Raw genomic sequence first — 72,089 nt, 5'->3', positions numbered from 1 at the left:
TTCTACCTTCAGTTTATACATATTATACAGACACAATCTATTTTACAATAGTTATATTTTGTTTGTTTTTAGTCCTTCCTCTACTTCCTCCATCCAGTTTGATTTCTATTTGTAACTGTGCTATTTCACTACATTTCTGAATCTATATACATTTTACAGACCCCGTATGTTTTACATAGGTTATCTTGTTGTATTACATGTTGTCACAGGTGTCAAAAGGATTAGACCAAGGCGCAGCGTGTATTGTGCTCATCTTCGTTTATTTTGAGAGAACACTTGAACAAAATAACCAAACGACAAACAACAGTTCCGTAAGGTACAACGACTATACGGAAACAACCACCCACAAAACCCAAAGGAAAACAGGCTGCCTAAGTATGGCTTCCAATCAGAGACAACGAAAGACACCTGCCTCTGATTGGAAACCATACTCTGCCAAACCTGGAAAACGAAACATAGAAAATGAAAACTAGAACACATTCCCCTAGAAACCAACAAACCCCAAAACACACAAAACAACCCCCTGCCACGCCCTGACCATTCTACTATGGCAAATGACCCTTTCACCTGGTCAGGACGTGACAGTACCCCCACCCCAGAAGGTGCAGACCCCGACTGCACCTCAAACAAAAACAACCCCAAACCTAAAGGGAGGGAAGGGAGGGTGGCCACCGTCTACGACGGTTCCTGTGCTACACCCAACCCTTCCGCCAATCCTCCAGCTACGGAGGTGGCTCTGGCTCCGGGCGTAGTCCCCGTTTTGCGCTGCCGACCCCCACCCACTGGAGGCTCCGGGCCATGGGTTATCACTGGAGGCTTCGTGCCATGGATCATCCCTACAGGCTCCGGGCCATGGATCATCACTGGAGGCTTCCTACGGGGAGCTGGAACCGGTCTCACCAGACTGGGGAGACGCACAGGAGACTGGGTGCGCAGAGCAGGCACAGGGCACACTGGGCCGTGGAGGCGCACCGGAGGTCTGGAGCTCAGGGCTGGCACACTCCGTCCTGGCTGGATGGTCACTGTAGCCCGGCACAGGCGGGGGGCTGGCACAGGGCGAACTGGGCTATATTGACTCTTTGCCTGTTTGATGGTTCGTCGGAGGGCATAGCAGGAATTCTCTATAGATTCCTTGAAAGCTGCCGCTCCTTGAAAGCAGCAGCTCTACCCTTTAGCTGAGTGCGAATGTTGCCTGTAATCCATGGCTTCTGGTTGGGGTATGTACGTACAGCCACTGTGGGGACGATGTCCTCAATGCACTTATTGATAAAGCCAGTGACAGATGTGATGTACTCCTCAATGCCATCGGAAGAAAGACGGAACATATTCCAGTCTGTGCTAGCAAAACAGTCCTGTAGTTTAGCATCTGCTTCATCTGACCACTTTTTTTTAGACCGAGTCACTGGTGCATCCTGCTTTAATTTTTTCTTGTAAGCAGGAATCAGGAGGATAGAATTATGGTCAGATTTGCCAAGTGGAGGGTGAGGGAGAGCTTCGTACATGTCTGTGTGTGGAGTTAAGGTGGTCTAGAATTCTTTTCCCTCTGGTTGCACATTTACCATGCTGATAGAAATTATGTAAAAGTGATTTAAGCTTCCCTGCATTAAAGTCCCCGGCCACCAGCAGCACCGCCTCTGGATGAGCGTTTTCCTGTTTGCTTATGGAGGTATACAGCTCATTGAGTGCAGTTTTAGTGCTAGTACAAAGCTTACAATAGAGAGTCTAATAAGATCATATTTGGGTCCATGATGAATGCTATATAAAACCCAAGCATTATTATTATTATTATTAAAGAGATGAGTTGTGTGTAGGGTGATATAGTCAAAATGTCACATCACAATATTTTTCTAATTTAATGTTTCTAGCCGTAGCCTAGCGGTTAAGAGCGTTGGGCCAGTAACTGAAATGTCACTGGTTTGAATCCCTGAGACGACTAGGTGAAAAATGTGTCTCTGCCCTTGAGCAAGGCATTTAGAGGTAGAGAGAATCAAGAGGAAAGGGTAATGGGTAGTTGTAATCAAGAGGAAAAGATAAATGGTTAGGCGTTAGTTCAAATGGAATATGACACCAATGAGGGAAATATTCACAGCCCAAACTAAACCAGTATAGTGCTATGTTACCAAACTGTATATCTCTTTCCAAATCTTGTCTTTCTCAATGTGCAACGTGTCAGCTTTTAGCATCTCCTACTGTCTGTGACAGAGACTTGCCCTACAGTGGCCAAGGACAAGAGATGTCACAGCTATGCCAACCTCACACCCCACATGATGTGGTTGGCTTCCATGAACCCTCTCTTACAGGGAAACAAACACGGTTTCTGGGAAGTAGAATTCAGATACTAGACAGCCTGGTTACCCATCATTGAGCATATAAGCTCCAGAGGCAATGGCACACCACATTAAATCCCATAGAATCAGCAAGTCCCACAGAATCCATGCATCCAACACATTACAATTAACAATCATGTCTCTCAGTATTCATGTCTTTCTGGAAACCAAGTCTCAGAACAGAGCCCAGTGGCACTGACCACACTCAAATCAAATAGGAATTTCAAGATAATCCAACAGCTGGCTTCACTAGAATTGGCTTCATGTGATCGAGGCTTATGAAGTAATGACAGGCCACATCATGTCCCACAAAACGAATGCCTGTCTGCCATAACCATGTCTAATACTGGCTTTAGGGACGTCATGTTTTGAGCTTGCACTGGGGACAAGATGTACAAAGCTTACAATATAGAGTCTATTAAGATCATATTTGGGTCCATGATGAATGCTATATAAAACCCAAGCATTATTATTATTATTATTAAAGAGATGAGTTGTGTGTAGGGTGATATAGTCAAAATGTCACATCACAATATTTTTCTAATTTAATGTTTCTAGCCGTAGCCTAGCGGTTAAGAGCGTTGGGCCAGTAACTGAAATGTCACTGGTTTGAATCCCTGAGACGACTAGGTGGAAAATCTGTCTGTGCCCTTGAGCAAGGCATTTAACCCTAATCACTATGGATAAGAGCGTCTGTTAAATGACTAAAATGTAAATGTGAGTAGTTGTTGAGGGGTTGGGTGCACCCCTACAGGACTCCAACTGTCAAAATGTTCCCTCCCTTTCCCTCTAAACCTGTTCCCACTCCCTAATCACCTCTCCTCTGCATTTGTCGCTCCTGTTTCCCCATATAAGCAGCATATCAATCCTACGTGCATGATATGATGATGTAAGTGCCTTTATATTATTATTTAGTCTTGTAGTGTAAGTGTTAATCATGTGATATATATACGCCCCTCAGTTTATGCTACTGATCTGTTCTAGTTATGTTTAGTCCTGGCAGCCTTCTAAGTTTATCAGCGCTATACGTCCATTTCCTTTAGTCACCTGGTACTACTTTATCATCTTTATCAAGCACCTTTATGTTAATGTGTTCCTAATGTTTCCCTTTTTGCATCTCCCTTCCAGACCACCACTTCCTTCTTACCCCACACGGCTCTATTTCCATGTTATGGCTTGTTTATGGAAGAGAGAGACGACCACCTGTTCTAATTAGCCACGTAGCGTCTTCAAATAACTGTGTGAAACGGATGGACGGCAGAAAATTGTTGAAACTGAGAAGTACTGTTGGCTGCAACTGTGTTAAAGGGAAATAAATGAAACTATGTCTACTTCATATCTATCATCTCCAGCACCACCCCCAACCATCTCAATTGCGATAAGGGTCTAAAATCATAAAGCCTTCTACTTTCACATCACATCAGAAATAATCGTACAAATGCAAAAAATAAATATTTCCTGTACAATGTTTAAAAGAGACATTTTTTAAAAATCAACTGCATTATCTCTAGCATCACCCCAACATCAACATGAAAATTGCACGTTTCTATGTTTTGTAGTAAAAAAGATAGAGGAAGATAACCAATTAGTAGGCAATATCTACTCATAATTGGTTAAAATCCCACAATGCACACTGATGTCATTGGGAACACTTATCTTTGTCCAAACTGTTGATTTTATGTGCATTTTACATTTACTGTACTTTACGCCGCATTTCTTGATGACGAAATGTTATACTCTGTATACATTCAGTGACATGGGTTTGAGTGAGAAGACTAACTGGTGTATCCAAGTAACCACACACCTCTCCAAAGTGTGCACATTTAAGTAATTTCAAAGCGCTTTCATGACTCAAACAGTCTTAAACTCTGAGGTGCTTTTTTGAGCTCATAGCTGTGTCATCGAGGAACTAGAGAAAGAACACTTGTAGTTGTTTTGTTTGGAACACAACCCTGCATCCCCACCAGCACACAATTACTGTTGATGTTTACACAATCCAAAAACGGTCCATTATAAATCACAATCTGGGTCAGGTGGGCATCCTTTGAAAACCTGTTCTATTGCCCACATGACTAGCTAAGGTATAAAATACAATATTACAGTGTTAGGCTTTCCTAATGCAATTCAGAGAAACAATAATTCTGGTGCGCATGGATAGGAGTCATGAGTGCATTAAGAGTCGTGTGCCGAGGCAAATTTTCTTCACAGTAGACAAACACAGGCTCATTGTCACGAATGTCTAGGACCAGTAGATATGTGAAATCAGGAGCAGGAGACAGAGGGCCGGAGCAACTGAGTTTTAATGATAAATACCAGACGCAATAGCCGTTGGGCACAGGGCGCGTGGCGAAGTCCGCCAGGAGAAAACACTTTTCTCAAAACAAATAAGCGCAATGGAAAAACAAACAGCGCGCGGGGCGCAGCCCGGCAATATAATGTATACTTAATTGGATACAATTACAACTGTCCTTAGTGAACAAATGAACAATCCCGCACGAGAACCCCAACTGAAAATACACATTAAATAACCCCCCACTAATGACAAACACAAAACAGGTGCGGGATAGACAGACAAAACCAAAAGACACAGAAACAACGATCGGTGGCAGCTAATAGGCCGGCGACGACGACCGGCGAGCGCCGCCCGACCGAGGAGGGGCGCCACCTTCGTTAGATACTGTGACACTCATTGTGTTCAGAATAACACAGGGTATGACGCAATGTCATCTTGTAAATGTGCATCAAACATAGAGACATTGACATTGACCTCATCCTGTCAGTAGATGATGCCTGGTTATTCTTTAAAAGTGCCTTCCTCACCATCTTAAATAAGCATGCCCCATTCAAAAAATGTAGAACTAGGAATAGATATAGTCCTTGGTTCACTCCAGACCTGACTGCCCTTGACCAGCACAAAAAGATCCGGTGGCGTTCTGCATTAGCATCGAATAGCCCCCGTGATATGCAACTTTTCAGGGAAGTTAGGAACAAATATACACAGGCAGTTAAGAAAGCTAAGGCTAGCTTTTTCAAACAGAAATTTGCATCCTGTAGTACAAACTCAAAAAACTTCTGGGACACTGTAAAGTCCATGGAGAATAAGAGCACCTCCTCCCAGCTGCCCACTGCTCTGAGGCTAGGAAACACTGTTACCACCGATAAATCCACTATAATTGAGAATTTCAATAAGCTTTTCGCTACGGCTGGCCATGCTTTCCACCTGGCTACCCCTACCCCGGTCAACTGCCCGGCACCCTCCACAGCAACCCGCCATAGCCCCCACCATTTCTCCTTCACCCAAATCCAGATAGCTGATGTTCTGAAAGAGCTGCAAAATCTGGACCCATACAAATCATCCGGGCTAGACAATCTGGACCCTCTCTTTCTAAAATTATCTGCCGAAATTGTTGCAATCCCTATTACTAGCCTGTTCAAACTCTCTTTCGTATCGTCTGAGATTCCCAAAGATTGGAAAGCTGCTGTGGTCATCCCCTTCTTGAAAGGGGGTGACACTCTAGACCCAAACTGCTACAGACCTATATCTATCTTAACCTGTCTTTCTAAGGTCTTCGAAAGCCAAGTTAACAAACAGATTACCAACCATTTCGAATCCCACCGTACCTTCTCCGCTATGCAATCCAGTTTCAGAGCTGGTCATGGGTGCACCTCAGCCACGTTCAAGGTCCTAAATGACATCATAACCACCATCGATAAGAGACGTTACTGTGCAGCCGTATTCATCAACCTGGCCAAGGCTTTTGACTCTGTCAATCACCACATTCTTATTGGCAGACTCGACAGCCTTGGTTTCTCAAATGATTGCCTCGCCTTGTTCACCAACTACTTCTCTGAAAGAGTTCAGTGTGTCAAATCGGAGGGCCTGTTGTGCGGACCCCTGGCAGTCTCTATGGGGGTGCCACAGGGTTCAATTCTCGGGCCGACTCTCTTCTCTGTATACATCAATGATGTTGCTCTTGCTGCTGGTGATTCTCTGATCCACCTCTACGCAGATGACACCATTCTGTATACTTCTGGCCCTTCTTTGGACACTGTTAACTAACCTCCAGACGAGCTTCAATGCCATTCAACTCTCCTTCTGTGGCCTCCAACTGTTCTTAAATGCAAGTAAAACTAAATGCATGCTATTCAATCGATCACTGCCCGCACCTGCCCGCCCGTACAGCATCACTACTCTGGACGGCTCTGACTTAGAATACGTGGACAACTACAAATACCTAGGTTATCTCAGCTCATTGGTCACCATAGCAGCACCCACTCGTAGCACGCGCTCCAGCAGGAATATCTCACTGGTCACCCCCAAAGCCAATTCCTACTTTGGTCGCCTTTCCTTCCAGTTCTCTGCTGCCAATGACTGGAACGAACTGCAAAAATCACTGAAGCTGGAGACTCATATCTCCCTAACTAGCTTTAAGCACCAGCTGTCAGAGCAGCTCACAGATCACTGCACCTGTACATAGCCCATCTGTAAACAGCCCATCTGTAAACATCCCCATACTGTATTTATTTATTTATCTTGCTCCTTTGCACCCCAGTATCTCTACTTTCACATTCATCTTCTGCACATCTACCATTCCAGTGTTTAATTGCTATATTGTAATTACTTCGCCTCCATGGCCTATTTATTGCCTTAACTCCCTTATCTTACCTCATTTGCACTCACTGTATATAGACTTTTTGCTTTCTTTTTTCTACTGTATTATTGACTGTATGTTTTGTTTATTCCATGTGTAACTCTGTGTTGTTGTATGTGTCGAAATGCTATGCTTTATCTTGGCCAGGTTGCAGTTGCAAATGAGAACTTGTTCTCAACTAGCCTACCTGGTTAAATAAAGGTGAAAATAAAAATAAATAAATAGAGATCATAAACGTTGGCCTAGTTGACGTGTTTTATGATATAGAATTGTGAAGTGCACATTTTGACTTGTTTGGCTTGCTTGTATGACATTTATTATAATCCTCAACGTCTCATCTTTCAAAATACAGTCGTGGCCAAAAGTTTTGAGAATGACACAAATATTAATTTCCACAAAGTTTGCTGCTTCAGTGTCTTTAGATATTTTTGTTAGATGTTACTATGGAATACTGAAGTATAATTACAAGCATTTCATAAGTGTCAAAGGCTTTTATTGACAATTACATGAAGTTGATGCAAAGAGTCAATATTTGCAGTGTTGACCCTTCTTTTTCAAGACCTCTGCAATCCGCCCTGGCATGCCATCAATTAACTTCTGGGCCACGTCCTGACTGATGGCAGGCCATTCTTGCGTTTGTCAGAATTTGTGGGTTTTTGTTTGTCCACCCGCCTCTTGAGGATTGACCACAAGTTCTCAATTGGATTAAGGTCTGGGGAGTTTCCTGGCCATGGACCCAAAATATTGATGTTTTGTTCCTCGAGCCACTTAGTTATCACTTTTGCCTTATGGCAAGGTGCTCCATCATGCTGGAAAAGGCATTGTTTGTCACCAAACTGTTCCTGGATGGTTGGGAGAAGTTGCTTTCAGAGGATGTGTTGGTACCATTCTTTATTCATGGATGTGTTCTTAGGCAAAATTGTGAGTGAGCCCACTCCCTTGGCTGATAAGCAACCCCACACATGAATGGTCTCAGGATGCTTTACTGTTGGCATGACACAGGACTGATGGTAGCGCTCACCTTGTCTTCTCCGGACAAGCTTTTTTCCGGATGCCCCAAACAATTGGAAAGGGGATTCATCAGAGAAAATGACTTTACCTCAGTCCTCAGCAGTCCAATCCCTGTACCTTTTGCAGAATATCAATCTGTCCCTGACGTTTTTCCTGGAGAGAAGTGGCTTCTTTGCTGCCCTTCTTGACACCTTGCCATCCTCCAAAAGTCTTTGCCTCACTGTGCGTGCAGATGCACTCACACCTGCCTGCTGCCATTCCTGAGCAAGCTCTCTACTGGTGGTGCCCTGATCCTACAGCTCAATCAACTTTAGGAGATGGTCATCGCGCTTGCTGGACTTTCTTGGGCGGCCTGAAGCATTCTTCACAACAATTGAACCGCTCTCCTTGAAGTTCTTGATGATCCGATAAATGGTTGATTTAGGTGCAATCTTACTGGCAGCAATATCCTTGCCTGTGAAGCCCTTTTTGTGCAAAGCAATGATGACAGCACATGTTTCCTTCCAGGTAACCATGATTGACAGAGGAAGAACAATGATTCCAAGAACCACCCTCCTTTTGAAGCTTCCAGTCTGTTATTCGAACTCAATCAACATGACAGAGTGATCTCCAGCCTTGTCCTCGTCAACACTTACACCTGTGTTAAAGAGAGAATCATTGGCATGATGTCAGCTGGTCCTTTTGTGGCAGGGCTGAATTGCAGTGTAAAGGTTTTTGGGGGATTCAGTTCATTTGCATGGCAAAGAGGGACTTTGCAATTAATTGCAATTCATCTGATCACTCTTCATATCATTCTGGAGTATATGCAAATTGCCATCATACAAACTGAGGCAGCAGACTTTGTGAAAATGAATATTTGTGTCATTCTCAAAACTTTTAGCCACGACTGTACAATGAGTCCTTAATTTACAGCATTTCCCTCGTTTCCCTCCCTCACAACAAAAGAGTTGCAAAAGTTGCCCAATTAGCAGGAGGGACGGGGGCAAATTCTTGTTGCATGAGGTGCTCAATAAATGAGGTCTGACATCATGTATAGCATGTTACTGTTCAGCCACAATGTTCCAATTTAGGCGTTTATCAGTGCCCAAATCAGCCGTTTTCAACCCGTATATGAATGTAAACGGCTAAATGTAACAACAAAACATTTATAAAAAGCAATCTATTAATATGGTTTTTGAACACTATAATTTGTTTACAAGCATGATTGCTGTACTTTTAGTTAATGGTTTACGCAGCTTGTTGGCCTTTAGCCAATCTGCGTTTTAAATGAGTTCAAAGCACTTGAATAAATCCAACTGGTATTTACGACTTCACAACTGGTAAATGCCAACCTCCCACTTGGTTACGAACACAGTATTACAAGACCCAACTCCTAAACCTTAACCAATCTCAATGTCACGCCCTGACCTTAGAGAGACGTTTTATTTCCTCTAGTTTGGTTAGGCCAGGGTGTGATGTGGGGTGGGCAATCTAGTTTTTGTATTTCTTTGTGTTTGGCCGAGTATGGTTCCTAATCAGAGGCAGCTGTCTATCGTTGTCTCTGATTGGGAATCATACTTAGGCAGCCCTTTTCCCCTCCTTCAGTTGTGGGATCTTGTTTTTGTACAGCTCAGTGAAAGCCTGCAGAACGTGACGGTTGTTTTCCTTTGGTTGTTATTTTGTTTAGTGTTCTGAGTATAAATAAAATTGAATCATGAGCACTTACCACGCTGCACCTTGGTCTCCTCCTTACGACAATCGTCACACTCAATTCCAAGCCCTCCCCCCATTTGGCATTGATAGGAATGATGAGAAGAACCTTCTTCCCCCACCTATCTGAAATGGGTCAGGTCATACAAAAACTACACAGTGGACCTTTAAGGCACACTTACAGAGAAAAGAGTCAGGCTTGGCAGTTCAACTCTGCCAATGTGTCAGCATTTTTGTAGGGTTCACATAACAATCCTCACTGAACAGTTACAATGCATTTTAAGTTTGGGCAAAGATCACTGGGAAATATGCAAATACTGTGCAATGACAGGCTAGTTATTTTAGGCCACCAAACATGTTTCCCAAATTTACTGGCCATTCTGAAACTTTCTATTAGTTGTCTTCAGGAAAAGATCAAAATAACATCAACCTGAGCTGCTGCCACGGGATTTTGTCTTTCTAAAGCAACTATAGACCTACACTGTTTAAGATTAGGGAGGACAGTCATTCATTTTCAATTCAACAAGCTCAATGTAACATCGATAGGTTTAGGCTACTACTCTAATTTCCCCTTTACCCTTCATGAGGTTCCTACAACCTAGCCTACGAATGAAAGTTTGTAACGTAGGTGCACAGGTCGAGGGACAAGTTGGGGTAATCAAGCTGACAGACAGTGACACATTGAATACCGCCTTGCATCTAGCTGATCTACAGTGTAATCATTAGGCCAAACAGTTGCGAGCAAGAGTTTCTATTGGACAAATTCAAGTAGGTTTATCCACGTTTTGTTCCATTTAAGAAACTTTTTTCAACAGAATCGTCCGAGTGAATACACCACTGATCACCCGCACACACAGTTCACTTTCATAGCAGCCACATACGAACAGCATCATCACTTTGCTCGTTGTATAATTTCTTCTCGCGTCTACGCGCTCTCCTCCTCTCACCTTTTCCGTTTGCTCATATGGTTCAGTGCACAACACAACAGCTGTCTGTGACCAAGCGAAAAAACCTTTCCAAGCCAAACCTTCATACAGTACCATAACCGCTAACCATTACACACAGCCTACATCATTGTCACCATATTAGCTAATGTCATAGTTAACATAGCTACTAGAACTAATGTGTTTGTTAACCCGCTAAAATCACGCAGTACAGTGTACAGCAAGCAGTTTAGCAGTTACACCGGCGGGACCCGACAGCCTTATTCTAAAAATGGATTAAATAAATAAAAAAATCCTCATGAATCTCCACACAATACCCCATAATGACAAAGCAATGTACTGTAGCACTCTCTCTCTCTCTCTCTCTCTCTGCTGCTTCTGTTCAAAACTCTTCAACTATTGTCTTTCTCTCTCTTTGAGTCAACTACTCACCACATTTTATGCACTGCACTGCTAGCTAGTTTTAGATTAAGCTTCAATACTAGATTAATTCTCTGATCCTTTGATTGGGTGGCAACATGTCAGTTCATGTTGCAAGAGCTCTGATAGGTTGGAGGACGTCCTCCGGAAGTTGTCAAAATTACTGTGTAAGTCTATGGAAGGTTGATGAGAACCATGAGCCTCCTAGGTTTTGTATGGAAAACAGTGCACCGAGAGGATGGAAAATATCTGTTCTCCAGCTACACCATGGTGTAGCCCCAGAGAGTGCTGTTGAGGCTAATGACCATTGCAAAACAGTGTGTTTTAATCAGTTTACGTGGTGACTTCAATATTTGTAGTATAGTTTTATCTAAAAAGGATAACTTTTTACTTGATCACTGTTTTAATTTTTATGAAAATCACTGAGTAGGATGGTCCTCCCCTCCCTCCTCTGAGGAGCCTCCACTGATACACCTAAGACCCTGCATTCTCAAGCCTTCAGCATGCTGCATCTCAGGGTAGTGAGGGTACTGCACTAACATATCGCATAGCATCAACACTTGCCAATATTGTTAACCTGACTTGGGATACGTGACAATCAATATGTCGCTACTTCTGAGGGAGAAGTTGGCGATCTCCTCCATCTTTCTTCTGCAGAAGGGTGGGAGCCGCACTCCATCAAACTCAAAGTATTTGCTCTCAAACTCTATCGGCGTGCTTGGCGTGTCTGCCTCGCTCTCGGCCATCCTCAAAACGGGCACCAAACGAAAATATCTTCGTAATCAATTCAACGGTTATAATTAGATTTGTTTTGAGAGCGATAATTTGTTTCCTCTTGAGTATGGCTTGGCTAGGACTTGATAGTGCGACTTCAGCCTTCAGCCAATCACGTCGTCGCAACGTGATGTAATTGGATGCGATCATGGAATGTCGCGCGCCTCCTCCTCAGCATCAACACCAGCTCGCTGTGGCGGGGTATGCGCGTGCTCACTAGTCTCTGTAGCCGGAAGCATTCAAGATGATGCCGGTATGCCTGTTTTTCTTGGAGGATCAAATCAACAGATTAGGTTTTTCAATATACTTGAATGGCATCAGGAGCCAATGAAAAGCTCCATGTTTGATCCGGGTGCTAGCCTATAGGCTCAAACCTGTTAATAATAAAGTTCCACTTGTCACAGTAATAGAAGGTAGGTGAAACAAATACAGATTTGAATGTAATATATTAGAATAGAATAGACATGAATGGATTGCATCGCTCTCGTGTGTTACGGATGCAGAATGTGGGGGCGTGCCTCCACCTAAAATAAGACTCAGCCTCCTTATGCGGATTGGCCAGACCTGCCCTGTTCTAGTATCGGGAAGATTATGGCAAATCAGCGCTCCAGCGGTTCTCAATACATAACTGTCGCTTTGTACCTATCACAAGAGGTGTAGACTGAGGAGTGTGCGCTAGTTTGAGCCGTCCTCTTTCGGGAAACTGTTGTTGACTTTCAGTTATGAAGGGAACTTGTCAAAGACTCCAAGGGTAACATTTTGGAGTCATTATTACAAGCGCATTTACCCAAACGTCTAGGTCCTCGCCAAGGACTGTCCACCCGGGATGTTCGACCTAACGAAGGAATGGAATCTGTCGTTCGCCGGCTGCGGGTTCCTGGGGATCTATCACATCGGAGTGGCCAGCTGCCTGTTGGAACAAGCGCCCTACCTCATCAAAGGTGCCACCAAGATTTACGGGGCTTCCGCCGGTGCCCTAACCGCCACGGTGCTCGCCAGCCAGGCATCCATAGGTAGGCATCCAATACCCTACACTGGCCCCTTGAGTTCACCGCACCCTGTAATCAGTGGGATGCCTGGATGGTGACTTTTACACAAAATGGCAACTTTAGATTAGCAACTAAATTACCTTTAAAGAATAATCACTTGTGGCCTTGATACATGGGGGAAATGATTTCAACAATGCTTAAAACTTTGCTCTTATGTTGTAGATAGGTGGTTATACTGGTGCTCCTTTGTAGCTCAGTGTAGAGCATGGTGCTTTTGACGCCAGGGTAGTGGGTTCAATTCCCGGGTCCACACAGACACAAAATGTATTCACACATGACTGTAAGTCTCTTTGGATAAAAGCGTCTGCTAAATGCCATGTATTATTTTCATGTAATAAACTACTAATTATTAAGAATTACATAATTACATGGTCAGAGCCAAAATGGCTGCCTGTGTATAAATATGGTAGCCTTCCATTCATTGATCATGTCACACCATTGATAAATACCATCTGAGTCAGTTATAGGACTATTGACCTATTGGTCCTCTGGATCAGAGGCCTCCCAATGGTACTGATGGATCTCGCTGACTAGGGGATAACAGAATCCTGATTAAGAGCAAACATGCCCCAGCTTGACATAGAACATGACATAGAAAGCTCTTAGCTGAGTCTCTGTGTGATACCAGGCCTCTTTCACTGTCTTTTAAACCCAATAACCTTATAGTGAAGAGACGAAGGACTGGGGAACTTAGTAAGTGTCCCAGCTGTGTCCTATCTAAATGAGAGAGAGAGAGAGAGAGTTATAGAGGGATAAAAATCAAGTGAACAGTCAATAAAGGCGTCATTAAGAGTCAAAAGAAAGTACTGGATTGTTGTGAAAATTGGCAGAAGGAAGATCTAGGTTACTGTTCATGACCTCAGAGTTTCATGACCTCAGAGTTTCACTGTCACTCAGTGACTCCAATGTGTTCCACTGATGGTATGAGTAACATCCTTATTTCAGCCAGATAAGACTACCTCAGTATTTTTCTAATCACTTGATTTTCTTTACTGGAATTCTGTCTGTGTGTATAACAGTCTTGAGATCCATTCCATCCAACTGTAGATAAGATGAACACACATAACTAGCTAAGTACAGGTGCAGAGCAGTAAATAAGTTAAACCAGTGGAGAAATGTTTTGTTGTGAGCTACAGATCACTGTTTAGTTCCCTTGAGAATCAATCTTCCTTTGAATAAAAAACATTATCCAATTCCTCCCAATGGAAGGCCCAAACACAACTAACATACTGTCTCTCCGTCTCTCCCCTCCTCTAGCTAAGTGCTGTGAGGATGTGATCGAGACGGCCAAGGAGGCCCGGAAGCGTAACCTGGGTCCCCTCCACCCCTCCTTCAACCTGGTCAAGGTCATCAGGTTGGGCCTGGAGCGCGACCTGCCCGCCGACGCGCACACACTCGCCTCCGGGAGGCTGTGTGTGTCACTCACTCGCGTGTCTGATGGACAAAACGTCATCGTGTCTGAGTTCAAGTCCAAGGAGGAGCTCATCCAGGTGAGTGTCCCCACTCAACCCACCTGGGCTGCTCTTCACAAAACATATCCGAGTAGGAGTCCTGATCTAGGATCAGTTGGATAAGGAGGTGGCACCTGATCCTAGATCAGTACTCGTACTATGAAGCACGTTGTGAATATGGACCCGGAACAGCCATGAGCACTTGAGTTTTTCTATATCCTTCCATATCCCATACATATCCCATACATGTTTGTCTTCTCAGCTCCTGGTCTTGCCATTGACTGTTTACATGAGATGTATGTAGTGTAAACTGGGTTGGACTGTGTAACATCTCTCTCTCTGATGTGTCTACAGGCACTGCTGTGTAGCTGTTTCATCCCCATATACTGTGGTCTGATCCCCCCATCCTTCCAAGGAGTGGTAAGTGCCCAAGGCCCTAAAGCCTCAACTGCTTTCTTACGTTTCCTTGAACACTGTTTCCTTGTTTTCTAAGAAAAAGCAGCAGATGTTAGACTGGGTTTATTATGGTCTCGTCTCTGTTTGCGTGTACAGTGAGGGGAAAAAAGTATTTGATCCCCTGCTGATTTTGTACGTTTGCCCACTGTCACGGCTCCTCCTCTGCAGTGCAGGGGCGGTTCCTCCTGCAGGCAGAGGAGGGTCGTTAGTGATTGGAGCTGGTGTGATTGGAGCCACCTGGGCTCAGGGTATTTAACCAACTGCTCCACTAACCTCTCTCTCGCTTGGCTTGCTCTCTCTCTCCCTCTCTCTCTCTCCCTGCTCCTCCAGGTATGATCCTGTTTGGTTTGTTCCTTTGTTGGTTTATTTAGTTTCCACTCAGTCATGTTCACACACACATATTCACGCATCCATGCACCCTACATACACCCTACATTATGACATTTCCACACCTCATTGTTTTTTCTTTGTTTAGAATGAATAGTTTTGTTTTATAATAAAGAACCTTTTGAATTGGCCTATACCGGTTGTTGATGTCCTCTCATTTTTGCCACAGGCTATGAGCCGGGCCTGTGACACCACTGATAAAGAAATGATCAGTCTATAATTTTAATGGTAGGTTTATTTGAACAGTGAGAGACAGAATAACAACAACAAAAATCCAGAAAAACGCATGTCAAAAATGTTATAAATTGATTTGCATTTTAATGAGGGAAATAAGTATTTGACTCCTCTGCAAAACATGACTTAGTACTTGGTGGCTAAACCCTTGTTGGCAATCACAGAGGTCAGACTCTCTCTCTGGTTGTTTGCTGTACATTGTGTACCATTCTGTCTCAGGTGAAGAATGGGCTCAGAGCCAAGTCTACATTGTGACTCAACACATTAACACACATACCTGTCGTATGTCCCATCTCTCTATATAGATGTATGTCCCATCTCTCTATATAGATGTATGTCCCATCTCTCTATATAGATGTATGACCCATCTCTCTATATAGATGTATGTCCCATCTCTCTATATAGATGTATAACCCATCTCTCTATATAGATGTATGTCCCATCTCTCTATATAGATGTATGTCCCATCTCTCTATATACATGTATGACCCATCTCTCTATATAGATGTATGACCCATCTCTCTATAGATGTATGTCCCATCTCTCTATATAGATGTATGTCCCATCTCTCTATATAGATGTATGTCCCATCTCTCTATATAGATGTATGTCCCATCTCTCTATATAGATGTATGTCCCATCTCTCTATATAGATGTATGTCCCATCTCTCTATATAGATGTATGTCCCATCTCTCTATATAGATGTATGTCCCATCTCTCTATATAGATGTATGTTCCCATCTCTCTATATAGATGTATGTCCCATCTCTCTATATAGATGTATGTCCCATCTCTCTATATAGATGTATGACCCATCTCTCTATATAGATGTATGACCCATCTCTCTATATAGATGTATGTCCCATCTCTCTATATAGATGTATGTCCCATCTCTCTATATAGATGTATGTCCCATCTCTCTATATAGATGTATGTCCCATCTCTCTATATAGATGTATGTCCCATCTCTCTATATAGATGTATGTCCCATCTCTCTATATAGATGTATGACCCATCTCTCTATATAGATGTATGACCCATCTCTATAGATGTATGACCCATATATAGATGTATGCCCCATATATAGATGTATGCCCCATATATAGATGTATACTTATTTCCCTCATTAAAATGCAAATCAATTTATAACATTTTTGACATGCGTTTTTCTGGATTTTTTTGTTATTCTGTCTCTCACTGTTCAAATACACCTACTGTAACGGTAGTCGTAATGGATGGACCAAGGCGCAGCGGGTATGTGAATGCTCATTTTTATTAATTCAAAACGAAAACGGACAACAAACAGTCTTGCAGGCAACACACAGCTATGCTAAGAACAACCTCCCACAAATCCCATGACAAACACATTCCTATTTATAGGACCTTCAATCAGAGGCAACGATGGACAGCTGCCTCCAATTGAAGGCCCCAACCCCAATTACCTAAACATAGAAATAGAAATGACTAGACAGAACATAGAAATACACTAACATAGAACAATGACAAAAACCCTGGAATACATAAACCAAACACCCCGAACCATATAAAACAAATACCCCCTGTCACGTCCTGACCAAACTATAATAACAAATAACCCCTTTACTGGTCAGGACGTGACACCTACCATTAAAATTATAGACTGATCATTTCTTTGTCAGTGGGCAAATGTACAAAATCAGCAGGGGATCAAATCCTTTTTTCTCTCACTGTATAGATGTATGCCCCATCTCTATATATATATATGCCCTATACTAGGTCTATTATGACAAATATATAGAACAGTCATAAATGACTTATAAACAGCATATCTGAGGGGATCAAGTTGAACTTTCTGCCAGTTGACGGAGCATGTACTTTTTCAGAATAATGTGCATACTATTTATTTAAGTTTCTTGTGAAAGTGATGAAGTTTCATTTCAACTAGATTTCATCACTGGACTCGTAACAGTTGGCTTTGACACTCTGAACAAGGATATATAGTGCATTCTTTGCCCTCAGCCCTGAACTCTCTTTGCTAAACTCACTGCCAAGTTGAGTCTTGATCATGCTTTGGAACTGGGCAATGCTATCCTTTTTTCCCCTCAGATGTTCTCTGCGTTTTACACTGGAAAACTATGAATTCATTTTGAAATGTTAGAGGGTAGCATCTGAACTTGAAATGGAGCTGCATCGGATAATTACATGAGAATGGTGTAAAAATGGATTCATTCTCCAAATAGTAATTTCAGATTGTTTGGTCATGAGTTGGCAGTGTGGAGAAGCTGGCTAAGGGGCAATCTGACATGCCTAAAATGCCCTCAAGAGGGGAATGTTTCCTTGAATATGTTGTTTCATATCATATTACATTTCAGTGATAACCGAGTTGGGTTATAAGTTACATATTTTTTAGCAGAAGATAGGCAGAGGAAGTCAACAACAAATATTTATAATATATAAATAGAGATTTAGAACAGTCATCCTCTCAGCCCTGAGACGTCTGGACTACAGTATGCCTGGGGTGTTGTTCTGTGGAAAGGCTGTGGTCCTGGAAATAGTCAAACAGATAAGGCTTGTTTATAGTTGTGCATGGGTCCAAATACACCCAGTAGTCTCACTTTCTCTCTCTCTCTCTCTCTCCCTCCCTCTCTCCCCCCTCTTCTCTCTCCAGCGTTATGTGGATGGGGGGATCAGTGACAACCTTCCGCAGTCAGAGCTGAAGAACACCATCAGCATCTCTCCGTTCTCCGGCGAGAGCGACATCTGTCCCCGGGACACCTCCTTCAACTTCCACGAGCTGCGCTTCACCAACACCTCCATCCAGATTAACCTGGACAATATGTACCGCCTCAGCAAGGCCCTGTTCCCCCCAGAACCCAAGGTAGGACGACCGCTATGACTGCTTACCAATGTGTTATGCATGGCCCTGGGAATGTGTTATGAAGTCCTTCTGTAGGCCCTGTTCCCAAAGGTAGGATAGAGGATCAGGATGCCCCTTAGTCCCATTCATCAGATGGGTTGTTTATGACTACTTGTAAATAGAAGCCTTATGTATGGGTTATGTGTTATGAAATCCTTATTTAGGTACCCTTGAAATAGTCGAAACATTCTATACATTTCTGTAGGAGAGCGTAGTAGTCTGGTATGGGAGACTGGGCCCCTGATCTTCCACTATCCTATTCCCTGATTATATAACCCCAACTCCCCCATTTCACCCCTTACCCTGTCTCCTCTTTGGACTCTACCCTTACCCCCATACTTCCTATCTGAACTTTGCTCTCCCCTGTTGCTCCCTAACTCCACAGTGATCAATACTGGCAGGACATTATTGGCTTCTGTCCTTGTTGAATTACATTTCCTGTATTGCACATTCTTCTTCACTGTCTGGATAATAACATGGGAGTCAACTTTTAGCGTCAGGTGAACTTTGCCCTCTTTGAGGTTGGTCTGTGTCTCTTGGTTCAGTTTTCGCTCTGTTATTATTGTTGCTGCAATCCAAGATCTGCCACCGTCTTTTCCCTTCATGTGTACCTGGAATGTTGTAACTGTAATTTTGGGATTATGCCAAATCCCACCGACAGAGCCATGTGTAGAGGCCCTACTTAGAAAAGGAAGTGTGTGTTTCACTTGACTCTGCCACCTTTGACATAGTGTTTACACATGGCATACACAGACACACACATAGAAGACTCCACCTGACCTTTTCCCTCACGTGTAATAGTGTTTAACCTACACTGACTAAATTCACACATATGTAGTGCCACTGAAGCTAGCTGTCCAGATACCTCTCTCCCTGTTGCTTTGTTGTTGTAGGGACACAGAACAAGGAGTAGCCAGACAACAGAAAGAACTCTGCCACATTGACCTTTAACCCCTAGTGAAACACTTCCTGGATTGTTGTCCATTCAAAAATACAGGAGCCTGTTGCCCAGGAGGGTTCTGGCTGATATTAGTCATTCCCCTCTGTTTTATGTGGTTATAAACAGCTGTACTTGTTTAATACGGTTGTTAACTGTCAGCGATAACATGATTGCTAATCAGTCAGTGGTAGTGGTAGTTATAACTAATTACATAATAAATGTGAGATCATGCTCTGTATCTTCTGTGGGTGGGTATATCTGAGTCCCAATGATCCTGTGATATGATTATGAGTATGTCTTATATTTATTCAATTTACCTCTTGCATATGATCCCTACCTCAATAGGTATGATCTATGTGTTTTCTCTGACAGGTCATGGCAGAGATATGTCAGAGTGGCTACAAGGACGCCCTTCGCTTTCTTGAGGAGAACCGTGAGTATTACTATGTTGCCTTTGACAGTAATAGTGGGCTGTGCTAAGATCATAAGCTACTGTGATATACAGTACATGCAGTGAGCATCAATGATGTACAGGGTTCAACATGAAGTATGGAGTAAACCAGCACTTATTTATGGGGTAATATTTTTATGCTGTGTTACAAAGATGATGAATGTATTGTTTATGACGTCAGATCTGCTGAAGCTGGAGTGTCCGACTGCCGGCCCCAACCTATCAGAAGCCATACACACCTGCTGCTGCAAGCCCATCCCCACGGAAACCACTAAGGACTGGATGCTCCGCCGGCTCCGCATCCTGAGGAAGCGGCACTGGTGGCTGGACGAGCAGATTGTTGACAACCTGCCAACCCAAATCAAAAAAGGTAGATAGGAAGTTAACCTAGACTCAGATCTTTTCTGCTCAAAGCTGTTAGAAACGGTTGTTATCTAGTTATAACACTGACATTAACATTGTGTTGTCGCTGCGCTCTTGTCAGTGACGTGTGGTTGTTGTGTGTATCTGAAAGTCATCGGAGGCTGTGCCCGTGTCAGCGAAGTGTGACATATTGTGTCTCTATGACTGTAGTGTTCTGTGAGGCGTGCCAGCAGAAGCCGGGTCTGTATGCTCAGGTGTCCGAGATGCTGCCGGTCAGAGTGGCCTCCTACATGCTCCTGCCCTGCACACTACCTGTGGTATCAGCCTACTCAGTGGGCAAGAGGTAAGTCTACATCCTATACCACTACTAGTGCTACCTACCACAAACTAACAAGCCCTCAATGAATTCAATGCAGTCACAGTAGCTCAAACAGCAACCAATGACAACAGTAATGCTAACAAATCAGCTTTTAAAAAGCCCTGAACTATCCTTTAGCATAACTATCCTTTAGCATAACTATCCTTTAGCATAACTAGCCTTTATTATAACTAGCCTTTAGCATAAAGCAGCCAATACCTTCAAACTAGCCCTGACAGCAACCACTGACAACAAAGTAGTCTTTAAAGTAGTCACTAGCCCACCACAGCAACCAAATAACACTGTGAACGCAAACAAACTAGGAATACAAACAGGTTTCCTACTAAATACAATCAATTTGAATGTGCTGCACAGGGACTCCATCAAGTTGGCAAGTCAATCCACCACAGGAATTGTTGAGAACTGACCCCCCCACTTGGTGGCACATCACAGTACATTGACTCTTCTTGTCCCTCTCCTGTACTCCAGGTTTGTGGAGTGGATCCCAGAGGTGCCTGCAGATATGCGTTGGCTAGCTGGGGTGGCTGGGGATGTGGCTGGGAGCGTGTACAGACAGACCTGGAGAGGAGCACCAGCAGACATAACCAGGTGAGAGACATGGAGTTACTACTACTGGGTTATATTATGGATGGATGGATGGAGTCTACTTGTAGATTTGGATGCCTGTCATACAGTATGAATAAAGTCTAATGGCCTTGTGTGTTTTTCTTTTTGCAGTGATGGTTCCCTGAGGAATTGCATGAGCCTGCCCCTACCCCTGGACAGTGACGGACACAGGGAGAGAGACTGTCACCTCTCCGGGTTCGCTCTCTCTGCTCTTGACCTCCAAAGCCAATACTGGAACATCCCCACCGCCCCTTCTTCCCACCGCCGACCCAGCACCCTCATGCCCAGCCCCTCCCCACGACAGATCTGCTTCTTTGTTGGCTTGCAGGACGAGAGTGACTGACAGTCCCATCCACCAATGAAAGGACACTGTGACTTTGTTTTAAAAGATGATAGGACAGTCCAGCTCAAGATCCCTCCCACAGGGCTTGTCTATAGGAACTGTGAAGGGTGGTTTGGGATGGACAAATGATGGTCATGTGATTGAATAGCTCTGGGATCCAGAACTGTTGCTATAGACACACTAATCATGTATTTTGATCACTCCATCATCCATATTTTATTCTACAGTACACATTGTAAAACAATTTACCTGCTCACCACCAAAGACCTCTGCAAGTGAATTATTTTTTGAAATTATGCATTTTTTTAACTAACTATGTCTAGTTTTTCCAGAGAACTTGTTGTCACTACAACTATACCTACCTACCTACCTACCTACCTACCTACCTACCTACCTACCTACCTACCTACAGTACCTACCTACCAGAGGAGGCTGGTGGAAGGAGCTATAGGATTACTGGCTCATTGTAATGGCTGGAATAGAATAGATGGAAACGTATCAACCACATCAAACAGGGGCGGCAGGTAACCTAGTGGTTAGAGCTTTGGGCCAGTAACCGAAATGTTGCTGGATTGAATCCCCGAGCTGACAAGGTCAAAATCTGTCGTTATGCCCCTGAAAAAGGCAGTTAACCCACTGTTCCCCAGTAGGCTGTCATTGTAAATAAGAATTTGTTCTTAACTGACTTTCCTAGTTAAATTAAAATTAAAAAAAACACGTTTGACTCTGTTCCATAAATTCCATTCCAGCCAATACAATGAGCCTGTCCTCCTATAGCTCCTCCCACCAGCCTCCTCTGCTACCTACCTACAGTACACAGGAGGTTGGTAGCACCTTAATTGGGGGGATGGGCTCATGGTAATGGCGGTAGTGGAATGGTATCAAAAACATGGTTTCCATATGTTTTCTGTTCCAGACATTATTATGAGGTGTCCTCCCCTCAGCAGCCTCCTTTGCTACAGTACCTACCTACGTGTGTTCATTTAAATGTAGCATTCATTCCTAACGGACTGTTGACTTCCTTGACTATGAGCTGTGTGTTTTCCTGACTACTATTAGACAGGACCCTTGAACTGAACTATGAACTACTGTGATGCAAGAAATATGAATCACAATTTTCTTGAAAGTTCCTTTCAGAACTTCTCTTAATGTTGACCATTGCTTTTGCACAATAACTTTAGTTGCATAGGATTCACAATTTTTATATGGCATCTTCAAATGGGTCATTCACATGAAACCTGTTTTAAAATGTATGTAGAAAATTGAGTTACAAAACCATGTTGCATCTGCAAAATCAACTATAATTCAGAGGACTAAGATGTCTAGTTTTTGGGAAAGTGTCTTATTTTAAATACATTTTTTTTTACCCCAAATTCCCTTTACTGAAATGCTTTCGGGTTAAATTCTCAGGTCATTTTATAAAAAAATATATATATTTAGGAAAACCTAATTTCATATGAATAAAACACAAAATATGTTGCTGTAATTTGTCCATAAATCATAAAAATGGTATACTAGTTGAGGTTTACATTAAACTATAATATTTATAATTAAATGCTTCAGAGTTCAAGTAACCAACACATCTCAACATCAACTGTTCAGAGGAGACTGCATGAATCAGGCCTTCATGGTCTACTTGCTCCATAGAAATCACTACTAAAGGACACCAATAATAGGAAGAGACTTGCTTGGGCCAAGAAACACGAGCAATGGACATTAGACCGGTGGAAATCTATCCTTTGGTCTGATGAGTCCAAATTAGAAGTTTTTGGTTCCAATCCCGTGTCTTTGTGAGATGCAGAGTAGGTGAACTGATGATCTCTGCATGTGTAGTTCCCACCGTGAAGCATGGAGGAGGAAGTGTGATGGTGTGGGGGTGCTTTGCTGGTGCCACTGTGATTTATTTAGAATTGAAGTCACATTTAACCAGTATTGCTACCACAGCATTCTGCAGCGATACACCATCCCATCTGGTTCGCACTTAGTGGGACTGTCATTTGTTTTTCAACAGGACAATGACCCAAAACACACCTCCAGGCTGTGTAAGGGCTATTTGACCAAGAAGGAGAGTGAAGGAGTGCTGCATCAGATGACCTGGCTTCCACAATCACCCGACCTCAACCCAATTGAGATGGTTTGGTATGAGTTGGACCGCAAAGTGAAGGAAAAGCAGCCAGCAAGTGCTCAGCATATGTAGGAACTCCTTCAAGACTGTTGGAAAAGCATTCCAGGTGACAACCTCATGAAGCTGGTTGAGAGAATGCCAAGAGTGTGCAAAGCTGTCATCAAGGCAAAGGGTGGCTACATTGAAGAATCAAACATAAAATATATTTTGATTTGTTTAACACTTTTTTGGTTACTACATGATTCCATGTGTTATTTCATAGTTTTGATGTCTTCACTAATATTCTACAATGTAGAAAATAGTAAAAATAAAGAAAAACCCTTGAATGAGTACGTGTGTCCAAACTTTTGACTGGTACTGTATGTGTTACACTGAAAACTTCTGCCTACTTGTTCCTTTTATCCTTTACTGTTGCTATTGCACAGTTGGCCCTTATCTTAATAACATAAAGCACAACAACAAAAATGTTATGATGTGACATTCTGTGTTTAAATATACTGTAACTGTTAAAATCCTATTGTGGTGCCTCATCATTATGGAAACTGTATACGTGTTTTCAATATTGCCACAGTATGTACTGTATATTGTTGTACTTTCTTTGTGGAAGTGAAAACTGAAAACATTGGGTGAATTGCAACCAACATTGAGCACCGGCTCAACATGAGGTGATCTCTCATTAAACCATCTATGGGCCGGTCTCACAGACAAGGGTTAAGCCTAGTTAGTCCCAGACTAAAATGCCTGTATGAGCTGTCTTAACTCAAAGCGACTTGCACAGATTTATCATAAAATAGTCGTAGATTTTGCCTGTTCTGGATTAAACAAAGCCGATTGCAAGATGGAGGATTAGAGCTACTCTAAGGACTAAATTGAAGTTTAAATGAATCCTTCAAAGAGGCAGGTTTAACTTCTGCTTAGTACCTTTTGTGAGGGAACATGTACTATTTGGAATATCTAAATGAAGGCCAGCATGCACTACAGAGTAATAGTGCATGCAAGTAACCAGATGAGTACTTGTGGATAGGAGTAATCCATTAAATTACTTTGATGAAATAGCTTTTCGAGACCGCCTTCGTATGTACAAAGAAAATGCATTGGAGATAATATCTTTGCTTGAGCCTAGACTTTCCTCTCTGTCTCAAAAGAGGAAGGCCTTTTCGCAATTCTCTCCAAGTTCTGATCACTTTGAGGTTTTTGGCATCTGGAATCTTTCATCGTGAAACTGGGGATTTGTGTGGTGCCAGAGAAGCAACAGTGTGTAGAATAGTTCAAAGTCTGCAGGGCCATTTGGGAACTGAGGAGTCTTTATATCAAGTTTCCTGATACTACTGGCCAAGCCAACTATAAAGTGCTATTCTATGAATATGGGCACTTCCCAGGAGTGATTGGCTGTATAGATGGATGTCATGTTCCCATCAAGTGTCCATCAACTCCTGATGCTGAGGAGTACAGGAACCGTAAGAACTGGTCTTCCATCAATGTTCAGGGTGTAGGCACTCCTAATTTAGAGTTTTCAAACATTGTTGCCCGTTGGAAAGGCGCAACTCACGATTCAAGGATTTTTCTCAACTCTTCATTGTGTGCTCAGTTTCAGAGAGGACAACATAGTGGACTACTACCTGGTGACAGTGGATATGGTCAGAGTAACTTTTTATTCACACCATACATAAATCCCACAACAGGTGAGCAGCAAAGATATACAGAGCTCATATCCGCACAAGCGTATGTTTGGAGTATGGAAAAATCGATTCCAATGTTTACGCAATACACTACGTTTCAAGTGTTGGTGTAGGTTCCTTGTTCCTTGTCAAATATTTGCTTATTGGTGAAATCAGCAATCAGAAAATATCTTAAAGTAAATCAATCAAAAACCTTTATTAATGCAATTGCAGACAGAAGTTGACAACGGGAACATAGCACGCATGTTTCTGAGTAAGTTCTGCAAAAAAGGAAAGGTTCCAAGTTGCTTTAATATGCTTGCAGTCAACCCCTAGTGATGTAACTGCCTACGTCAACACCTTCTACTCATGAGACCAAACCCATGCATATACAGTTATACAAACTTGCAGGAGAGACAATAGTTCCAGTGTTTTCTAAGGGCTCAGCAGTCATTTTCCACATCCCAAGTTGCTTTATAGTGGTATGTCTGACTTGTCTCTTATCTCTTTCACTCCCCTGCAGGGTTCTGTGTCTATGAATCTCTTTTAGAAGCTAAAGAAACGTACACATATTTAGGCGAGGTGCTGGCTAGCGGAGTAGAACACTTTAAAAAAAATAAAGAAGAGCCGCACGCTCTAGGAGCTCAGATGCAAAAATATTTATGTCCAACGTTTCGACAGACAAGCTGTCTTCATCAGGGTATAATGACAAACACTGCAAGGTGACTCGTTTATATAGTGTCAAAAGACACACACAGGTGTCTGTAATCATGGCCATGTGTGGCCTGATATCATTGGTTAATTCTCATATATTAAAATAGCATACAAAAACATAAATGGATAGCGTACAATCATAGATACAATTTGGCTACATAAGCCTACAAACATTTAAAATAGCAAAATCACAATAATCACAAGAATGGCTTCAGATCAAAGTCTACATTGAGACCGAAGGGAGCAAGGGTCTTTAAATTAAAGATCCAGGCAGCCTCTCGTTTTAACAATAAATTGTCGAGGTCCCCCCTCTCCTAGGGAGGGTGACATGTTCGATGCCAATATAACGTAGAGATGAAATCGAGTGGTTTTCTTCCAAAAAGTGGGCCGTAACTGAGTAAGTGGAGTTTTTGCCAGATGTGCTACGCTGCTCCGAGATTCATACTTTTCATTCGCACTTCGTTTTACCCACATCATTTTTACCACAAGAACAAGTTATAAGATAAATAACTGCGTTAGTGGTGCACGTGATAACACCTTTGATTGGGATCTGTTTCCCTGTTTGGGGGTGTTTGAAGGATCTACATTTATAAGTGCCATTGCATTGAGCACAGCCGTTACATTTGTAGTTTCCATCCAGTAGGGGAGCAAATAGACGTTGTGCAGGGATATCTTGGGGTGGTAAATCAGAGTTTACCAATTGATCTCTGAGGTTTCTGCCCCGCGAGAATACGACCAAAGGAAGGTCCGAAAACACATTACCGATACTATTATCGGATCTTAGAATGTGCCAATGTTTGTGAACATTCCCTTAATTTGTTCAGAGCACTTTGAATAGCGGGTAGTTAGAACGCAAGAATGCGTCCTCTCCTTGAATTTTCTTTGCGTCTCTTTTTTACAAATACTTTTGATTCGACAGAATTGGCTGTAGGGCAAACTGTTTTTCAAGGGAAGTGGGTGACAACTATCAACCCTCAACAAACTATTACGCTCAGTAGGTTTCCTGTAAAGATCAGTGTATAGAACATTATCTTCACACAAGATCAGAAGATCAAGAAAACTGATTTGACGTGTATCAGATTGCATAGTAAATCTCAGATGTTCAGAACAGGAGTTAAGAAAAGCATGGAACGCCTGGAGCTGTTTTGCATCACCCCTCCATAGAACAAAAATATCATCAATATACCGTTTCCAAATAATGATGTTAGGCATGAAAACATTTTTGAGAGGATTGAAAATAAACTGTTTCTCCATGTAACCCACATACAAATTAGCATAGTTAGGAGCCATGGGGGATCCCATAGCAGTACCCTTCATTAGGGGGTACCCTTCATTAGTTAGGAGCCCATAGCAGTACCCTTCATTTGAATAAAGAAAACATTTAGAAACATGAAGTAGTTGTGTGTGAGTACTATTTCAGCCAATGTTATAATGCAGGCACTGGAAGGTAGTTCATTAGGGTCAAGTTGCAAAAGAAAATGTTCCATAACTTCAATTACCGCCCTCGTGTGGAATATTTGTTTATAACGACTCAACATCAAAAGTAACTAACAAAGTATTCTCAGGGAGAGGATCAAGAGCTTCAATGATAGAGATCATACTGCTGGTGTCCTTTACAAAGGAGGGGAGCTGTTCTGAGATCATACTGCTGGCCTCCTTTACAAAGGAGGGGAGCTGTTCTGAGACCATACTGCTGATGTCCTTTACAAAGGAGGGGAGCTGTTCTGAGACCATACTGCTGGTGTCCTTTACAAAGGAGGGGAGCTGTTCTGAGACCATACTGCTGATGTCCTTTACAAAGGAGGGGAGCTGTTCTGAGACCATACTGCTGGTGTCCTTTACAAAGGAGGGGAGCTGTTCTGAGACCATACTGCTGATGTCCTTTACAAAGGAGGGGAGCTGTTCTGAGACCATACTGCTGGTGTCCTTTACAAAGGAGGGGAGCTGTTCTGAGACCATACTGCTGATGTCCTTTACAAAGGAGGGGAGCTGTTCTGAGACCATACTGCTGATGTCCTTTACAAAGGAGGGGAGCTGTTCTGAGACCATACTGCTGGTGTCCTTTACAAAGGAGGGGAGCTGTTCTGAGATCATACTGCTGATGTCCTTTACAAAGGAGGGGAGCTGTTCTGAGATCATACTGCTGGTGTCCTTTACAAAGGAGGGGAGCTGTTCTGAGACCATACTGCTGATGTCCTTTACAAAGGAGGGGAGCTGTTCTGCGAGTGGTCTAATCAAAAAGTCAACAAAGGTAGATAGAGGGGCCGTTACTGCATCAATGCCCGCTACAATAGGGCGCCCTGGAGGTTTTGTAACATTCTTGTGTAATTACGGCAGAACAGTCCTGTGGTCTCCCTTCTGCTAGTAGGTTGTTTCTCAATACCTCTCTGCATAAAGTATATAAACCCACATTCAAACTCCGTCCATCTCATAGGCTCAACCTGACTCCCGAACAGCTCAGTGATTATAGAACCTGAGTGTGAGTGTGAAATGATGTCTCCTTCTTCTGCTCGTTGGCTAGAGCCTTCTTTTTCATCTTTCTTTCCGGCCTTTTGGTCTGGGCCCTCTGCTTCTGTCCTTTGGCTCGGACCTTCTTCCTCCTTCACATGTTCTCGGGGCCCTGCTCTCCCTCCCTCCAGTCGCTCATCCATGGCTTCCACTCTGGGAGATGCTTGCAGTGGGAGAGATGATGCCAGCCGGACATCTCCGCTACCTGGATTGCAATCGGTGTTGCCATTTTCACCTGGAAGGGTCCCATCCATCTTGGCTGGTTCCATTTTCTTTTATGGACTCATAGTTTTACCCAGACTCCTACGCAGATGGTCAGAGCATCTGTATCCTCACCTGGGATTGGTCCTGCTGCTTCCTAGTGTGAGAGTGGAGAAAACTAACAATAGAAGTTAGTTCTTTCATGTACTCAATGTGATCACACTGTGCCTCAGTTATGTTTATCTTTCGGTCAGTCATAGGTCTCACTCCTTGGGTGTTCATTGGTCGTCTTGTTAACATTTCATAAGGTGTACACCCAATACCTTTGTTAAGGCTGGTACGCATTTTCATGAGGACAAGGGGCAATCCCTCTACCCATGTCATTCCTGTGGAATGGCATAGTTTGGCAAGGGAGCCTTTCAGGGTTTGATTAGCCCTCTCAGTAACTCCCATTACTCCGCGGGTGAAAGATGGACACAAACTTCTGGTCAACACCCATCATTTTGGCCATTTGGGCAACCACATCTCCTATGAGATGGGTCCCATTGTCTGCAGACAAAACCTCAGGCACTTCGAACTTGAGTATACAGTGAGGGAAAAAAGTATTTGATCCCCTGCTGATTTTGTATGTTTGCCCACTGACAAAGAAATTATCAGTCTATAATTTTAATGGTAGGTTTATTTGAACAGTGAGAGACAGAATAACAACAAAAAAATCCAGAAAACGCATGTCAAAAATGTTATAAATTGATTTGCATTTTAATGAGGGAAATAAGTATTTGACCCCCTCTCATTCAGAAAGATTTCTGGCTCCCAGGTGTCTTTTATACAGGTAACGAGCTGAGATTAGGAGCACACTCTTAAAGGGAATGCTCCTAATCTCAGTTTGTTACCTGTATAAAAGACACCTGTCCACAGAAGCAATCAATCAATCAGATTCCAAACTCTCCACCATGGCCAAGACCAAAGAGCTCTCCAAGGATGTCAGGGACAAGATTGTAGACCTACACAAGGCTGGAATGGGCTACAAGACCATCGCCAAGCAGCTTGGTGAGAAGGTGACAACAGTTGCTGCGATTATTCGCAAATGGAAGAAACACAAAAGAACTGTCAATCTCCCTCTGCCTGGGGCTCCATGCAAGATCTCACCTCGTGGAGTTGCAATGATCATGAGAATGATGAACCGTGGCTTGTCTGACCTCCTCTTTTAGCTTTTTACTTTCGTCCACATCATCTGTGTCCATTGTCCATTAACGTTCACCTTCCGTTCACCAGACTACACTTAATCATAGGACCTACTGAAGAGATAAGTCTTCAGTAAAGACTTAAAGGTTGAGACTGAGTCTGCGTCTCTCACATGGGTAGGCAGACTATTCCATAAAAATGGAGCTCTATAGGAGAAAGCCCTGCCTCCAGCTGTTTGCTTAGAAATTCTAGGAACAATTAGGAGGCCCGCGTCTTGTGACCGTAGCGTACGTGTAGGTATGTACGGCAGGACCAAATCAGAAAGATAGGTAGGAGCAAGCCCATGTAATGCTTTGTAGGTTAGTAAAACCTTGAAATCAGCCCTTGCCTTAACAGGAAGCCAGTGTAGGGAGGCTAGCACTGGAGTAATATGATCAAATTTTTTGGTTCTAGTCAGGATTCTAGCAGCCGTATTTAGCACTAACTGAAGTTTATTTAGTGCTTTATCCGGGTAGCCGGAAAGTAGAGCATTGCAGTAGTCCAACCTAGAAGTAACAAAGGCATGGATTAATTTTTCTGCGTCATTTTTGGACAGAAAGTTTCTGATTTTTGCAATGTTACGTAGATGGAAAAAGCTGTCCTTGAAACAGTCTTGATATGTTCTTCAAAAGAGAGATCAGGGTCCAGAGTAACGCCGAGGTCCTTCACAGTTTTATTTGAGACGACTGTACAACCATCCAGATTAATTGTCAGATTCAACAGAAGATCTCTTTGTTTCTTGGGACCTAGAACAAGCATCTCTGTTTTGTCCGAGTTTAAGAGTAGAAAGTTTGCAGCCATCCACTTCCTTATGTTTGAGACACAGGCTTATCGCGAGGGCTATTTTGGGGCTTCACCATGTTTCATTGAAATGTACAGCTGTGTGTCATCCGCATAGCAGTGAAATTTAACATTATGTTTTCGAATGACATCCCCAAGAGGTAAAATATATAGTGAAAACAATAGTGGTCCTAAAACGGAACCTTGAGGAACACCGAAATTTACAGTTGATTTACAGTTGATTTCTCAGAGGACAAACCATTCACAGAGACAAACTGATATCTTTCCGATCAGGATCAAGCAGATGTGCCCATGGCTGAGGCAGGCAATGACCAACGAGGACTTGCACACAGAGTTGCTTTCACATTGCAGCACTTCAACTAGATGAGATGCATTTAAATATGGAATGCATTCATTACTTGATCACGTTTGTTCTGTACAAAATTCAAATAGTATGCAGCAAAATTGAGTGACTAAACCAAGGCTGGTTTAAAATGTAGTTTGTGGTGAATAAAATACTCTCACTTGTGAATATCCAAGTGACAAAACATTAAGATTGATCCCCATGGCTGGTAATCAATCACACTTGTCTCATTACTGTATCTTTTTTGGATCATACCTCTCTCTTACAACTTCATATCCAATTCAACCTGTAGAATTCTCATTTTCATTTCATGTTCTTCCTTCAGATATTTCATGCTCATGAAATTCTCTGGCTAACTTTTCATGCACGGTCATCTTTTTTTGTTCTCAGCTGAAAGGTGGTGGCAGCATCTTCTCTCAGGGATGTTATAGCAGATGTGGAGGGAACACACTCACTGTGCACTGGCTCTTCCAACCTGTTCAGATTCCTTTCCTCTGGAAAAAGAACACTGTTAGAAGCACAAATAAACTCATATGGTCTGTAGAATGAAAGAATAATAAAGGTTGACACAGACAGTGGAATATATTTACCAAAGGAAGTAACCAATTTACTTTCTTTGGTATATGTACCATTTGTGCTCAGTTCTTCATCTGAACTGTCCAAATGGTCATCATCTGGTATACCATCCAGAGGTTGGTCATCATCTGGTATACCATCCAGAGGTTGCAGGTGCTCTATTATTCCAGACAGCAAGTCACTCAATTCATCAGTCTTGTCTTTTTTGGATCTCATTCAATATAAGTGATGTTACAAAAATATAAATATGAGAAATGTGAAATACTGATAATAATGAAGATATCTCACCTGAAGTTGCTGTACTCTTCTTGTGGTTACATTTTAGTTTGCATTGAATTCACTGCAAATTGCAGCCCAACCACTCTTTTTCTTTTGCTCAGTAGCAGTAGTATGGTTTTTACTTTCAATAACTGGATGGTTTGACAAAATTTGTTTTAGTAATGTTTTTTGAACTAATTATTTTTGTTTTGTCTCAAGATTCACACCAGTAATGGTGTTTATTTAATTCAAATTCCGGGTTTTTATGAGCACCATTAGACCAAGAGAATGTGCTCATACTTAACCTAATCAGGCTTAACCCAGGTGTGCTCATTTAGGCTTACTTTCCTTACTCCAGGACTCCATAGTCTCTGACTAACTAAGCCAAATTTAAGCCACATTCATGAAAGCTACTTAAATGTCCTAGTTTAACTAGTACACATTAAGGCCTAGTCCTGGAGTAATCTAAACCCTGGCTGTGAAACCGGCCCAATATGCGCTAAGATCACCCATACACTGATATCAATTGCAACCACTATTGGCACCATATTACCACTCCCTAAAGCTGATGTCAGTGTTTACTTTAAGTCCTGGTTGCTGACAACATTTTAGGACTATGTAGCCCTCTGAGTATTATCTTCAGTATAAATTAAACCTAATAATTGAGCAGACTAAGCACAGATTAAACTATTTGAAAATCATTCCGTTAATGTAATCCATTAATAAAAATGTGTCTTAATAAACTATGGTTATCAAAAGGGGAAAATAAAGTATTCCTGAACTCCACATCTAAAATTGGTAACTTAAGCCAATCATGATTGAGTTTATATAATGTATGTTTTCATAAAATTATAGTCTAATCAAGGTATGACAAATGTGACATACTAATGTGACATTCTAATGTGTCCCAAACATAGATGTCTAGGATGTATTGTACTTCACTGTACTCTACAGTAAACTGGAGTAGAGTACAGTATAGTATAGTTCAGTACAGGAAAGTAGAGTACAGTCCTGTACTGAACTATACTCTACTGTACTATACTCTAATGTACTGAACTATACTGCACTGAACTATGCTGTACTCAACTCTATTGAACTATACACCTACTCTACTTTCTTGTACTGTATAGGCCTATAGTACTATGAAAGAGTGTCCAAACCTCTTTGCCAATAACAGCTAGTTTTCAAATTTCCCATCCCCACTCCCAGACTGTCCTAGCAAAATTCCTGCTTGAGAAATTGCCCTCTAAGGAGCAATTTTGATTTAAAACAATCACCGTAAAGTACTTAATTGTTACCCAGTAATGATTTGAAATCAACTTTATTTGTGCTAAATACATTTAAGTTGTATATAGTATTTTATATTTAATTTTAGTCATTTAGCAGACGCTCTTATACAGAGCGACTTTGTGAGTGCATATATTTTCGTACTTTGTAATAGTACTATAAAATGACGACAAAGTGTACTTCCATATGCTAAAATTACCACACTTAAAGTGTAGCCCACTAGGAAGATATTATTCAACCCTATGGATTAAGGGATGATCACCTAATGCAATCCAGGTCATCAGGAGGGATCAGCCAATGAATTATACTTGTGAGGAAACATTCCGTAACTGCATGTGGAAGTAAATCGATTACCTGTTCAAACAACACACTAGGTGGCAGTGTACACTCTGTATGTTTTTCAACTCGATGTAGTAGAGGAAGAAAATTGACTACTTCAAAATGGAGATGGCCTCAATGTCTCGTTACCACAGCCACAAAGTCCTAAACCCTGCCTATTTCTACAATTTATCTAATTAAAATGTGATTTTAAACCTAACCTTAACCACACTGCCAAAATAATGCCCAACCATGTAATTAAGACCAAAAAGGATTATTTTGTTTTCATAAATGTTTACGATATTTCCAATTTGGACTTTGTGGCTGTGCTAGTGGAAACCGCTGTCGATGCTCTATTTTATTTATATATATTTATTTCATTTAACCTTTATTTAACTAGGCAAGTCAGTGTAGGAGCAAAAACACGTGTCAATGACTGCAGTTCCAGTGTTTAGACTGACCACTTTGAAGCATTAGGACAGATAACCATATATAACGAATAAGACATACGTGAGCAGAATATCTGCTGAGTTTAGGTAAATGGACAGAGCTAGATAAACAGAGTTGAACATTAGACTACAGTGAAAACAATGTCAGCAGAAAATACATACTCATACACACTCATGGGCGTGTGCACATTGCATGTCAGCAGGAAAAGGTGTATATGAAGCTAAAAACCAGACATATAGAAACAGGATGTCAGCAGAAAATGTAACAAAGAAACCATGGTTGTACTGGAAACACATGTATGTAATAAATGTATTATTTTTTGTATCACAGCCAGGCCCCCGCCACCATTATAATCTAGACTGTAGCAGATGTGGGCGTTAACCTGTCTGGGAAGCTGGGACGCTTGCGTCCCACCCTAGTCAACAGCCAGTGGAATCGCGTCGCGCGAAATACAAATACCTCATAAATGCTATAACTTCAATTTCTCAAACATATGACTATTTTACACCATTTTATAGATACACCTCTCCTGAATCGAACCACGTTGTCCGATTTCAAAAAGGCTTTACAGCAAAAGCAAAACATTAGATTATGTTAGGAGAGTACCCGGCCCAAAATAATCACACTGCCATTTTCAAAGCAACTAGCATGCATCACAAATACCCAAAACACAGCTAAATGCAGCACTAACCTTTGACAATCTTCATCAGATGACACTCCTAGGACATCATGTTACACAATACATGCATTTTTTGTTCGATAAAGTTCATATTTATATATAAAAACAGCATTTTACATCGGCGCGTGACGTTCAGAAAATATTTTCCCTCAAATGCTTCCGGTGAATCAGCGCTACAATTTACAAAATTACTATTCGAAAACATTGTTTAAATTTAATATTGTCATTCAAAGATTTATAGATTAACATCTCCTGAATGCAACCGCATTGCCAGATTTAAAAAGAACTTTACTGGGAAATCACACTTTGCAATAAACGAGGTGCTATGCTCAGAAAAATAGGCTAGGCGATACAGGTTAGCGCCATCTTGGAACCATCTAAAATCAAATATACTATTGTAAATATTCACATACCTTTGATTACCTTCATCAGAAGGCACTTCCAGGCATCCCAGGTCCACAACAAATGTAGTTTTGTTCAAAAAAGTTAATCATTTATGTCCCAATAGCTCCTTCTTGTTAGCGCGTTCCGAAGGCTACTCATAATGTACTGAAGCGCGCGGGACTTGTCGTCACGAATGTGCAAAAAAATATATATTTACGTTCCTTCAAACATGTCAAACGTTGTATAACATAAATCTTTAGGGCCTTTTTCAATCAGAGCTTCAATAATATTCAAGGCGGGCGATTGCATTGTCTTACTAAACGTTTCGGAACAAGAGGGTACCCACGGGCGCCCGCGTCATAGTAGTAATGGCCCTCCCCCTATGACAAACTTTCCAGGCCTCTCGTTCGGTCAGTTTTTACCGGAGAAGACTCAAACCACTTTGTAAAGACTGTTGACATCTAGTGGAAGCCTTAGGAAGTGCTAAATGAATCCTAACTCACGGTGTGTTTCATAGGCAAAGTGTTGAAGGTGATTCCACAAATCAGATTTCCACTTCCTGCATGGAATCTTCTCAGGTTTTGGCCTGCCATATGAGTTCTGTTATACTCACAGACACCATTCAAACAGTTTTAGAAACTGTAGAGTGTTTTCTATCCAAATCTACTAAGTATATGCATATTATAGTTACTGGGCAGGAGTAGTAACCAGATTAAATCGGGTACGTTTTTTATCCGGCCGTGCAAATACTGCCCCCTAGCCCCAACAGGTTTAATAAGCAAGAACTGAGACTGGAAGATAATGGTGGTGAAGGGGTGATAAGACAATTATCTAATAAAGGTAAATGAATCAATAAACCATGATGAATTATTAGTCATACAGCATGGTTAATGAAAAATCAATATAATGATCAATGTAGTGATCGATTGGTCTGATTAGTCCCAGAAAGTCCAGGAACCACTGGAGAGGGAAATAAATGTGTGTATGTAATTAGTGTAGAGAGCAGGGGACAGATGGTAAAGGAAGTAAAACTTCAAAGGGTTCCTAACCTTGAGGGAAAGGAACAGGCTGAGCTAGGTAGTGATAAACAGTGTGGGAAGTCAATGGGGGATGCAGGTCACCAACAGTTTGTGTGTAAATGCATGTGTGTAAGTAAGCAAGAACTATAAAATGACTGTTTTGTTATCCTGATCTCAGAACGTTCTCTGAATAAAGCTACAGAAACCTTTTGCAGAAAGCTGAGTCCTTGCCTAATTATTTAACCCATTGTCTTACAAACCTTGGGCATTCGTCAAGGCGAATTGATTATTGATTATTATCATCAAGATATCAAATTATTCTAACAAGGGGCAAGGGGAGTTATTATCCATATAGAAGGAGGTAGCTCTTTATGCTATGCAAATAAGGGAGAGAGGTCCGGGGCAGAGGTCCGGGGCAGGAGAAGTCAGTCGTTCCATGGAATTGCTCAGCTCTGTTACTTTGTGTTACTCTGTAATAAAGTCTAAACTGAATTTACAAGTTCCGGTATCTGTGCAAATATTTGACTTAATATTTCCACAACATCAGTTAAGATCAAATTCTTATTTATAACGACGGCCTACACGGGCCAAACCCGGACGACGCTTGGCCAATTGTGTGCCGCCCTATAGGACTCCCAATCGTGGCTGGTTGTGATATAGCCTGGATTCGAACCAGGGTGTCTGTAGTGACACCTCTAGCACTGAGATGCTGTGCCTTAGACCGCTGCGCCACTCGTGAGCCCTAACACAGGGGTTCCCAAACCTTTTCCCTCGGGGTCCTCCTTCCGGCATTGGGGAACATCCCGCGTGAACCACATCTATTTCTATGGGCACAAGCACTGTTCATGACAAACTGTTCACAACCCTCCTGCTGGTGGAGAGAATTTTACAGGTTTATTTCCTGAAATTATACACATTTTGTCAAGGGGTGCAAATAACATTTAGCAATTTTAAAGCAAATTTTCTTGCAGTTCTATCATTTTGCCATGTCTAATGTGTATACATGTGATATTTGAGTGACAAACAAAAACGGTATCTGACATGGGCTAGTTGAGCTGGACATTTCAGACAAGTTATAAATAGCTCTCTAAGGTATGCAATGACTAAAATGACAAGAAAAACTAACTAACCAATTTCGAAATCTCACCTTGTGCGTTCTACTATTACAACTGTACACTAGGTGGCGCGCCCCACCGTTTGGGAACCACTGCTCATACAGACGCAATAATAAGACAAAAACAATGACGAGCTGTCTATCCAAGTCTATGGTTCCTTCCAGAAATCTCCCATAATGCACCGCCAGCGTGCTCCGCTCCGGAACGACCCGGTAGTTCGGTACACGTTCTTATTATGTACCACATGCGATTCACGCGTAGCGTTAAAGATGGAGCAGCCTAACACGGAATCTAACACAAACGTTATGAATGGCGAGGAGGAACAGTTCAATACCTTCCTGTCTTTGCACTCCGCTGCGCTACAGTCCTCAAGAATCCCTCGGCTATATTGGAAGAGCTTGTACTACAAGCTTATCAACGAGGTCGGTAGCGTAATGGCTGAAGCTACATATAGCCCTTGATCATGACTCTCGGTTCAGTTCCATTACACGTCACGTTAAGTCACTGGACGAAGGGGAGATATTTGTTAAGATCATTAGCATGCAAAGCTTGGGGTACGGTTTTGCAAACATAAGGACCTTTGAAATCAGTGAGAAATAATTGTCAGAAAACAAAAAGGTTAGGTTAAATTGATTATACACCTTGATGGCCGTGTAGGAACAGTAACCCCTATGTCTTCATTTTTTAATACCGCGCGTTTATTTACGGAAAACAATGCAAACGGTGAACACCTGTGGTAAATAGCTATCTAGCATGCTCCAAATTAGTGGGTTCGGCTATTTCAGCCACACCAGTTGCTGACAGGTGTCTAAAATCGAGCACATAGCCATGCAATCTCCATAGACAACCATTGGTAGTAGAATGGCCTTACTGAAGCACTCAGTGACTTTCAATATGGCACCGTCATAGGATGCCACCTTTCCAACAACTCAGTCAAATTTCTGCCCTGCTAGAGCTACCCCGGTAAACTGTAAATGCTGTCCTCTGTGTTTGGCGGATGCCAGGAGGACGCTACCTTCCCGAATGTGTAGTGCCAACTGTGGTTTAGTGGAGGAGGAATAATGGTCTGGTGCTGTTTTTCATGGTTCGGTTAGGCCCCTTAGTTCCAGTGAAGGGAAATCTCAATGCTACAGCCATCAATTACTTTCTAGACGATTCCGTGCTTCCAACTTTTTGGGGGCAAGACCTTTACTATTTCAGCATGACAATGCCCCCATGCACAAAGGGTGGTCCATACAGAAATGGTTTGTCGAGATTGCTGTGGAAGAACTTGCCTGGCCTGCACAGAGCCCTGACCTCAACCCCATCGAACACCTTTGGGATTAATTGAAACGCCAATTGCGAGCCAGGCCTAATCGGCCAACATCAACTCCATATCAATGCCCATGATTTTGGAATAAGATATGCGAAGAGCAGGTGGCCACATACTTTTGGTCATGTAGTGTATGTGTAAACGTAACTCAGGAAGTGTAGTTTCATATGGCTATATGGATCCATGGTTATATGGATCTGTGCAAAACTGCTACAGTAAGTGTTTTTAAAATTTTATTTGAAGGATTCTTTCTCGCTGATGGAAGATAAGGGCCATATGTTTCAAAGCCATACCGAAAGTGATCATTATTGATGTTTCTAAAAGATGTGTATAATAAAATCAAAATCCTTGATGACAGGACAGGGGGCGCTGTATTGAACCCACTGCACAGCCATCCTGATACTTGATATGTTTTGGAAGCTATAGAAATGCATTTAAGATTTACATGAGTTAATTCTATTACAGGCACCTTAATGTACACTTTTTAAATGTATATTATGTGAGCTAAACGTAATCATAAACGCCACCACCTCTACTGGAGCTAGGCTAGTTAATATTAGTTCTGGCTCAGTATCAGATCCAATGCCTGTGAGTGGCGCAGCGGTCTAAGGCACTGCATCTCAGTGCAGGAGGCGTCACTGCAGTCCCTGGTTTCAATCCAGGCTCCATCACATCCGGCCGTGATGGGGAGTCCCATAGGGCGGCGCACAATTGGCCCTGCGTCACCCGGGTTTGCCCGGGGTAGGCCGTCATTGTAAATAAGAATTTGATCTTAAATGACTTGCCTAGTTAAATAAAGGCACATTTAAAAAAAATATGGTTTGCATGTTTAACAGTTGTTTTCAATGCAATTTCAAGGTTAACATTCTGCATGTTGTATATTCAACTGGGTTTTATGGTTATCTGGCTAGCCTATCTAAATCTTCCCTTGCTCTTCGGATCTAGGTGTACGATGCAGGAGAAGTGTTTGGCGTCATGCAGGTAGAACAGGACGATGAAGATGAAGAGGGAAAGAAGGCTTATCCTAGTGTAGAGATTACGTGTAAAGTGATTGTGACCAGGGGGACTGGCATGCAAGCCTCAGACCCCACCAGGTGAGGGTGCTGTAGTCATACTAAATAACCACCTGTTTACCATCTCATGCAAGTCACCAGTGCATGTCACCTACCACCTCACTTTTCCATGGAGATGATATAGTTTTTTATTTATTTTCTCACGGTCAAGAGCACAGTGTTTTTATAAGTAGGTGTAAAACTACAGATTGTATAAAGTGGGTACACTTATTTTCTTACGCTTTGGTGGGCTTACCCATTTTTCTAAGACATCCCACATACTAGCATTTGACCTCCGTCTACATCTCTTCTATTCTTTGTCTGTCCTGCCTCATCACTTCCTCTTCCATCTCCCTATCCTGTATCTCTTTTACCTCATATCCTCTAATTCCGCCATCCTCCAGTATCTTCCTGGTTGACCATGCATGGACGTACCGCGTGGAGAGCTCTAGGCAGCAGCTGGAGCAGATCCCCGGCCTCCTGCCCAGGATGGCTTCCCTCATGGGGGTGGACTTCCACGGAGAGGCCCCTGATCCAGAAGTTGTGGAGCTGGTGCTGGAACAAATGTGGAAGTACAACCAGACCTACCAGCTGGCCCAGGGGGTATGAGCACATACTCTCTCTTTCACGCACACTATTTCTTTCTCTCGCTCTCTAACACCCCCCCCCCCCCCTCCTGTGTGTGTCCAGTCAGCAGAGGAAAAAGTGCCCGTCTGGTACATCATGGATGAGTTTGGCTCCCAGGTGCAGCACTCTGACCAGCCTAGCTGTTGCATGGCCCCCTTCTTCTACACACAGGGCCAACTGGCCTACACTGTGCTCTGGCCTCTCGCAGACCTGCAGGAGGGAGGTATAGACACTTATTGGCGTGTGCATATACACACACACACATTCACAGTGTAGGGTTCTTAGTCTTGATGAATCCCGAGAACAAAATGACAAAAACACTTAAAATCAAGGTTTTATAAATGATGAGCCATGACGAGTTGTACACATGTGGCATGCAAACTTCAACACACATGGATTTCAAACACCAGTTGATCTACATTAGAGAGGGAACTTTCCTCAGCCTGTAGAATCCATGCAATACTAATCATAATATATCTCAATGACAGAAGGAAACTACTAAACAAAAATATAAACGCAACATGCAAGAATTTCATACATTCATAGAGTTACAGTTCATATAAGGAAATCAATCAATTGAAATACTTTAATTTGGGCCTAATCTATGGATTTCACATGACTGGGAATACAGATATGCATCTGTTGGTCACAGATACATTTTTTTTTAAAAGGTAGGGGCGTGGATCAGAAAACCAGTCAGTATCTGATGTGACCACAATTTGCCTCATGCAGCGCAAGACATCTCCTTCGCATAGTTGATTGTGGCCTGTGGAATGTTGTCCCACTCCTCTCCAATGGCTGTGCGAAGTTGCTGGCTATTGGTGGGAACTGGAACACTGTCGATCCATAGCATCCCAAACATGCTCAATGGTTGACAAGCATTTTGCTACACTCGCATTAACATCTGCTAACCATGTGTATGTGACAAATAGAATTAGCTTTGATTTGAAAAATAACATGGCTGGAAACAGAATAACATGGCTATATATAGGGAGTACGAGTCAATGTGCACGGGTATGAGGTAATTGAGCTAGAGATGTACTGTTCATATAGGTAGTCTAGGCAACAGAATAGATAAGACTGTCCCAGCAGTGTGTGTGTGGTTCCAGTATGCATGTTATGTGTATGTTGTGATGTTAGTGTGTTGTGCCTTCAGAAAGTACTCACACCCCTTGACTTTTTCCATATTTTGTTGTTACCACCTGAACATTAAAGTTCTTAAATTGAGATTGAGTCTCAGGCATACACACAATACCCCATAATTTCCAAGTGGAATTATGTTTTTAGTTTTCTTTTTTACCATAAATGAAAAGCAGAGATGTCTTGTCAATAAGTATTCAGTCCCTTTTGTTAAGGCATGCCTAAATAAGTTCAGGAGTACAAAATTGCTTAACAAGTCACATAGTAAGTTGCATGGACTCACTCGGTGTGCAAAGCATTACAGCATTTGAGCATGGAGAAGTTATTAATTACACTTTGGATGGTGTATCAATACACCCAGTCACTACAAAGATGCATGTGTCCTTCCTAACTGATTTGCTGGAGAGGAATGAAACTGCTCAGGGTTGTCACCATATGGCCAATGGTGACTTTAAAACTTAGTTTAATGGCTGTGATGGGAGAATTGAGGATGGATCAACAGCATTGTAGTTACTCCACAATACTAACCTAAATGACAGAGTGAAAAGAAGGAAGTCTGTACAGAATACAAATATTACAAAACATACATGCTGTTTGCAAGGCACAACAATAATACTGCAAAAAATGTCCTGAATACAAAGTGTTATGTTTGGGGCTAATCAAATACAACACATTACTGAGTACCACTCTGCATATATTCAAGCATAGTGGTGGTTGCATCATGTTATGGCTGTGCTTGTAATCGTTAAGGACTGGGGAGTTTTTCTGGATAAATAAATGGAATGGAATAAAGCTAAGCACAGACAAAATCCTAGAGGAAAACTGTCTGCTTTCCACCTGACACTGGGAGATGAATTCACCTTTCAGCAGGACAATAATCTAAATCACAAGGCCAAATCTACACTGGAGTTGCTTACCAAGAAGACACTATCTTCCTGAGTGGCATTGTTACAGTTTTGACCTAAATCGACTTGAACATCTGTGGCAAGACTTGAAGATAGCTGTCTAGCAATGATCAACAACCAACTTGACAGAGCTTTAATAATTTAAAGATTAATGTAGAAATATTGCACAATCCAGGTCTGCAAGACTTACCCAGACAGGCTCACAGCTGTAATCGCTGCCAAAGGTGACTTTGGGTCGAATACTTGTGTAATATATATATATTTACTAATGTTAAAATCTTTGTAATAACAAAATGTGGAAATGTAAAGGGGTGTGAATACTTTTTGAAGGCATTGTACAGTCGTGGCCAAAAGTTGAGAATGACACAAATATTAATTTTCAAAGTCTGCTGCTTCAGTGTCTTTAGATATTTTTGTCAGATATTGCTATGGAATACTGAAGTATAATTACAAGCATTTCATAAGTGTGGCTTTTATTGACAATTACATAAAGTTGATGCGAAGAGTCAATATTTGCAGCGTTGAAACGTTTTTTTTTCAAGACCTCTGCAATCCGCCCTGGCATGCTGTCAATTAACTTCTGGGCCACATTCTGATTGATGGCAGCCCGTTCTTGCATAATAAATGCTTGGAGTTTGTCAGAATTTGTGGGTGTTTGTTTGTCTACACGCCTCTTGAGGATTGACCACGAGTTCTCAATGGGATTAAGGTCTGCTGAGTTTCCTGACCATGGACCCAAAATATCAATGTGTTGTTCCCTGAGCCACTTAGTTATCACTTTTGCCTTATGGCAAGGTGCTCCATCATGCTGGAAAAGGCATTGTTCGTCACCAAACTGCCCCTGGATGGTTGGGAGAAGTTGCTCTCGGAGGATGTGTTGGTACCATTCTTTATTCATGGCTGTGTTCTTAAGCAAAATTGTGAGTGAGCCCACTCCCTTGGCTGATAAGCAATCCCACACATGAATTATCTCAGGATGCTTTACTGTTGGCATGACACAGGACTGATGGTAGCGCTCACCTTGTCTTCTCCGGACAAGCTTTTTTTCCGGATGCCCCAAACAATCGGAAAGGGGATTCATCAGAGAAAAGGACTTTACCCCAGTCCTCAGCAGTCCAATCCCTGTACCTTTTGCAGAATATCAGTCTGTCCCTGATGTTTTTCCTGGAGAGAAGTGGCTTCTTTGCTGCCCTTCTTGACACCAGGCCATCCTCCAAAAGTCTTCGCCTCACTGTGCGTGCAGATGCACTCACACCTGCCTGCTGCCATTCCCGAGCATGCTCTGTACTGGTGGTGCCCCGATCCCGCAGCTGAATCAACTTTAGGAGACGATCCTCGCGCTTGCTGGACTTTCTTGGGCACCCTGAAGCCTTCTTCACAACAATTGAACCGCTCTCCTTGAAGTTCTTGATGATCCGATAAATGGTTGATTTAGGTGCAATCTTACTGGCAGCAATATGAAGCCCTTTTTGTGCAAATCAATGGTGATGGCACGTGTTTCCTTGCAGGTAACCATGATTGACAGAGGAAGAACAATGATTCCAAGCACCACCCTCCTTTTTTGAAGCTTCCAGTCTGTTATTCAAACTCAATCAGCATGACAGAGTGATCTCCAGCCTTGTCCCTGTCAACACTCACATCTGTGTTAACGAGAGAATCACTGACATGTCAGCTGGTCCTTTTGTGGCAGGGCTGAAATGCAGTGGAAATGTTTTTGGGGGATTCAGTTCATTTGCATGGCAAAGAGGGACTTTGCAATTAATTGTAATTCATCTGATCACTCTTCATAACATTCCGGAGAATATGCAAATTGCCACCATACAAACTGAGACTTTGAAAATTCATATTTGTGTCATTCTCAACTTTTGCCCATGACTGTATAGTCCACACCTGGTGTTTTTATGTCCTGGGTCATTCAAGTCTATTGGAGGTACACCAGATGTTCTTGTCGAGCCAACGGGGCCTTGTACAATGTAATCAGCTTGTAATCATTCAAGAGAGCAGTGTTGTCTTGTATAGTTCACACTACAGGGTTTAAACATAGTATTTGGCCATAGTAATGGTGTCTGACCCAGAGCACATATAGCGAGCACTAATTTTGCTGGCTCCTGAAATAAATAATTGACACATGGTTTGGAAAGTTCTCAATAGTACCGGCACAGAGTCAATGTGCGGGGGCACCGGTGTCACGGTAATTGTGGTAATATGTACATGTAGGTAGCATTATTATTAAGTGACTATGCATAGATGATAAGAGTAGCAGCATGGGGGGTGGGGGCAATGCAAATAGTCTGGGTAGCCATTTGATTAGCTGTTCAGGGGTCTTATGGCTTGGGGGTGGAAACTGTTTAGAAGCCTCTTGGACATAGGCTTGGCGCTCCGGTACCGCTTGCCGTGCGGTAGCAGAGCGAACAGTCTATAACTAGGGTGGGTGGAGTCTGACAATTTAGGGGCTTCCTCTGACACCGCCTCGTATAGAGGTCCTGGATGGCAGGAAGCTTGGCCCTGGTGATGTACTGGGCCGTATGCACTACCCTCTGTTGTGCCTTGCGGTCGGAGGCCGAGCAGTTGCCATACCAGGCAGTGATGCAACCCGTCAGGATGCTCTCGATGTTGCAGCTGTAGAACCTTTTGAGGATCTGAGGACCCATACCAAATCTTTTCAGTCTCCTGAGGGGGAATAGGTTTTGTCGTGCCCTCTTCACGACTGTCTTTGTCTGCTTGGACCATGTTAGTTTGTTGGTGATGTGGACGCCAAGGAACTTGAAGCTCTCAACCTGCTCCACTACAGCCCCGTCGATGAGAATGGGGGTGTGCTCGGTCCTCCTTTTCCTGTAGTCCACAATCATCTCCTTTGTCTTGATCACATTGAGGGAGAGGTTGTTGTCCTTGCACCACACGGTCAGGTCTCTGACCACCTCCCTTAAGCTGTCTCATCGTTGTCGGTGATCAGGCCTAGCACTGTTGTCATCAGCAAACTTAATAATGGTGTTGGAGTTGTGCCTGGCTGTGCAGTCATGAGTGAACAGGGAGTACAGAAGGGGACTGAGCACGCACCCCTGAGGGACCCCGTGTTGAGGATCAGTGTGGCGGATGTGTCGTTACCTACCCTCACCATCTGGGGGTGGCTTGTCAGGAAGTCTAGGATCCAGTTGCAGAGGGAGGTGTTTAGTCCCCAGTTCCTTAGCTTAGTGATGAGCTTTGAGGGCACTATGGTGTTGAACACTGGGCTGTAGTCAATGAAAAGTATTCTCACAAAGGTGTTCCTTTTGTCCAGGTGGGATAGGGCAGTGTGGGGTGCAATGGAGATTGCATCATCTGTGGATCTGTTGGTGCGGTTTGCAAATTGGAGTGGGTCTAGGGTTTCTGGGATAATGGTGTTGATGTGAGTCATGACCAGCCTTTCAAAGTGCTTCAGTGCTACAGATGTGAGTGCTACGGGTTGGTAGCCATTTAGGCAGGTTACCTTTGTGTTCTTGGGCACAGGGAGTATGGTGGTCTGTTTGAAACATGTTGATATTACAGGATCAGACAGGGAGAGGTTGAAATTGTCAGTGACGCACTTGCCAGTTGGTCTGTGCATGCTCATAGTGCACATCCTGGTAATCCGTCTGGCCCAGCGACCTTGTGAATGCTGACCCGTTTTAAAGGTCTTACTCACATTGGCTGCGGAGAGCGTGATCACACAGTCATCCGAAACAGCTGATGCTCTCATGCGTGTTTCAGTGTTAATTCCTCGAAGCGAGCAGAGAAGTTATTTAGCTCATCTGGTAGGCTAATGTCACTGGGCAACTCTCGGCTGTGCTTCCCTTTGTAGTCTGTTAGTTTTCAATCCCAGCCACATCTGACGAATGTCAGAGCCAGTGTAGTACAATTCAATCTTAGTCCTGTATTGACGGTTTGCCTGTTTGATGGTTTGTCGGAGGGCATTGCGGGATTTCTCATAAGCTTCTGGGTTAGTCCCGCTCCTTGAAAGCGGCAGCTCTACTCTTTAGCTCAGTGCGAATGTTGCCTGTAATCCATGGCTTCTGGTTGGGTATGTACGTACAGCCACTGTGGAGACAACGTCCTCGATGCACTTATTGATAGTCAGTGACTGATGTGGTAAACTCGTCAATGTCATCGGAAGAGTCCCGGAACATATTCCAGTCTGTGCTAGCAAAACAGTCCTGTAGTTTAGCATCTGCTTCATCTGACCACTTTTTTTATTGATCTTGTCACTGGTGCTTCCTGCTTTAATTTTTGCTTGTAAGCAGGAATCAGGAGGATAGAATTATGGTCAGATTTGCCAAAAGGAGGGTGAGGGAGAGCTTCATACGCATCTGTGTGTGGAGTAAAGATGGTCAATAAATTTTTTTCTCCCTCTGGTTGCACATTTAACATGCTGATAGAAATGAGGTAAAACTGATTAAAGGTTCCCTGTATTAAAGTCCCTGGCCACCAGCAGCACCGCCTCTGGATGAGCGTTTTCCTGTTTGCTTAAGGCGGTATACAGCTCATTGAGTGCAGTTTTAGTGCCAGCCTTGGTCTGTGGTGGTATGTAGACCGCTACGAAAAATACAGAAACTCTCTAGGTAGATAGTGTGGTCTACAGCTTATCATAATACCTACATTAAGTTTCTGAACTAATGTTTACCACTGTTTGTTTTTACTGTCTTTATTTAGAACCTAACAGACAACTAGTCAAAGCTCCAAACCAAGTTTATTCACCCGCTGGTTCAAACAGCTGAAAAAGACAGACATGTTTACACGCGTACATATATATTTTTACCTAATATTGGGTGGAGTCAACTCATTGCACATCTTGACAGCCAATACATCTCAAATCAAATTTTATTGGTCACATACACATGGTTAGCAGATGTTAATGCGAGTGTAGCGAAATGCTTGTACTTCAAGTTCTGACCATGCAATAAGTAACCTAACATTTTCACAACTACCTTATACACGCAAGTGTAAAGGAATGAATGAGCAACATCTCTGTTGCTAGGCAGGAACTTAAGTAATGTGTTTAATGAAACTGTTCCTTCTCCTTTCATCTGACCTGACCTCAGCCCTCTTTCTTCACTAATTCACCGTTATCAGTGACCGCCACAATGTGATGCCCTTTTCCCTTACTTAGTAACTTTCCAGGCCCATAGCTCTTATCCAACCTCCATTGACCCCACCATATACATTCTTCATACATGTACCCGTATGAAGAATGTATACTTCTAGTATAGGAAGTATTTCAAGCTAGAACCCAACAACACACACACCATTGGGGGAGGTGCTTTAGCTGTGGTACGGTAGGACCCCAGGCTTCTCCCTGGTGGTGAATCTATGGAGATGCCATTGAAGTGGGCTATCAGTGACAATCTTTCCCTCCTCCCCCAGGCTGGTATTCACACTTACATGCCTTCAAAACGTGGCCAACAACGGTCCACGTAATCTATAGGCTAGGTGTGATGAACCGGTCACCGCGTCTTCCCCCTATGTCCCCATAACCCTTTTGTTCAGTGCGTCTCTCTTAACTAAGTTTCTCTCCCAGAGGAAGTGACACGGGACTATGCTTATGGCGAGAGCAACCCTCTGGTGAGGAGATGTCGATTGTTGCCATGGATACCAGCTGACCTGGAAGGGGTCAGCACTCTGACCCCTGAACCCTCTGATCTCTACTATGAGGTAGGGAGACCGGAAACATGTTTCTAGTGTCAATACGGTCAGCCGATGAACGACTCACTCAATGTCTTGAGGAAGATCTACACATGAAACCTGCAGAGGTCAAATGAATGAAATGTTTAACTATGGTTAAATATGTCCTCTAGTGAATTGATATGCAATAAAATAAAAAAAAGATCCTGTTTGAGAGCGATATGTCCAAGTATAAGTACAGTAAAGTACACACTAAAGGGTCAAAAAAATAAAATGTTTTTAACAAGTGTTTTTTTTTTTTTGACAACTGCAAACCTGCATGGAGTAGGGCATTCAAGGAGTTGATCTGATGGAAATCTGTTGCTTGAGGAGCAATAGAGAAAAGAATAAAGCCCCCCCTAACTGTGCCATGTCATGACCTACCTGGACCAGTTATTGAGATGCGCCTTGTGTTAAATGGAGTGAAAAGCAGACTGGAGTGCCATTTTTAAACTGCCAATACCTCTTTCTCCCCCTGCCTTTCTCTCCTCAGACCATTTCACAGGAGAACAAGGAGATTCTTCCTCTGGACATTCGGCCCCATACTGTCCCCAAAGACAAAGTGCTCAAGTCAGTCCAAGTCCGTTTTGATCTCATTACCGAGATGTGACATATAATCATGCTCACGCGCCTCTTTGCGTGCATGCCTTGCAGGGTGTTCACAGAGATGGAACAAGTTCTAAACAATTTCCATCACCCACGGTTCACGTTCACAGAGACTGAAGAGGAGGCCGATATTCTTTGGACATTCTCCCACATCAGAGACTACAGGTGAACACACGCTTTCAACGTGTACCCAAAACACTATTCCATCATTTAATCACACTGACGCCCGATGAGAATCTACCCAACATTTCAAGCCATGTCAAACTCCTACATTCTTATTTCAGAACTGATACTGTTCACTTCTACAACTAATGTGGGGTTTTTACTAGATTTGGGCTTTTTGCTCTCTGAGTATGTTGCTTTTGGCTGATTCCGCAGTGTCGTCTTAGTAAGATCACGGCTCACTTCACAACCCATATCTTATGTCAACCACAGACGTCACAGATGCATATGTAACGCTGGTGGCCTTCCAAGTGTGAGCACCTTAGTAAGTAGTGTTAAGTGACATGTAAATGATGAGGTGCTTCAAATTCTAGTTATTTTATAGTGCATTGGGACAGAGATGGCTGCTTTCTGTCCCAATCACACACACCTCAGATAACACTTTAACCAAAGCCTCCAGGCTGTTTGGGCGGTGAGATAAGTCTTCAGGGCTCTGGCCTTAATCTTAGCTGTCTTTAGGACACCATTAATGAGAGTACAAGTGATTTATTGGTAACTTATTCATCTAGGATCTCTCAATCCTAGCCAAGATGTGAAAAACACCAAACGAATATAATAATCCTAAACTGACTCTCTCTCCCTCAAACACGGAGTCTGTCCGTCTCTTCACAGGAAGTTAAGCGAGGAGCGTCCTCACGTTATGACCAATCAGTTTCCCTGTGAGACGGTTGTCACAGTGAAGGACTGCCTCTCCGCCGTGTCGCGGAGGGCCCGGGGAGGCCAGGGGGCCGAGTGGCTGCCGGAGACATTCAACCTGCAGACAGAGCTGCCTCAGTTTGTCAGACATTACCAACAAAGACGAGGGAGGTGAGCTCAGATCATCAGATGTCTCCCTTCATATAGGACATAACTTTTCATGTAAGTCATTGTGGGTGTGTGTCTGCTCCAGGGGAGAAGACAATCATTGGATCTGTAAGCCTTGGAACCTGGCCCGGGGGCTGGACACACACATCACCAACAACCTAGACTACATCATCAGACAGAGAGAGAGCACGCCCAAGGTAACACACACACACACACAAACACACCATGGTCATGTGGAAAAACAATTATAGAAAAGCATCCTAATATAACCCCCTGCAGTTGTATCTATTTACATCAGACTTAAATATTAACACCACCAGTCTTCTCTAAGGCCTGGAGTTTTGTGTCCCGTGTGGTCCTATCTTAAACCCCTCTGAGACCCGGTCCAGATGGCCTCATGATCAAAGCCGTTAACCCCTCACTCCCCCACTTTATCGCCAACAGAGAGCCCAGAGGGGTCTCGGGGCCAACAAAAGGCTAATTGAGGCCATATTAGCGTACCATTCACACATGCTTGTAACTCTTTAGCACCTAGTGTAGCCATCTCTTTTCCAATGCCCTTTAAATGACATGTCACTTTGCACTACTCACACTTTAGTGCTCACAAGTAGGTTTAAGTCAAAACTGTAACTAGGCCACTCGGGAACATTCACTGTCTCTTTTTGCTAAGCAAGTCCAGTGTAGAGTTGGCCTTGTGTTTTTAGGTTATTGTCCTGCTGAAAGGTGAATTCTTCTCCCAGTGTCTGGTGGAAAGCAGATTGAATAAGGTTTTCCTCTAGGATTTCTTTTTTTATCCTGAAAAACTACCCAGTCCTTAGTGATTACAAGCATAGCCATAACATGATGCAGCCACCACTATGCTTGGAAATATGGAGAGTGGTACTCAGTAATAACACTTTGTATCAGGACATTTTTTGCGGTATTCCTTTTTTAATTTATATTTTGTTTTACCTTTATTTAACTAGGCAAGTCAGTTAAGAACAAATTCTTATTTTCAATGATGGCCTAGGAACAGTGGTTTAACTGCCTTGTTCAGGGGCAGAACGACAGATTTTTACCTTGTCAGCTCGGGGATTCGATCTTGCAACATTTTGGTTACTAGTCCAACACTAACCACTAGGCTACTTTAGTGCCTTGTTGCAAACAGGATTCATGTTTTGGAATATTTTTATTCTGTACATGCTTCCTTTTCATTGTGTCAACTAGGTTAGTATTGTGGAGTAACTACAATGTTGATCCATCCTCAATTATCCTATCACAGCCAATAAACTCTAACTGTTTTGAAGTCACCGTTAGCCTCATGGTGAAATCCCTGAGTCATTCAAAAATCACATTACCCTCTCTGGGAAATGTGGGATGCTAGCGTCCCACCCGCAGGACACACTATTCAACAGCCAGTGAAATAGCAGGGCGCCAAATTCAAAACAACAAAAATCTCGTAATTCAAATTTCTCAAACATACAACTATTTTACACCATTTTAAAGATGGAACTCCTCGTTAATCCAACCACATTGTCCGATTTCAAAAAGGCTTTACGGTGAAAGCATAGCATTAGATTATGTTAGGACAGTGCCGAGACAAGAAAAACCACACAGCTATTTTCCAAGCAAGGAGAGACGTCACAAAAACCAGAAATACAGCTAAAATGAATCACTAACCTTTGATCTTTATCAGATGGCACTCATAGGACTTCATGTTACACAATACATTTATATTTTGCTCGATAAAGTTCATATTTATATCCAAAACCCCCATTTTACATTGACGTGTAATGTTCAAATATTTTGCCTCCCAAAACTTACGGTGAATGACCACATCAATTTACAGAAATACTCATCATAAACGTTGATAAAATATTAAACTGTTATTCAAAGAATTATAGATACACTTCTCCTTAATGCAACCGCTGTGTCAGATTTCCAAAAAACTTTACAGCGAAAGCACACTTTGCAATGATCCGAGTACAGAGCTCAGAGACGAAACCAAACCCGCCATTTTGTGGAGTCAATAAAACTCAGAAATAACATTATAAATATTCACTTAACTTTGATCTTCGTTGGAATGCACTCCCAGGAATCCCAGTTCCCCAATAAATGTTCATTTGTTTCGATAAAGTCCATATATATGTCCAAATACCTCCTTTTTGTTTGCGCGTTCGGTAGAGTACTCCAAATGCACTGTGCTCGCGCAGTTAAGTTCAGACGAAAAGTCAAAAAAGTTATTACAGACGATGTATAGAATGTCAAACGATGTATAGAATCAATCTTTAGGATGTTTTTATCATAAATCTTCCATAATATTCCAACCGGACGATTCCTTTGTCTTCAAAAAAGAAAAGGAACACCGCTAACTCTTAGGGGAGCGCGCGCCACTGAGCTCATGTCATTTTCTCACTCATCTACTTCCAAAAGCTCTTATTCTCCCAATATTCACAGTAGAAGCATGAAACAATATTCTAAAGACTGTTGACATCTAGTGGAAGCCTTAGGAAGTGCAAAATGAACCCTAAGTCACTATATACTGAATAGGGAATCACTTGAAAAACTACAACCCTCAGATTTCCACACTTCCTGGTTGGATTTTTCTCAGGTTTTTGCCTGCCATATGAGTTCTGTTATACTCACAGACATCATTCAAACAGTTTTAGAAACTTCCGAGTGTGGTCTATCCAAATCTACTAATAATATGCATATCCTACCTTCTGGGCCCGAGTAGCAGGCAGTTTAATTTGTGCACGTCATTCATCTGAATTTCCGAATACTGCCCCCTGTCACTAAAAAGTTAAACACTATGACTTGTTAAGCCCTTCTTTTTTTTTACTCCTGAACTTTAGGTTTGCCATAACAAAGGGGTTGAATGCTTATTGACTCAAGACATTTCAGCTTTTCATTTTTAATTAATAAAAAAAATAGATCAACAAAATAACCTTTCCACTTTGACATCTTGGGGTATTGTGTGTAGGCAAGTGACAAAACATCTACATTTAATCCATTTTAAATTCAGCCTGTAACACAACATAATATGGAAGTCAAGGGGTGTGAATACTTTCTGAAGGCACACAAAAAAAAGAGAAGGAAAAATACACATTGACACCCACCCATACATTTAACCCCCCCCCCCCAAAAAAAACTCCCTTGCAGACAGGTGGTTGTGCATTGGAAAGCAGGGCTGTAACACAACAAAATGTGGAAAAAGTAAATGGGTGTGAATACTTTCCGATGGCACTTGTGTAGTGTAAAGAGACTGATCTATATTAGAATGTCTCTTTAAGAGCTGTCACCCATGCTACCTCCGGAAGTAGTGTGGGAGGCATCTATACCACATAGCCCCCACTAAATGGGACAGTGTAAAGATGACTCTCCCACAACAGATGTCCCTGCACTAATTGTCTTAATACCAGTAGACAGCGTTTTTGCTGTTAGCCAAATGGAAAATTTAAAGTTGCTTAAAATATCCACACATTTGTGAATCATTGCATTAATCAAGTGTGCAGCACAATGTGCAATATGGCTTAGATGAGAAGTTCCTGTATAGTTTGAATTGCTATCCTTATTTTGTATATCTACAGTATATACTGTCTTGTGCTAATTGCTGCACTCACACATGAAGCAGGAATGTGGCCTTGGCCAAACCACGTCCAAGGCTAGTGTAAACCACGTCCAAGTCTAGTGTAAACCAAGGCTAGTGTAAACCACGTCCAAGGCTAGTGTAAACCACGTCCAAGGCTAGTGTAAACCAAGGCTAGTGTAAACCACGTCCAAGGCTAGTGTAAACCACGTCCAAGGCTAGTGTAAACAGATCTCACTAGACATATTTACTAATGTAAATGGCCCCTCTGTGCTGTCGGCGTGTCTCACTTAGGGGCAGGCAGAACCGTGAACCGTGGCTTTAGACACTGGTATGTGGAGGAAATGAATTACATACTATGTGGTTTAATTAGACATACTATGCTATTTTTTTACTTGTCCATTGTTATATGCTGGTATTTTTTGCTGCTGACTTGTCTTGTTTGACTTAGTAATACATCTGAGCGTACAGATTTGAGCCGTTTGGGTGCGACTGCGGTTTGTGACCTCTGTTTACGATCGGCAGGATTTTAGCTATGTGGGAATTACAGAGAATGGTGGCGATATCAGCTATCTTGATCTGCGCAGATGAGCTAAATTACTTTTTACAATTCTGTTCCCCTGTGCCCCGTTTCTGCACATCTGCTATCTGTCACACGGATAAGAGGATGTACTTTCTATAAAAGGAGAGAGAACTCTGTTCGTTGGGATTTTCAACTCTGAACTATTTGAGTGATTGTTGAATTGCTCCATTTTTGCTAAAAACATCTGTCTCTTCTTTTGGTTAGAATTTCCACCACAGGTGTTAGCCAAAGGGAAGCCTCGGAGAGAACCATAATGCCTATACACATCCAGTCAAAACATCACATTATGAAGTGAACACAGCAATTAGATGTTGCCTGATGAATGAAGTTGTGTGTTGACTAGCCTATTTGTTGGTGTTTGTATTTATGCCTGTGTGTGTCTCCCAGGTGGTGTGTAAGTACCTGGAGGATCCGGTGCTGTTTGAGAGGGAGGAGGTGGGGATGGTGAAGTTTGACATTCGCTACATGCTGCTGCTGCGCTCAGTTCAGCCTCTACGCCTCTACTCCTACAACGTGTTCTGGCTGCGCTTCGCCAACAGGTTAGACACTTCCCATCAACTGCTGCAGGAAGTGGAGCTTCCTTGCGACACTCATTTGTCCACGTTTGTCATGCTGGCGTTCGCCACAGAATGCTGGTCTATACTGGGTTTCTTTCTTTCCAGTAGGAAATCAATAAATCGCGTTTTATTTGTCACATGCGCCGAATACAACTGGTGTCGACTTTACAGTGAAATGTTCATTTACGAACCTTTCCCAACGATGCAGAGTCGAAAAAGAGAAAAAAAGAATGCAAAATAAAATATGCACACAGATGGAAATGCATACAGGAAGTCCCAGTACCAGGTCAATGGTACTGACTAGGCATCAGGATAGATAATAATAAGGTATTTGAGGTAGATATGTACATGAAGGCAGGGTAAAGTGACTAGGCATCAGGATAGATAATAATAAGGTATTTGAGGTAGATATGTACATGAAGGCAGGGTAAAAGGACTAGGCATCAGGATAGATAATAATAAGGTATTTGAGGTAGATATGTACATGAAGGCAGGGTAAAGTGACTAGGCATCAGGATAGATAATAATAAGGTATTTGAGGTAGATATGTACATGAAGGCAGGGTAAAGTGACTAGTCATCAGGATAGATAATAAGGTATTTGAGGTAGATATGTACATGAAGGCAGGGTAAAGTGTCTAGGTATCAGGATAGATAATAATAAGGTATTTGAGGTTGATATGTACATGAAGGCAGGGTAAAGTGATTAGACATCAGGATAGATAACAATAAGGTATTTGAGGTAGATATATACATGAAGGCAGGGTAAAGTGACTAGGTATCAGGATAGATAATAATAAGGTATTTGAGGTAGATATGTACATGAAGGCAGGGTAAAGTGACTAGGCATCAGGATAGATAATAATATGGTATTTGAGGTAGATATGTACATGAAGGCAGGGTAAAGTGACTAGGTATCAGGATAGATAATAATAAGGTATTTGAGGTAGATATGTACATGAAGGCAGGGTAAAGTGACTAGGCATCAGGATAGATAATAATAAGGTATTTGAGGTAGATATGTACATGAAGGCAGGGTAAAGTGACTAGGTATCAGGATAGATAATAATAAGGTATTTGAGGTAGATATGTACATGAAGGCAGGGTAAAGTGACTAGGCATCAGGATAGATGATGATGATAATAATATAAATAATAATAATAATGAAAAGAGTGCACACATTTTTCTCTGGTATCGTTTTCCGGACGGTAGCAGAGTGAACACTCAATGGCTTGGGTGGCAGGAGTCTGGCAATTACACCGCCTGATATAGAGGTCCTGGATGGCAGGAAGCTTGGCTCCAGTGATGTAATGGGCTGTCCACACCTCCCTTTGTAGTGCTTTGTGGTCAAGGGCGGTGCAATTGCCATACCAAGCGGTGATCCAGCCAGTCAAGATGCTCTCGATGGTGCAGCTGTATAACTTTTTGAGGATCTATGACAAATCTTTTCAGTTTCCTGAGGGGGAATAGGTTTTGTCGTGCCCTCTTCACGACTGTCATAGTGTGCTTTGACCATGTTAGTTTGTTGCCTACCCTCACCACCTGGGGCCGACCCGTCAGTAAGTCCTGGGTCCAGTTGCAGAGGGAGGAGTTCAGTCCCAGGGTCCCTAGCTTGAAGGGGACTATGTTGAACGCTGAGATGTAGTCTATGAACAGCATTCTCACATTGTTATTTCCCCTCTTGTCCAGGTGGATCTGTTGGGGCGGTATGGGAATTGGAATGTGTCTAGGGTGTATGGGATGATGATGGTGTTGTTTGTCATGACCAGCCTTTTCAAGGCACATCATAATTACAGATCTGAGTGCTACAGGGAAATAGTCATTTAGGCAGGTTACCTTGGGAACAGGGACAATGGTGGTCAGCTTGAAACATGTTGGTATTACAGACTGGGGCGAGGAAAGATTGAAAATGTCTGTGACACCGGCCAGCTGGTTTGGGCATGCTTTGAGAATGCACCCTAATATTCCGTCTGATTGTTAACCTGTTTAAACGTTTTGCTCACATCGGCCACAAAGAGCGAGATGACATAGTCATCTGGAAAAGCAGGGGCTTTCATGCAAGGCACAGTGTTATATTCTTCTAAGCGAGCATAAAAGGCATTTAGCTCGTTTGGGAGTTCTGCATTGCTGGGCAGCTCATGGCTGGGTTTCCTTTTGTAATCTGTTATAGTCTGCATGCCCTGCCGCTGTTGTGGAAAATTGTCCTCAAGTTTCCTTCAAAAAAGCAAAGCATCTCCGAGTTTGTGGAATCAAGATGGACTTTATTACAAAAGCGATAGAGCCGAGCTGGTCTGCAGAGCAACTGATTTTCCAGTCTCGGGACATTTCTTTTATACAGTTTCATCTTTGCATCATATTCATAGCCATTCCGTCTTATGTAAATGATCTATACCCCTTGGCTTCTCACCACCATTATCTTTGTCCCCTTCCATTATGTTTACGCCCATCTTAATCTGCTCCCCTTGTTGGTCCGTGTTTAGATTATATTGGTGGCGTAACCTTGACAATATCTGATTACCCCTCTTCCTGGCCTTAGTTTCCAAGCATCAACTATATTGGTGGCGAAAGCACAGTGTTAATGCCAAAATAGTTTGGACACACACTCCTAATGTTGGTCAATGGCTCCCAAGCACAGATCTAATGGCCTCTTGGGATAAAGCAATGACTTTCAACCAGGTAACCCTTTCTCTAGTCCACTGACCATGACACACACACATACATTATAATGGACTCTTTGGACTAAGTAATGACTTTCAGCCTAGTAACCTTTCCTCTACATGTGGTAAAACCCTCTAAGATGCATACAGTAAAGCTTATAAAAACATAACACAAACTGGAATTTTCTCCAATAACACCTTCCTTCTATATTGTCCTTTTGCATGTTTGATGTCTCGTCGGAGGTCATAGTGGGATTTCTTGCATGCGTCTGTTTCCTGTTGTCAGCGGTAGCTCTAGCCTATAGCACAGTGCAGCTGTTGCCTGTAATCCAAGGTTTTGGTTTGAATACGTTCTTAGTCACTGTGGGGATGACATCATCTATGCACTTGATTGTTGTGGTTAACCCCTCAATGTTATCAGATGAATCCCGGATTTATTTATTTATTTTTTGTCTGTACTAGCAAAACAGTCTTGTAGCCTCACTTCCGTATTAAGCTGGTATACTGGTACTTCCTGTTTTTAGCTAGAACGTTTGAGAAGTAAAACCAGCTGCCTTGCTAACCACATGCTCCACTCACAAGACTGCATATAGATCCGCAGTTCGACGCTCATCTCTTAAAATGTGTGAGGACGTGGGGGGGGGGGGGTTCATAAGATTTAAGCGAGGGCAGAATTTGAATGTCAAATGCTGCAGCCCATAAATGCCACCTATGATGTGTTGACTTCCAGAATAAGAGTGCTGATCTAGGATCTGTTTCGCCTTCTGTAGAAGAGGAACCTGATCTGAGATCAGCACTGCCATTCTGAGACGCTTTGTGAATAAAGGCTGGAGCTTTATGCTGGTCTCATCTCTGTTCTACACAGGCCTTTCTCTCTGGACCACTTTGATGACTACCAGAAGCACTTCACTGTCATGAACTATGCAGAGGGGGTCCAGCTCAAACAGGTAATGATGACAAAGCAAACCCCCGCATTCATCAAAAGCAGACTAAGCCAACCGACTGAAAAGGACAAACGCATCCACACACACACTCAGAAACGCACACTTTTGACACTTGTCAAAGAAAACGCGCGCGCACAAAAGGCAGCAACACAAAAACATACACACAGCTACAACAAACACACACCACCTGAATTCATTCCCTAAATCTGATACTCTGTGTGCCCCAGGTTCACTACGATGAATTCATACCTATGTTTGAAAAGCAGTATCCTCAGTATCCATGGAAAGAGGTTGAGGTAAACACACACTTTTAATCTTTCACTTGTCTGTCTGTGTGTGTGAGTTAACACTTTACGACTTTCAACATCCTAACGTCGCTGAGCCTCACATTAAACGACCGTCTTTCCTGTATTTTTGTTGGGGTGTTACCAACGTAGTGGTGCGCACACTAAACGATGTGGTACAGAAGGGAGGGGTCACACACTACAAGATTCTTCACTTGGTGGTGAGGATTGTTTTTGCGAGACGGCGTGGTATCGATAATGTGATTTAACGTCGCTAAAACGAGCTGTGGGTCGAAGCAGCCTCAAAGGTTTTCAGTCAGACATTCAGTTGAAATATCTAGACAGCATTTTGAATTGAGTAACATTTGCTTGTGAACTTCAGAGCTGTAACAATCTGACACTTTGTCATGTAAATGGGGAAAACTATAAAGACAGAGCTCTGTGATAAGAAAGTCGATTCTTCCATGGAATTTCTCGGCTCTGTTACTTTGTGATAAAGTCTAACGGAAGTTACAAGTTCCGGTATTGGTGCAAATATTTGATTCAATATTTCCACAACACCTTTAAACAGTCACCCCCCTATATGGATAATAACTCCCCTTGCCCCTTCACCACCATCTTTCAGTCTCAGTTCTTGCTGGTTAACGCCCACATCTGCCACGGTCTAGATTATAATGGCGGCGGGGGCCTGGCTGTGATACAGAAAATAATACTTGTGTTTCCGGTATTAGTTCTGTATTTCCTGCTGACTTTCAGTCTCTACATGTCTAGTGATGAATTCCATGTCTTTCCTGCTAACATTGTTTTTACTGTAGTCCAATGCTTAACTCATTGTTTATCTAGCTATGTCCATTTTAACTAAAGCTCAGCAGATATTCTGCTCACATATGTTTTATCCCTTATACATGTGTTTCTGTCTCAATACTTCAAAGTGGTCAGTCCGGATACTGGAAATGTAATCATTGTCATGAGTTTTGTTCCTACAAAGGCATACTATTAGTAGTCCTGCCCCAGAGTCTACACATTCTGGGTGATGTGAAACAACGTCATCCCACTGGGGTCTTCTCTGGTGAGCTCTCATTGGCTATTGCTGATCATCGTTCTCAACAATTGTCGTTGCACATCTCACACTACAAGAGCATTGCAGATTTTGTGCAGATAAAATCAAACATGTTTGAAAATATTGGGACTTCTGGGACTGCTCAAAGACTAGATCGGTAACCCTCACATTGCGTCTTTGACCCGCTCTGTGCGCCCCAAATAGGCAACAACATTGGCATGTTGTCTCCGATCTCAAATGTGTCTAGGACTGATAAATCGTGTAGCGTACACTCGGCTTTACTCTGTAACTCTGTTACGTAATCAGTGTTGAGATTAGTTACTTGGAAAAGTAATATATTATCCATTACATTTATCAAAGTAAGGTTACTTTGCAATATTACTTTGTGTGGAAACTAACGAGTTTCGTTCATGAAATGAAATCTGAGTCTCACCGGTGTTAACTGTCAGAGAGAACAAGGCAACGGGCGCACGCTCTACCAAAGATGAGCTACTTAATCACATTGTATTTGTCACATGCTTCATAGGCAACGTGTGGACTAACAGTAAAGTTCTTACTTATAGGTCCTTTTCCAACAATGCAGTTAAAGATGAGAGAAAATCTATAATAAATAGTGACACAAGGAAGAAATAAAGTGAATAATGAATAAAAATGACAAGTTAAAATAGCGTGGCTATATACAGCGAGTACTAGTACTGAGTCGATGTGCAGAGGCATGAGGTAACTGAGCTAGCTATGTTCATATAGGTAGAGATAAAGTGAGTAGGCAACAGGATAGATAATAGACAGTAGCAGCAGTGTGTGTGTGTGTGTGTGGTGTCAGCATGCAGAACTACTAACTCGGGTTTCATAATCACTAGTTTCCCGTCTCATCTGTGGCGCTGCTTTCCTGTGCTAGTCTACAAGTGCTGCGCTATATATGGGATGCTTAATTAGCCATATATACTGATAGTGTAAATAATTGCTTTAGTGTGATTTAAGTTTAAGTGCAATTAGGCTTTAAGCCTTTGGGATGTTTTGATGTATAAAGTCATAGTATGAGAAGAGAAAAGGTTGCTGCATGTTTGGGGAAGTCACACAAACACATCTTTGTACATTCTAACTAGCTGGAGTCCCATCCTTGCATGTCTAAGATAACCAATCATTCTTTGGTGTTAGGCAGAAACACCGTAGGGTCCTCTTACTGGTATTGTCATGGCCCTGATGGGTGTGGAAGTGAATATGTATGAGAGAGGACTGTAATCGGATGTTCTTTGATGTGGGCCCCTGTGGCCCCCCTTTGTCATAGAAATATTTGCTCAATAATATTTCTCAGATACCGGAACTTGTGAATTCAAATAGACTTTATTACAAAGTAACAAGCCGAGCTGGTCCATGGACCAACTGTCTTCCCAGCCTCGGCACACGCTTTTATATGTCTAATGGTGCTTAAATAATTCACACCTATGCTCCTAATGCAGGTAGATGTTTTCTGGTGCCTATAAATGATTAACTAATGTGTATGTCCAATGGCCTTCACAAGACCAGGCATGACCCAGAATGGTTAGGCCTGTGCTGATCCAGCTTTGCACATTCACATGGATTCTGCTTACTCTAAGATGCGTAACACACACACTGAAAAATCCCCAATACCTTTCAGCAGATTGTGTGCTGTTTGGAGAAGTGTATTCCCTGGGACCTAAAGACGGTGTCATTTTATCAATCGTGCGTGAGCACAGTATGTGTAAACCATGCATGGGATTTCCACGCAGAGGGATATTATCAATATGAATGTTTAGCTTGAGTGTGTGGAAATGTATGCGCAGCCATGACCATGCGTATGCACAGTGCCAACTGGTGGAATAAGGGAACTGCTTGTCAAGCGTAGAAGAATGGGGAAAATATATGTTGAAATTAGTGAGAGTAATAATTAAATTGATCTCAGAAGCCTCTATACATTTAATATGGACAGCAGGGGTAATGACATTTTTCCAAACAGCCTTTCTCCGCTCGCTAGAGAACTAAATGAGGAAAGAAGTTGAGATCGGATCAATGAAACACTCCCGGTAGAGATGATTCTGAAAGTAACGCACGTGCTGTTTGACAGAGTAACTAATAATATTACCCAATTTGAAAAAGTTATTTTACTCCGTTAATCATAAAAGTAATCTAACACCTTTTATCAAACACCTGCCCACAATCACCCCTTACCCAAAACAAGAGTAAATATTGGACCATAAATTGTGCCTTCCTGTATTATACTTATGCTAAAATGTTTGTTCTATTCTACTGCCATTTACTTTGTTCGTACTCTTTTGTTTCTTATCGTTGTATTGTCAAGAAGGAACCTGCAAGTAAGCATTTAGTTGGACGGTGTAGACAATGTGTATCCTGCACAAACAACTAATAAAACTGGAAACTTTAATGTGTTACCCCCAACACTGTAGGTAATACAGTTACTGTTCTCTCTCTACCCCCCTCTATCTCTGTCTCCCTTATATCTCTGCCTCTTTCTCACCTTTCTACCTCCTTCCCTCGTTTATTTCAATTTAAGGGCTTTATTAGCATGGGAAACATGTTAACATTGCCAAAGAAAGTGAAATGTATAATAAACAAGTAAAATGAACAGTAAACATTACACTCACAAAGGTTCTAAAATAATAGACATTTCAATAACATATGTCTATATACAGTGTTACGATGTGCACATAGTCAAAGTACAGAAGGAAAAATCAATAAACATAAATATGGGTTGTATTTACAATGGTGTTTGTTCTTCACTGGTTGCCCTTGTGGCAACCGGTCACAAATCTTGCTGCTGTGATTTCTCTCTACCCCCTGATCAGAGAGAGGCGTTCAAGGCATTTGCAGAGCTCTTCCAGGCAGCCTCGTCCAGGCCGGCCCCCTACGGTTTCTGTGCGTACCCCTCCTCCCGGGCCATCTACGCTGTAGACCTTATGCTCAAGTGGGGCACTGGGGACAGAGGTGAGGCCTTGCTGTGTTAATGCGTACTGATCATGTGTATGTTTCTGTACCTCCAAGTGTGTGTGTATGCGTGACAGCTTTACATTCCTCACTGAGTTCCTCACACATTCACAGGATGGGTGAACTGTATACACTGTGGGAACAGGAGGACAGTTAGTCTGGCCTTGAACTGGCTACAGTCTCAAACAATAGATAGGCTAACTGTTATTGTCCACGTTCTTATTGATAATCTCACACTTTGAGTGGAAATGGTCCCACGCATGGTTTCCACACAGATTTGTGCTTACTCGTGATTGATAAATGAGGCCTTGTAAGTAAGCATTTTACTGTACCGTAATTTCCAGACTATTAAGCGCACCTGAATATAAGCCGCACCCACTGAATTTAAAAAATATATATTATTTTGAACATAAATAAGCCGCAGGTGCCTACCGGTACATTGAAACAAATTAATTTTACACAGGCTTTAACGAAACACGGCTTGTAACAAAAAATAAATAATTTGCAATAAGCTTTAGTTGTCTTTTTGCACTGAGTCAATTCCTCACGCTGCTGTTTCCAACGTCTTATCATTGACTCATTAAGACCAAGCTCCCGTGCAGCAGCTCTATTTCCTTTTCCAACAGCCAGATCAATCGCCTTCGACTTGAAAGCTGCATCATATGCATTTCTCCGTGTCTTTGCCATGATGAGGATGACAAAATGACTACCGTAATCAGAATGATGGGAAGTTTGAGAGCGCTCGATTTAATCTAAACAGTAAACAAAAAAGTTGTTTGACCTTAATCCGTTCGGCAATTTCATTGGTCTAATGAAAGCTTCATGCCGCCAAAAAAACTGAGCACGTCACAGAATGTGTTTTTTTGGGGGGGGGGGGGGGAATTGAAAGCGGGAAAAATCCATATATTAGCCGCGTCATTGTTTAAGCCGCGAGGTTCAAAGCTGGGAAAAAAGTTGCGGCTTATAGTCCGGAATTTACTGTACGTGAAACGCTATCATCTGAATGTGCCTATAGCTGAGTTACAGCTATCAGCCTCAGGAAGGTCACCTAGGATACCAAGTTCTGCTTTATGGTGATGAGGTCACCCAGATGCTACAACTTCATTTAGTGGGCATGCAGAATTTATGACCCAACAGGCTAGGAGGGTGAGAGTGTAGTTGGTTGATTGTCTTCTGTTACTTAAAATGTGGTCCTGTATGGCTCAGTTGGTAGCTTGGAATGCCAAGGGTCGTGGGTTCGATCTCAAATAAGAATTTGTTCTTAACTGACTTGCCTAGTTAAATAAAGTAAAATGACTAAGTCGCTTTGGATAAAAGTATCTGCTAAATAGCATACATTACGCACTCAAATCTGTCAGAGGTAGATGGGATGGTTGATTAGTGATGTATAACATACTGATTCCAACAGAGGTTTAGTTTCACACCTCAGCGTGTAGGAAAACAGCTATGTATCTTAGTGGGGGTTTCCCCGTAGTGGTAGTTTCCACCCAGGATGGTTACAATGGCACTTCCTCTATAAATCAATAGTTATACCATTATGGAGTATTACCGGTGTAGACCATTGTACACTACATACCATATACTTAATCGCACTTCTCACACTTAATTTGTATTTCATAAACCTCATATTTTAGTTGTATTATATAATACAAGTTCCATTAATGTAATCCATTATTAACCCCTGCTAATAATATCCAGTGTATGATCTAACCCTCTATGATCTGTTCCTGGATCAGGTGAACGTGTGATGAAGCCTCAGATCCTGGAGGTGAACTTCAGTCCAGACTGCGCCCGGGCCTGCCTCCATCACCCTGGTTTCTACGACCACATGTTCCAAACACTCTTCCTGGATGAGGCTGATCAATGCCCTGTCACTCAGGTCTCATAATGACCTCTAAACCCTGGCCTTGAACCCATATTACACAGTTGAAAGGTCCATTTGGACAATTTGTATTTCTTATTTCTAGTAGGAATTGATGAGTAATGGTGTGGAACAGATGTGCCAAATACATTTTTCCCCGTGGGCTGCATTCGATCCCTACTGAGGTCCAGAGGATCGCACTTCAGATGTATTTTATTTCCTCTTCATCAAAATTAGCAAAGAAATTGTTTTTAAATCACTTTTGGAGTTTTCTATGCTCCCTGACTGTCTAGATTTTGTTTTGATGACTGTTAGCAAACTGGAAAGAGTGAAGAGACTGTAAATGTAGGTTCATTATCATTTCTACACAGTTTGGATTTGGCTTCAGTCATATTAAATGTCAAATGAGTTTCTCTCCGAATGTTTTAATTTGATTTATTTTTAGCATTATTCAAACCTCTCGCGGGATGGATTGAAGGGCCTCGCAGGCCGGATCTGGGCCGCAAGCTGTATATTTGACATCCCTGGTCTGGACTGATACACAATGATCTCGCACACACCCAGTAAAGTGGGTAGGGGTGGTAAGGGGGGGCTGACGTTGGGAAAGAGTGGGAACAAGCTAGAGGTTGGGAAGGTGATCTAGAAGGAGGGCAAGGGGAAAGGCAAGTTTTTCTCCGCTCCAGTAAAAAACAGGAGGTCGACCACTGCACTTCCTGCTGGAGAGGACTGCTGAGCAGGCAATCTCTCACGCTTAAGCCCTTCACTCCTACATATCTGTATCCCGTAACAGGGAGAGAGTGGGAAGGGCATTGCACTGTTCTGCTCTGTGTTTTCTCTCTAGATCCTCCAACTTCCAAGGAACACTGGTTTATTTTGTAAATGTTCTGATCGGTATTAAAGCTCATGTAAATGTTAAATGAACTGGCAGAGTAATGTATTACCATTAATTTGTGTGAAGAGGCGTTCATAATCATACCCCAATCATAAGTATGGTGATTGATGGGTTACAGTGCTGTAGAAAAATCAGCTCCTGTAGCTAACTGTTAAGCATTCACCCAAGGTTTATTCAATAGTGACCTGCGCAGGGGAGACCTTTTCTGGACAGACGCATCCATTTTAGCTTATATAGGCAAGGAACATCGGGTTTAAATCAGTATTCTCTTTTCTGCTGGGTTTTCTTGGCAAAGTTAACTATGATATACTGCCACATTTCATACTACCTTTCCTCAAATGCAGATTTGTTCTAGTTCAACTTGGATAACATCTTTAAAGCACACAGTGCAGTTGTCTAACATTGTCATTAAGCTTAACGGTTTTCTTCTGTGACCATTTCTCATTCTATGATAACTTTGACAATGTTCTCCGGACTCGACATGTTTTCGGCAATGAATGGAATTTCACCATTGAATATGCTTTCTAAATAGCAGCAGATCTATAGTCATTTCTTCCATGTCACTAAGCATTAGTTCAGTAATAAAACTGGTTATTTTTTTGAGCTTGATCAACGGTCAATTTATAGCAGGAATAAAAAAAAAAAGAATAAATTATAGCAGAAACCTAAAACCGCAGAGAAATTATAACGTATTTCTGTAGATTCATTTGTCTTGTAATATTGGTTTTATGTTTTTTTGTCATTTGCTTCATTAAAATAGAGAGAACTGTCAACCAGTTGAATAAAACTCTGGGGGCGTGGAACTTGAATCTACTGGTACCAGCCAAGCGCGCTCCCACAGATACATTTGAAGAAGTTTTAACAGAAGAGAGGAGTGTTTTTGACAATAATGCACTATAACGTTGGATGCTGATAAACCACACAGAAGAAGAAGAAGAAGAGTGCGAGTTGTTGATTGCTAGATCTCGGTTGGGGATATCCATGTTTACCGCATGTGAAAGAGGAGCGGCGCAGGCTTTCTGCAAGTATGCATGGTCTTTTCTCAGAAAAATCCAATGGTTGACATGAACAACAATGCTATCTATGTTGAACAGTGTTATATATTTGTGCAAAAAATAAAATAAACATCAGATTTACGTATGGGTATTCATTCTCCAGGAGATATCCAAACAAATGCATGGATGACCGTTTCAAGGTGTTTGCGCGTCACTTTAACACATTTTTAGCGGCAGTCATTAATTACTAAGCAATCAACCGCACAAAGCACATTATGGGCGCGCCTCGTTATTTCTCAAACCAAGAGAGAGAGAGAGAAAGTCATCGCTATTTGCGTTTCATGACGATTGAGCTCAGCCAGCACTTGTGAGTAGCTTGAGTCAATTCGATAACAGCGGTGAGTGACAGCGAGTGGGACTGACAAGACAGTGGCTGAATGCTCATCACCTGCCGAGGAATGATCGAAAAACGGTCGAAAAAAGATCCGTTAAACCACAACGCGCACAGACATCTCCCTCCCACTCGCAAAGCTGGCAGACTGAGGAGAGGCACTTGGCCAAATCAATTCCAGTAATTAATATAATAATTATACATTTACTCTGACACATCGCGACCCGACCAATACTTTAAGAAACGCTGCCCTAGGGAAGTTGTCTACATAGCTAAGAATGAATAGGCTCCATTGTTATGTTAACCGTTTAACCAGTGTGATTCATTCACTTCAAGGTTGCGTCTCCGCATCATTTCAAGGCTGGAGACAGTTGTTTTGTGGTCAATCGTTATAATAATGATTAGCCTGAGACAAGGTACCTTGGTTTAATCCTGAGAAAGGGCCTTGGATATCAACAATGCCGATATTATATACCAAACAACACCCTCTCTGGTTCCTCTGGAGGGTCAACCTGACCTGAGGTGGAACTCTACTCCTGCCCAGAATGCTATTTGTGGGGCACATGCTCCTCCTATATGAGCGGGTACTATATTGAGGGTGTTAGTTGATTGTGAGCTGCACTCTAACTCTAACTTTCAGCCCATAATGTCTGAACCAGCAGTCACATATCAAAAACATATTGCAGTGTATGTTAGAAAAATCAATAACTTGGTTGATGGATAACCATTGCATAGTTTTCACAATAGTTTCTCTCTTTTTTTATACTTGAAACGCTACCCAGTTCAATGTGCTGGGACAGATAGAGGTGACACAATATGGATAACGCCTGTGAAAATGCCAGATCAAGAGAATGGAGCTATGGTGATGGATACAGCCGCCATAGTATGGCTCAGTGGGGAAGTGCTCCCCCTGCTGGTGAAAGACAGTACCTCACCGAACAGGAAAGGGAACGCCAGTGGCTGAACCATGCGAAAGAAGCTGCCATACGGGCCCACTACAACTCCCATAGACAAAACTCTCCAATGGACTTCCGTGGACATGGGGCACAAGAGACCCAGCCGCCGCCTCTGTATCATCAGGACCATCACAGAATGGCTCCGAGTCAGAACCAAAGGGATTGGTCAAATCTCTATGGACCCTTGAGAGGCCAGGCAACCCCTAATGTAACCTTACACCACAGTGGAGAGAGAACAGAAACATGGGCTAAGCATGAACCCCACTTCCCCAGCAATGAGTTTTTTCCCCCGCTCATTGTCGAAAGAGGGCATGAGGATATAACCCATCACCATAAAGCTGACCGGGATTATATGGTTGGTCGGATAGTGAATCATAACAATCTCCATTACTTGGAAAGCAGATGGCAGATGTTAGATCCCACCCATTCCAATGGACATGCTAGAGGACATTTTAATGAACATTCAAGGGGACATTCTAATTCCTATTCCAGGGTTCATTCTACTGAATGCTCAAAGGGAAGTTCTAGGGGTGGGTCAAGTGGACGTTTTAGGGGTGGCTCTAGTGCACGTTCTAGGGGTGGCTCTAGTGCACGTTCTAGGGGTGGGTCTAGTGGACGTTCTAGGGGTGGGTCTAGTGGACGTTCTAGGGATGGGTCTAGTGCACGTTCTAGGGGTGGGTCTAGTGCACGTTCTAGGGGTGGGTCTAGTGCACGTTCTAGGGGTGGCTCTAGTGCACGTTCTAGGGGTGGCTCTAGTGCACGTTCTAGGGGTGGCTCTAGTGCACGTTCTAGGGGTGGCTCTAGTGGACGTTCCAGGGGTGGCTCTAGTGGACGTTCCAGGGGTGGCTCTAGTGGACGTTCTAGGGGTGGCTCTAGTGGATGTTCTAGGGGTGGCTCTAATGGAAGTTCTAGGGTCCATTCCAGCAGGTCTCCCAGGCTGGACTTCCAGGCTAAGCATGTCAACCCTTTTCAAACTACGACCAACAGTTCTCCAGACATTCAGAACGCCAACATCACTCCAACTGTTCCTATGGTCAGCAACGAACACAGTGAAATAACATCAGGACGTACAACAGGTCCTGCGAGAGATTCTACATCACTTGTGCAGACCTTTACTATGACTGCACAGCAGTGTGTTTTTATGGATTTCCCTTCCACGGGAGGTACAGAATCTGGTGTTGTTGACCTAAAAGCAGCCCAGGTAACAAATGCAGACACCCATGGTATACTAGGACCTAGTGTTCCTTCCCAAGCCATAACTCAACAAACAGATCATCTTCCTGGCAATGCTGCTCTGGTTTCTCACACACAGACCTCTACCACCCCTGAACAGCAACATGCTCCCTCTCCTTCTCTCACTGAGACACCTCAGGAAAAACCTCCTCATAAACATAAGATCTCACTCAAGGAAATACAGCACTGGCCCCAGAGTGTTTTAAGATCTAAAAATGGACCTGTAAATGGGAATAACTCAACACAAGACCCCTCTCAGTCCCAACAATCCAGCACAGAGAAGATGGAAGTTTTACAAGCAGGCAAAACAGAACTACATCTAAACACCAAAGACTACCAGGCGAGGCCCCCTGAGAGGTTTAGTGCTGAGGACTCCACTATACGGCTGGAGATTAAGTCCACCCCCAGGTACATGACCCTGGCGGCAGTTGCCACCGCTCCTCCGCCCCCCGTGGCTATCGTCTCTCCAATGGGTCCTCAGCGGACCCCAGAGCCCATGGAGACAGAGAATGCAGGCAATGAGCTGCCATTTAAGATTTTAGAGGCCTGGTCCATCAGCGAAAAACAGTCGGAAAACCTGTGGGAAAGAGCTAAAGATGATGCAAGTTCTCTCTCTGTCCTAAATGAGATTGTTCAAGTTGAGAGTCTTATGGAGTATGATAAGCCTATAGATGCATCTGCAACATGTTCAATGGCATCTACAGGAGAGGACAATGATGAGGTCCTTCAGGTCATCACACAGATGGACAAGAGATCACTTTTACCATTTGTCCACACCAACACTCAGGCAACTGATATTGTATGCATCGATGGTGCCCAGACAATCGTGGAAGGTAGCTCTAATGTTGCAGATGAGAGAACTCTTGATTTGTCCACAATTGCTGAAGTTCAGTTCAAGTTATGTGCGCTGCAGCAACTAACAATCACAGAGGATGGTTGTCTGGAGGCCATATTGGAGCGGTATTTGGGAGGGGATACCTCTAACCTGGTAGAAGCTTTAAAAAATAAAATGGATGAGAAAATCATGCAGGATGTGTCTGCCTGGGCAGAGAAGGCAGTGGTTCTCTTTGCAGTCAGTGGTATATCACTGGGGGAAGTGGTCGAGAAATTTCCCATTCCAGTACATGTTGACACCTGTTCCCAAGTGGGTTACAGGTCATCATGGTTAAATGTCAATGAGAAGCTGAATGACATTGACAAATATTCTGGAAGAGCTTGGTCTCTATGGTTCATACCAGATAAAGCAGAGGAGAGTTCCAAAGTGGTTGGGGGTGTCCAGATGGATGACACCTTCCACAGCAAGATGGAGACTGTGGAATTGCCTGCACAACAACCTGTTGTAGAAGAAGCAACAGACTCAGACCCCCCAACGAACGCAGACTCCGAGATGGAAACCCTTTCCCCAATGATTTTGACCGTCCTCACACCAGAGGATGCTGTGAAACTGCTTGCTGAAACAGAGGCACCAGATGTAGACCTCAAAAAGGTCATAGACCTCACAACAGACTCGGACACAGAACCCCTTTCCCCAATGAATTTGACCATCCTGACATCTGAGGATGCCATGAGACTGTTTTGCCAGATTGAAAATGGCTCTGACATCCAACTCGCGTCCCCTGATCCATGCTCTGAAAACAAAGATAAGACACAGACAAACAAACTAGAGAATATAGAAAGTGGCAGCTTAGATAAATCCTGCTACTGTCCTTGTATTATTGAAACTGACAATGGGCTTGAAATGGGCCTATGCTCCAGTTGTCAGAGAGAGAAAGGATTGCAGCAAGGTAAAAGATGCATAACAATCGCTCACTGCTTTACCATGTCAGATACAAATGATCAGGAGACAGAGGTCCCTAATGACTCTGGGGGGAAGGTGACTGTTGACAATCAATGCAGGGACAAGAAGCAGATACATTCAACTGAAGAAGAGGGTGATGACAATCAATCCAGTGACAATAAGACACAGGATGAAATGCAGCAATGTACAGGCGTCATACCGATCATTGACTTTTTTTTCTGGTCAGATGCAAGTGAGGATTCAGATCAGGAGACAGAGGAGAGCTATAATGAACAACATGCTCAGATTGAGGCTCATGCTTCTAATGTTAAAATGACAGAGCCTGAAACTGATGCCAAAGCACCATGTGAGTCAGCCCAAGAACGTACGACCCAAAGCAACATCAGTCCTGGTTCTGAGAATAGGGAAAGATGGCAAGAGAAGGATCAAGACTGTAGGACGAGTACATTACCACTTCCCAAGGTTGAAAACCCCTCTAAGGTAAGAGCTAACATCATAGCAGACAACTGGTGTTCACCTATAGAGGACTGTGGTTCACCTGTAGAAAAGTATGACGAAGTTGCTGACTTTGTCACCCAATACAAAACGTGCAAGTCAAAGAAAAAAGTACAACAAAAAATGGAAAAGGAGAAGACCCTTCATCCAACGTCATCTGACAGGCAAAAGCACAAGAAAAGCCATGGGAAAGCAGAGAGGGGAAGGTCACCATCCCAAACCGCTAAGTGCTCTGGGTTGAAGGCAACTGTGGATAATCAATGCAGGGACATGAAGCCACATGCCTCACACAAGAGGAGATATTCAACTGAGAGTGATGAAAATCGATGTAAAGACAAGAAGAGGGGATCATCAACTGCGAAAGAGCGTGAGGGCTGTCAATCCAGGGACAAGAAGCCACCGAAGAGGAGACATTCCACTGAGAAAGAGAGAGAGGACAATCAAAGTAGGGACAAGACGTCACAGAAGAGGAGAAATTCAACTGAAACTGAAGGCAGGAACTCTGACTCCAAAGAGTTACAGTGCCAGTTGGTGGACAGAGAGAGGGGCAGTGGAAACTCACTCCTGTGCCCTGGGGTGAAAACCCTCCATGTGCAGGGATCCTCAACTACCACCGTTCCTCTCAAACTCTCCATAAACATCCCCAAAAAGCCTTCCATAAACACCTCACCCTCAAAACATACTGAAGTCCCCAGAATGCCAAAGACTAAAGCCCAGAACAAAATGAGCAGACACCGCTCCCTTGCAAAGTTGGTGTCTCCTGTTGTCAAAGAGAGGCAGAGGAATGGCGGCAAACAAAAGCAGACAATTCAATGCTTAAAAATCAGATTGGAAAAGCTGTCCTTACCCAAAAATCTTGTCAGGAAATGTTCTCCACCAAGCCGGAAGAGGGAGGAAGGTTCTCCACAAAGCCGGAAGAGAGTGGAAGGTTCCCCACCAAGGCAGAAGAGGGTGGCAGATAGAGGAGAGCCTGGGGGTTTAGGGATAATGGTCTCTAAGAATCTTGACTTGTCCAAGAAACTAAAACGTAAGGCACAGAGCAACTTGAAATCCCAACAGAATTTGACAAAGATTCCGAAGGTGTTGAATGGAAGTGAGAAAGGAAGGTTTTCAGAAAGTGAGTGTAAGAATGACTCGCTGCCAAGGATTCCGAAGCTTCCGAGGACTCCAGAGGTTTCAAAGGATTGGCATGAGGGAGAGAACAGGAAAGAGACATCTCCCAGTGCTTCACCTGAATCACAAACGCTGGACAAACCTGCAAGAGTGGCACACAAGCCCAAACCTTTTATCAAGCCTGCCAGTCCCAATGGTTACAGCCCAGGTAGTCATGCTTGCCCTAATCCGGCCATGGTGTCACTGTCACATGGCAACGTAGATTTTGGGGCAAAAGTCTCTGCGAGGCAACAGGTGTTCTATGATTGGAAGAATAGCTTTGTCCCGACACCAACCCCCCGGACTCGCAGGCGATCAGGGTGTCC

At 42.7% G+C, this 72,089-nt stretch overlaps 2 protein-coding genes across 2 annotated transcripts; both read left to right on the top strand.

Annotated features, from left to right (window-relative positions):
• The first annotated feature begins 12,358 nt into the window (after window positions 1-12,358).
• On the top strand, window positions 12,359-21,706 carry pnpla3 (patatin-like phospholipase domain containing 3). Its single transcript, XM_029742474.1, has 9 exons — window positions 12,359-12,830; window positions 14,124-14,356; window positions 14,672-14,737; window positions 18,043-18,252; window positions 19,604-19,664; window positions 19,864-20,052; window positions 20,256-20,388; window positions 20,893-21,012; window positions 21,142-21,706. Exons 1-9 carry the CDS (start codon window positions 12,644-12,646, stop codon window positions 21,371-21,373), a joined length of 1,431 nt encoding a protein of 476 aa, XP_029598334.1. The 5' UTR covers window positions 12,359-12,643; the 3' UTR covers window positions 21,374-21,706.
• Window positions 21,707-37,223: 15,517 nt separating this feature from the next.
• Window positions 37,224-70,423, top strand: ttll12 (tubulin tyrosine ligase-like family, member 12). The gene is made up of 15 exons (XM_029742360.1): window positions 37,224-37,455; window positions 39,291-39,439; window positions 39,802-40,000; window positions 40,088-40,247; window positions 47,600-47,733; window positions 48,236-48,312; window positions 48,397-48,513; window positions 49,183-49,377; window positions 49,460-49,571; window positions 53,913-54,064; window positions 57,604-57,685; window positions 57,910-57,978; window positions 61,852-61,990; window positions 63,727-65,768; window positions 66,912-70,423. Exons 1-14 carry the CDS (start codon window positions 37,303-37,305, stop codon window positions 63,876-63,878), a joined length of 1,890 nt encoding a protein of 629 aa, XP_029598220.1. The 5' UTR covers window positions 37,224-37,302; the 3' UTR covers window positions 63,879-65,768; window positions 66,912-70,423.
• The last annotated feature ends 1,666 nt before the right edge of the window (window positions 70,424-72,089 follow it).

This window comes from Salmo trutta, chromosome 40 (assembly GCF_901001165.1).
Source record: "Salmo trutta chromosome 40, fSalTru1.1, whole genome shotgun sequence".
Lineage (NCBI taxonomy): Eukaryota > Metazoa > Chordata > Actinopteri > Salmoniformes > Salmonidae > Salmo > Salmo trutta.
The sequence above is the reverse complement of the archived record's forward strand: the minus strand, read 5'-3'. Positions and strand labels throughout refer to the sequence as shown.

Coding starts and splice junctions, on each gene's coding strand:
- pnpla3 (XM_029742474.1), top strand. CDS start 12,644: ATGTTCGACCTAACGAAGGAATGGAATCTGTCGTTCGCCGGCTGCGGG. Junction 18,253..19,603: donor TGTTCCCCCCAGAACCCAAG/GTAGGACGACCG, acceptor TTTCTCTGACAG/GTCATGGCAGAGATATGTCA. Junction 19,665..19,863: donor TCGCTTTCTTGAGGAGAACC/GTGAGTATTACT, acceptor TTATGACGTCAG/ATCTGCTGAAGCTGGAGTGT.
- ttll12 (XM_029742360.1), top strand. CDS start 37,303: ATGGAGCAGCCTAACACGGAATCTAACACAAACGTTATGAATGGCGAG. Junction 49,378..49,459: donor TACCAACAAAGACGAGGGAG/GTGAGCTCAGAT, acceptor TGTCTGCTCCAG/GGGAGAAGACAATCATTGGA. Junction 61,991..63,726: donor GTGGGGCACTGGGGACAGAG/GTGAGGCCTTGC, acceptor TTCCTGGATCAG/GTGAACGTGTGATGAAGCCT.